Source organism: Pseudorasbora parva, chromosome 13, assembly GCF_024679245.1.
Source record: "Pseudorasbora parva isolate DD20220531a chromosome 13, ASM2467924v1, whole genome shotgun sequence".
Lineage (NCBI taxonomy): Eukaryota > Metazoa > Chordata > Actinopteri > Cypriniformes > Gobionidae > Pseudorasbora > Pseudorasbora parva.
In genome coordinates, this window is record NC_090184.1 from 5400290 (window position 1) to 5472378 (window position 72089).

Genomic DNA, 72089 nt, shown 5'->3' on the forward strand with positions numbered 1-72089 from the left:
CACTGCTCCAACATTGCTTGTCATCCAGGGGTAAACCGCACTTGCAGTTTAATAAAGCAACGATTTTGGTGGCCACTTATGGCTCGCGACATTCGCAGTTTTGTTTTGGCTTGCTCGGTCTGTGCGGTTGGTAAGACATCTAACCAACCTCCCCATGGGTTACTTCAGCCGTTGTCTGTTCCTTCGAGACCCTGGTCCCACATCGCTCTAGATTTTGTTACCGCCCTCCCCCCCTCCCAGGGCAAGACGGTCGTTTTGACCGTCGTGGACCGATTCTCGAAGGCAGCACATTTCATTCCCTTGCCCAAATTACCCTCAGCCAAGGAGACAGCGGTATCTGTAGTAGACCACGTCTTTCGGTTACATGGCCTCCCGATGGACGTGGTCTCCGACAGAGGTTCCCAATTTGTGTCCAAATTTTGGCAGGAGTTTTGTAAATTACTAGGAGCCACGGTTAGTCTGTCTTCGGGTTATCACCCCCAAAGCAACGGTCAGACCGAGAGAGCCAATCAGGATCTGGAAAGAGTGTTGCGATGTTTGGTATCCAAGAATCCTTCATCCTGGAGCCAGCAACTCTCTATGGTTGAGTACGCTCATAACTCGTTACCAGTGTCATCTACGGGCCTTTCGCCATTTGAGTGTAGTGTAGGTTACCAGCCACCTATTTTTCCTAGTCTGGATTCCGAGGTCGCGGTCCCCTCTGTTCACGCCTTTATCCAGAGGTGTCATCGCACATGGACCAGAGCCCGTGAGACTCTGCTCCAGGTGGGAGCGCGCACCAAGGCTAAAGCCGATCGCCACCGGTCTAAGCCTCCCGTTTACGTCGTCGGTCAAAAAGTGTGGCTTTCTACCAAGAACATTCCTCTCCGCTCCGTATCTAATAAACTTGCTCCCAAATTTATCGGCCCGTTCACTGTCACCAAGATCATTAGTCCGGTGACAGTCCGCCTCAAACTCCCTCCGGCGTACAGGAGGATTCATCCCGCCTTCCATGTATCCAAAATCAAACCTGTTTTTCACTCCCACCTTAATCCGCCAGTCCCGGTTCCCCCACCGCCGCGACTCGTAGATGGGGAACCAACTTATTCGGTTAATCGCATTCTGGATTCTAGACGGAGGGGACGCGGTTTCCAGTACTTGGTGGACTGGGAAGGTTACGGTCCGGAGGAGAGAAGTTGGGTTCCTGCTAGGGACATTCTGGATCACTCCCTTATTGATGATTACAATCAACAGGTAAGGTCGGCTGGGAGCGTCAGGGGACGCTCCTAGGGGGAGGGGTACTGTCACGGTTCATGGATTCCCTGTCTCACTCTTGGGTGCGTGTTGAATGTAGGTGAGGGCGGAGCCTGGGATTGGCTCATCACGCACCTGTGGCTGGTCACCTTCACCCTATTTAGTCTCTCTGTTTCTCTCTTGTCTTTGTCAGAGCGTTGTTGGATGTTTCCCCTTGTGTCTCTGTGTTGGTTGTCGTTTCCCCCTTCCGTGAAACGCTGGATCCCTTCCCGGATTACCTCTACCGATCTCCCGAGTCACAGCTGCTCACAGCCTGCCCGTGTCGCCAACAGAGCCTCTCTCACTGCTCCGTCTTACCCGGACTTCTTCAGTGTTCTGAGTTTTGACTTCTGTGACACTATCTGTCAAATTAAACTGAGTTACTTGCAATTGAATCCTGCCTCTGTGAATCCGTTACAGACTTTGACAAAGCCAGACCCCATACTGAATCAATCACAGCATCATGGCTGCATAAAAGAAGGATTCGGGTACTGAAGTGGCCAGCCAGCAGTCCAGATCTTTCACCCATAGAAAACATTTGGCGCATCATAAAGAGAAAGATGTGACAAAGAAGACCTAAGAAGACCCTTCTAAGCAACTAGAAGCCTGTATTAGACAACAATGGGTCAAAAATCCTATTCCTAAACTTGGGCAATTTGTCTCCTCAGTCCCCAGACGTTTTAAAAAAATAGAGGGGATGCCACACAGGGGTAAACATGGCCTTGTGTCAACTTTTTTGAGATGTGTTGATGTCATGAAATTTAAAATCAACTTATTTTTCCCTTAAAATGATACATTTTCTCAGTTTACACATTTGATGTGTCATCTTTATTGTATTCGGAATAAAATATTGAAAATTGAAACTCCCACATAATTGCACTCTATTTTATTCACGATTTGTACAGTCCCAATTTTTTTGGAATCGGGTTTGTAAATATGTAATACATCTTATATTACATACAATATGTTTTTTCATTTTCAGAGACATTAGTGCTTTCCAAAGCTGACGTTACTATAAGATCTGCCATTTTGCCCGAGATTTTTATCTTTGTCTCTAATTGTATTGCAAACAGACATTACTCAGAGCTTGAACCCGCAGATGTTACGGATGTGAGTAACGGAAACAACAACAAGTCTTAATCCCCACTCAGAGCAGGCCACACTCCCTTCAGAAAGCACTGTCACTCTCCTGATAATGGCTGGGTATGGACCTGTGCTAGACAGAGAGGGAGGTGAACCTTCTTTATCAGGGTTTCCAACACTTTTAATCCTTTAATGATGGAGCCAAAGTGGCTGAGACACTGGATCGGTTGGAGCTAAATGTTATAATCCTGTTTACCCCTAAACGGAGACTACAGCATCTTCCTCCCAAAGGCCGTTGCTTAGAGAACCGCCACACTGAGGAAAGAGATCAGGGGAAATGATCTAAAATGTTGTTGAGTGGGGAATGGTCGTGAAAGGTGAGCCATTGGAAGTCATGAATTGGTTGCGAGAGCTTAATTAATCTAACTGCTAATGTGTGTTGAAAGATATTTTAGCGTGATACCATGTAATTCTGGTGGATAGAGCATCTACACCCAAAGGGAAATAACTAAAATGTTTCTCTTTCACAGCTCAAGAGACGTGGACCTAGGAGAATTTAGTTAGTTATGCTTCTTTTACGTAACAGAAATACTTTGTCTCAGATGTTTTTCATAAAATGAAATCATACAGTAAAGGTATAAAGCTTTAAAATGAATGTGGATATAGGTAAGCTCAGATTTTTTGGGAAAATTTGATAAAAAAAAGAACCTAATTAATATTATACCCCGATCAGGCATAACATTATGAGCACCTCCTAATATTGTGTTGGTCCCCCATCTGCTGCCAGAACAGCCCTGACCCGTCGAGGCATGGACTCCACTTGACCCCTGAAGGTGTGCTGTGGTATCTGGCACCAATATGTTAGCAGCAGATTCTTTAAGTCCTGTAAGTTGCAAAGTGGGGCCTCCATGGATTGGACTTGTGTGTTCAGCACATAGGCCAGCCTTGGCTCCTCACGTGCATCAATGAGCCTTGGCAGTCCATGACCCTGTGGCCGGTTCTCCAGCGTTCCTTCTTTGGAGCACTTCTGATAGATACTGACCACTGCAGACAATTTTTCCTGCTTCTATCACATCAACTTTTATGACAAAATGTTCACTTGCTGCCTAATATATCCCACCCACTACACTGTAAAAAGTAATTGTTGAATCTACTAAAGAAAAACTTAACACACAAATGTACTACCAATTAATGATCTTTTAACATTTTATTGCTAACACTTCTGACAAATTTTTTATTGTGTTGATATAATGCCTCTATATTTGTGACAATATCAAACAATTGACCATGCTTGAGTCACACACAGACTTCAACATTAGCATGCAAAACACAACAATGGTAAAAAAAAATTTTTTAAAGACCATTACAAGTTCATTTGCTGTCATTATTGGGGTTATACTGATAAAATGGTAAAATAAAGCCAAAAATAATAAAACAGAGTTACGATTGCCCTGTGATTCATTTATTCATGCTGCAATGCATTCTGGGAGTACACTTCCTCAGCTCACAGATAGAATTATGTCGACTTGAATGGTTTAAGTAAGATCAACTTGATGCAGTTAAGCTTACTTAACTGAGTGTTAAGTTCAGCTTACTTGAGATTTTTAAGGCAATCAGTTTCCACACATTCTTCTAGTAAAATGAATAAGTAGACATTAAAAGAACTAGTTAAAATAACTATTTTGTTTGAGTTCTGCTTACAAACCCCAACTTATATATGTAAGTTGGCTGAACTTTTGAAATTGAGTTACTTGTACTAAGTTTTATGGTAACCTCTACAAGTACACAAGTTATCTCTACAAAGTAGAAGTAAGTAGTATCAAGTCAAAAATGATATGTTTACTAATTTGCTTGAACATTTTGAGGCAATCAGTAAGTAAAGTCAACTTATTACTTTTTACAGTGTAACAGGTGTCGTGATGAAGAGATAATCAGTGTTATTCACTTTATAATATTATGCCTGTTTGGTGTATATAAACGGAGAACTTTTATATTGTTACAAATAAATTCAGTTTCACATAAATGCGGTTCTTTTGAAATTTCTATTCACCAAATATCCTTAAAAATGTATTACAATCCCTATCATTTATTCTGATGATGACAAAGCTGAAAATGCAGTATATCAGAATTATTAACTAAAAATTCGATACTATAAATCAGATAAGTCAGATATATATTAGAATGATTTCTGAAGGATCATTTGACACTAAGACTGGAGTAATGATGCTTAAAATTCAGCTTTGATCACAGGAATAAATTATACTGTAATAGAAAACATTTATTCTAAACTCTAATAATATTTCATTATATTTTTTTTTAATCAAAAGAATCAGCCTAGGTGAGCATGAAAGACTTTCAATTGAAAATGCTATCATGCAGATATTGTGATGAATATGTCATAGTCTTTATTTTAAATCTATTTTTAATTGTATGTTGAATGCTGTGTATTCTGTAATACGTTTCAACAGATAGATAGCTCCACCCGTACTTGCGTGAGAGAGCAGTCTAGTTTGATTGGCAGGTGTTGGATGAGGTGGCTGACTCATTATCAAGTGGGTCACATGCTCCACCCACTCTGACCTCCACCTGTCGAGATTTCATTCAGATCAACTCGCTAGGCTCCTCTACACCCCAGTCCAGCAGCATGAGCATTACCAGGAGATAGTTCCAGAATAAACACTTCAAATAAACATTTTCATTTTCAATGTTCATGTTTTTTTTTTTTTACTCGATTACAATGCTATTCTTTTGGAGTCTCTAATAATCTTGTAGTGCAGGTAAGCATGAAGAGGTTGAAAGCTAATAAATTATGTACTGTACAGAAGTGCCTTGGTAATTACTGGGTAAGAACATTTTACATAATGCATTTTGACAAGTAGACAAAAAGAATAATTAAGGTGTGGCTTGACAGCCGGTTCATCAGAGAGAAAAAACTTCTTTGACATGAGCGACACAGGCCTGTACAAGTACTGTGGCCCTGACTATTGTCCAATTAAAGAAAGGTTCATCCAAAAATAAAAACTCTGCCATTATTTACTCACGGTCAGTCAAACCCTCTATGCTTTTTTCTTTAACAAAAAATACAATTTCTACATTTTTATTTTATTTTATATATAGGCTATTGCATTTTCTATCTCTATAAAGTACATGACGGTCTTTAATAATGCTTAGTACTTATCTGAGTATGTCACTACGTCACATTTTTAAAAATGTTTCTTATTGTCAATATGTGGCATTTTTGTGAAAAATTATGTTTTATTAATATATTATGCTATGTCCTCGTAAGTTGTGACTCAATTGTGTAAAATAAAAATAAAAAATGTCCATGAAATTACATGTATAGGCATTTTTTTAGGTTTCAGGATTTAGGATTTAACCTAACTTTGTTTAAAAATTATGTTATGAAAGATGTAACAGTACTACTTGATATACCATTTCACTTTATGCAAGTGAAGTTAATAAACGGGAGGAGTACGCCCATCTAATCTTTCAATTAATACCAAGGTATAAAACCAGCAGCTTACCTCTTCCCCTTTTTAGTTCCTGAAGCATCCCTCTTCCTCCCCTGCTCCTCCTTTTGTACAATTGTGCACACCACATTGGTGGTGGTTGAGGAGAGATCCCTGACATGAGTGCAAAGCGCTGGGTGTACAGTAGTACATATGAAAGCGCTCTATAAATGACTCATTCATTCATTATTTTATTCATTCAATTTGCCTGTTATAGGGGGGCAATCGGAGCACGGGTAGAATATACTCTCCGAGCCCCTCTATACCCGACAGCAAGCCAAATCTGTTTACCACTTTCACTAAGATTATATGGGCACACAAACTCGTGAATATGTGGGTAAATTGGCCATCCATGGGTTTTCCCATGCAATGCAATTTATACACGTTATCTAATCATATTAACGCGTTCTTGGAGCAACATGTAATGAAAGAAAGTGTAATAGTGGGCAACATTTTCATTTTTTTTTTTTTTTTTACGATATTTCAATTTAATATCTAACATTTTACAGGAACATTGATATGTAATTTCTTTCCCTATTCACTTGTTGCCTGATAAACTTAAGTCCTAGTCTCTTTATTAAGGACATTTATGAAATCAATGCCCTGTTTTGAAAGTCATATTTTGATTAGAAACCCCATAACATTTTCTTGTGATGTTGATTTATGACAAACAATAAGAAAATTAGTCAGATTTAAATGGTAATTACATTTGAGTGTTAAATTTGATCATTCAGTCATTTTTAAAGATCAGGAAGTTGTTGACAATGATAGTTTTGTGTGAGTTTGTGTGATTTTATTATGCACTTAAAATCTTTCCCCCTGGATTTCAGAAACTCAATATAGTTCAAAAACTATAATTATGCTAATTAAAATGATTACTAATGAAAATATATGAACTTAACTTAAAACATCTGCAACCAGTGGCTTTGCCTTTGGCATTGTCCTTTCAAAATGACAATTTGGGAGCGAATTTAAACAAATCAAGGCGGGAAGCACGTGAAATAACCAAGCGCTGGGTAGAATCAACCAAGCATTGTGACCCAGCAGGTTTAAACCGACGACTGGAAATTTGAAACTACCCAATGGTGTTTAAAATGTGATCAAATAAACCAACAAAAATTACCCAACAGTCTTAACCCAGCATTTTGTAAACGTGAGCATTGCGATCATTTGGCGTTTAAAAAAAAAATACAACCCATGAAATTATATTCATATGACATGCTGAAACATATGCCACTGTATCTGCACTCTAAAAAATGCTGGGTTAAAAACAACCCAAGTTGGGTTGAAAATGGACAAACCCAGAAATTGGTTTGTTTGAACGGGTCCATTTACTAGGGTTCAAACAACCCAATTTCTGGGTTTGTCCATTTCCAACCTAACTTGGGTTGTTTTTAACCCAGCATTTTTTAGAGTGTGGGATGAAGACATTTCACACGCGACGCAAGCAGAACACCCGCATGTGAACTCCTCCGTCAATGCTCAGGGCTATCATGGTTGTCATGTCAACAAATGCGCGCGATACATCCCCTGATGTAGGATGACGACAGTAGAGGACAATACTGTCTCCCAACTGTAGGGGGACCCCAAGAGCAAAAGTTACCTAGTGGTGCCTTAACATTCAACAAACAATACCCCATAATGACAAAGTGAAAGAAGTTTGTTTGAAATCTTTACAAATGTATTAAAAATAAAAAACAAACAAACAAACAAAAAATCACATGTACATAAGAATTCACAGCCTTTGTTCAATACTTTGTTGAAGCACCTTTGGCACCAATTACAGCCTCAAGTCTTTTTGAGTTTGATGCTCTAAGCTTGGCACACCTATTTTTGGGCAGGTTCTCCTGTTCTTCTTTGCAGGACTTCTCAAGCTCCATCAGGTTGGATGGGGAGCGCCGGTCCACAGCCATTTTCAGATCTCTCCATAGATGTTCAGTTGGGTTCAAGTCTGGGCTCTGGCTGGGCCACTCAAGGACATTCACGGAGTCGTCCCGTAGCCACTCCTTTGTTATCTTGGCTGAGTGCTTTGGGTCGTTGTCCTGTTATAGGATGAACCTTCGTCCCAGTCTGAGGTCCAGAGCGCTCTGGAGCAGGTTTTCATCAAGGATGTCTCTGTACATTACTGCATTCATCTTTTCCTCGATCCTGACTAGTCTCCCACTTCCAGCCGCTGAAAAACATCCCCACAGCATGATGCTGCCACCACCATGCTTCACTGTAAACTTCCCCAGATCTGTGCCTCGAGACAATCCTGTCTCTGAGGTCTACAGACAGTTGTATAATAGCAAAGATGCACCCCCTTTAGTTACTATTGCTTTGTCCAACAAGCTCTCTCCCACATGACAAGACTCTCTTACAACACTCACGTTTTCACACAGACAGGACAGAGCAAGTCTCAACTCTAAAATTTGTCTTTAAAAAAAAAGAAATGTAAACAATAAATGCTGTTTTGTAGCTCTTCAATGCATGATGACAGGTCGCTGTAACGCCTCAGTTAAAGCTGCTTGTGAACCGATCATCTCTTCCTTCTAGTTAATTTATATCAATTAAACATGAATGAACTTGAACGAACAAACTAACGAACAAACTAACGAACAAACTAACGAACTAACTAACCAACCAACTAACCAACTAACCAACCAACCAACCAACCAACCAACCAACCAACCAACCAACCAACCAACCAACCATTTATTTATTGGATATTGTCAGAAGTCAGCAGTGGAATGTCCTTGTATGGGAAACAGCTGCAATGAAACACTTCAGAAATTCTCCTTTTGTCTTCCAGAACAAAAGGAAGAAAGTAATTTAGGTTTAGATCTACGCATGGGTCAGAAATGGTATTTTTGAGTGAACTATCCCTTTATCTGTCCGTCAAAATTGTTATAAGAACTAAGGTTTGCCTGGTTTTCTGTAGACAATAACGAAAGCGCACATTTCATTCTCTCTGCCAATTGAAAAACATGTTTAACATATTTAAGAGAATGGCACTGAAGCCAATCCCAGACTTGTTTTCATATGACATATCACAATGAATTCCCATGTGTTTACGTGTACAATATGAGAACACTTTGATTTTAGGTGTAACAGCACAGTTTCACAAAGTGAGGATTTTGATACGAACAGACAGAAATAGATTGACACACAAAATTCCAGAGTTTCTCTGGAGCCAAGCCAAGTGGGTGGCATTAGGTGAACCCATGCTCTGTTCGCAGAACCCCTGTATCACGGCCCGCTCTTATCTCACAAACCAAAACAATGTCTCCACACAGATTACCATTATTAAGTGGCATGACATTGTTGTATAGATAGAAATATGCGGGTGGATATGTCCTGGTTGGGTGGATCCGCAAGCTTCAACGGAAAGAAAGGGGCTAAATCCAGAACAAGTTTGATGTCAGACTGCACCTGACAGGTTTGAGTTTTAGATAATAGCTGAAACCTGTTTCAATCAGTTGTAATGGGAAGTGGAGAATTTCTGCCATATCACTGATGTTTGAAATACTAAATTCATTTCCATCAATCACAGAACGAAACTGTTGCTCAATAGAAACATTCCTGCAGTAACATTAGTATGAAGTTATGCAGTAAGGCATGCAGATATCATAAGGACATTATTATATGATAGAATTGATTAAATGCTCATAAAATGGAGGTTGAATACACTATAAAAAATTTTTTAAAAAAAGTTGAAAAACCTTAAAAGTATATAAGGCAACCAGCTGCAGAACATGTTTGTGTTTTCTCAATGTAGGGTCAATAGTTATACAAATTTTGTTTGAGTTATCTCAACTTTTTTCATGTTAAATAGTAAATAGTTAGTAAATAAACTTTTATAGCTGAATTTGTCATACAAAACATAAGTTGTATTTTTACAGTGTAACTATATATACAGTTTATGTATATATAGTTATTAAACTTTCAATCTGAGTATATAATAGATTCTCTCTAGAGTACATAATAGACACTCTCCAGGCACTTAATAGGTACACCTGTTCAAATGTCTGTTAATGCAAATATCTAATCAGCCAATCACATGGCAGCAACTCAATTTAGTCATCAGTATAGTCAACTCATTTAGTCATGTAGACATGGATTTTGTCTTGGCACACTTTGAGCCTTTTAGTACCAAATGAACATTGTTTAAATATCTCTTTGTTAATTCTAAGCCATTCTTCTGATGGCTACTTCCAGCATGATAACACTCCATGTCACAAAGCTAAAATAATCCAGACTGATCTCATGAAATGGCGTATGTATGACAAGCCAATTCGTATGCCATTTTGGCGTGCTATAAAGACGCATAATCGCTTTTTAGCGTGTTTATCAACGCCGTTTCATTCTATCCCCCTACACTGCCCCTGCCCCTAAAACTACCCATCACAAGAAACATTCTGCATTTTCAAAAAAACATAATTTAGTATGTTTATAAATACATTTACCTTGTGGACACACACACACGCACAAATTCAGACACATTTTGAACGCGTGACTCAAACTCTTACCTAAACATACCCATTTGTGCATGGTAAAAAACAGGATATAACAGGCACATACGACTGCAGGCACAATTTATTCAGAAAGTACTAATACTCCAAGTGTTCCGAGGCCAAACGATTGATTTGTGGGAAGAAAATCCCCAAAAGCGATCAGAACGTTGAGTCCATCCACCAAAGATTAATAATACATTTCAAATATTGCCGCCGGAAGAAACGTCATGTCAGCTTTGACAGCATTGGCTTTCGTGTGTCTCGTGACCGATCACGTCATTCTAAACTTGTCGTCTCGTGTGTATCATTTGAATCAGAAATATGAACGAGTGCGTGTGTGTTCTGTTCACAAAGGGGCGCGATCATCATTTCAACAATTAAAACATTAAGATCAACTCTGTTCTTCACATGAAGATATCGTATGACTTCAGAAGCCTTGGAATGCAACATGAGTTAATACTTCTATACTGTTTTTTGATTCGTTTTTGCAATAAATACATGTGACTGTACATTTATATGCCTGTTTCGTGTTTTATATTGTTGAGTGGGTAGGTTTAGGGTTAGTTGCTCCAAAATATAAAATTAGGCTATAAATATTAATGCTGTGAGATCAGGTTGGCGGAATTACACGGAGTAGACATACACGCGGAGATGATGGTTTGTTTAGGCGTAGACCAAGCCTGCAGTCTCCCTCTCATTTACTGAAGCTTTCGCGCCTCGATCGCCCCCGGTGACCGGTCCCAGTATAGCCGCCCCTCTGTGATTTCTAATGGACGCGAGGCAAACTAAATAATAAAATTACACTTCAAAAATTTTCCCCCAAAGTTAGTTTATGTCACTGAAGGCAGTTATCATCACGATGATTTCAGGTGTTCGTTTTAAAAATAAGTTTAGTTTGAGTTAGTTATTTGATGCTATAAAAACGGGGGGTGTGACGTCATGATTGACAGCTAAGACTGACGGCTTCTCTGAGTGAAGTTGTCACTGAGGCACTAACGGACTTTTTTCGAAATTTTTGGGAGCAGATTAGAGCTTTAGCTTTAATTTCTACATTTCCATAACTGTTTATTTCACACCAACATAATTAATTGTTCTGCATCTGCGAGAGTGTGGGCGGGCTTTTGATATCGCGACTGCACTTCCTGCTCTACTTCCTGCGCTCTACTGCGCAACTCCGGTCCCGAAATCGCTACTGCGCAGACTCGGTCCCAAGATGTCCGCGCCGTGCAAGGCTGCCTGAAAGCTTCAAATATGGCAAGCGGAAACGGATGATGTCGAGTCGTCCATATTTTTTTAGGGTCTATGGCGTAGACATACACGTGGAATCACACGGCGTAAACATACATGCGGATAGCTCAAAATGCGTAGAGATAACACGCCACTTGCCTTTAGAAAGTGGCATGTATGTTTACGCAAAGTCATGAGGTCATGTTGCAATAATCTCAGACTGGTTTCTTGAACATGCCAATGAGTTCACTAAACTCAAATCACCAGGTCTCCACAGTCACCAGATCTCAATCCAATAGAGCAGGTTTGGGATGTGGTGGAACGAGAGATCATGGATGTGCAGCCGACAAATCTACAGCAACTGTGTGATGCTATCATGACAATATGGACCCAAATATATGTTTCCAGCACCTTGCTGAATATATGCAATAAAGAATTAAGACAGTTCTGAAGGCAACAGGGGGTCCAATGAGTGTACATCTAGTTGGCCAAGCCAAAAATGGCAAAATATTTAGGAGTCCTTTATGGTCTTAAACATTTAATTCTCAAAACAGAGGTCAAGAAATCTGCAATAATTGGACAAATACTGTATATAAAGTAACTTAGCCAGAATAGCCTTCCGAACTTGTAGACAGCTTTTTACAGGCAGAAGTCATTGTTGTTCTATACAATGCTGATGGCTTCAATCAGTTGAAAAATATCTTACAGTTTGCTTGTTTAATGTGAGACCAAATATCCACTATAGGGTCCAAATCTGGATTCTGTCAGGCCAAAACATGAGCCTCATAGACTTTCTCTCAAGCCACTTCTTGGTTTCTTTTAAAATTTCGGTAGGAGCATCATCTTGTTGGATAATAACATCTGATCATTCCTCTTTAGATAACAACTTTTCAGAAGCTAGCCATTCAGCAAAAATGTCCTTAAATGACTTTTCACAGTAAAGTAGCTTCCTCCATGCTTCATTTCTATTTCTTAGCCTGTTTTCGAAGACATCGCTTTGGAGCATCACCATATGTAACGGAAGCCAGCGAGTAGTCGCTGTGCGAGTAAACCTCACTCCTCTGATCTCAAGAGATGCTCTAGCAACTGACACTAGAGGTTGCAGCCTTTAGCATCCTTGTTAGAGCGTCCAACGCTCATGCGGACCCGGGTTCGAGTCCCGCTTGGAACGGGCAGTTCGAACAGGAGCGGTTACATATACTACTAACATTTCATTGTGATTCATCGCTCTACACACAACTTCCCATATTCAACCAAAAACCCCATTCTGTCTTTGATGGTTTTCATGCTATATTCGGCTAAATTGAGCTTATTTGGGGTTAAGACAATTAAGTATTTGTATGTTTTGCCCATCAACGTTCTTCAAAAATTCCTCCAGGTCTTGCAAACTCCTCAGTTTTCCAGCATCTTTTGCACATTTGAACCCTTTCCCGCAGTGACTATATGATTTTGAGATCCATCTTTTCACACTGAGGAAACTTGAGAGACTCAAACACAACTAAAAGGTTCAAACATTCACTGATGCTGTGATGAAGGAAACACGATGCATTTGGAGCCAGGGGGTGAAAACTTTTGAACAGGAATACATTTGCATGTTTCCCAGGAAGAAAAACATCTACAATTTACCTTGATCTTCAAATTTAACGCATAGTCTTTCCTTGTACACTATATGTAAACATCTTTTATGTAAAATATCTTATTCAAGACAGTACACATAAAAACATTACATGCATTTTTTTATGATCCTTCCTATTTTGGTAAAATTATTCACATTTCTGGCAAAGGGTGTGTACATTTTTGAGCAAGACTGTATAACCGGTGAGTGTAGTTTTACATTTAATGTATATAAGATACATAGTTTAAGTTTACATTCAAATGAACTCACAGTCAAAACTATTAAGTTTTTGATGTTCTGGAGCCCAAACATACCTAATGTTAACAGCCCTGTAAAAACACTTCCTATTGCTATTCATGTAAACCATACACTTACTGAGACATGCCTTTGTAGAATAGCTAAAGAGCTCTGGTTATGCCTGAGAGCTCTTTAAAGACAGATGATTGATGACCTATGGCAGCTACTTCCTGAAGAAAAACTATTGCAGACATATTGACAGAATGTAGGGATTTTTGTGTGTACACCAAAAAGAGCTTACATGTATCAGTTTAACATTCAGTTTAGGAGATCCTCTCAGACTCAGAGCCCTTTTCAAAACTGTTCTCATGACTCACTGATTAGGCCATCACTTAATCATGTCATCTTTCCTGGAGAAGCCTACCTGTATCCCTCAGACAACAGACCACCTTCGGTTCAGGCGGTTAAAGCCATTGCTCTGGTGAAGTCAACTTAAGTTGAATTGGAAAAGGATAGGGGCTTGAGATGCCTATCTCTTGTAGCAATGTTAAACTTCTATGTTGAGCAGGCCCGCATGCTTTACAAAAGATTCCTTCTCTTGATTTATCAGCTGGTATGGCTTGTGAACGGCAAGCGTTCAGGCTGAGGAATAATTGCAGTCCTTGGTAAACAATGGACAGCATTTAGGAATTAGTTCTTATATTAAGTGTTATGATTTCGAGATTTGGATGAATAAGAAAACTTTCACTGTCCAAGAAGTTCAAAGAAAGAAACACTTAAGAGCTACAGTGGGCTATAATACACTGAAAAATGGACATTAATGTAATTACGGCCATGTGTATGACCTTGCAACACATCGTCAAGCAAATTTACAACTATTTTACACTTTGGCAAATCAGTGGACGATAAAAGAGTTTTCTTGAATATAATTCTTTACTATTAGATCCATATTCTCGTAATTCCTCAGTCTTTTGAAAGAAATAAAAAAGTCAGTTCGTTATAAAAGTATGCTATCCGTTTAGCCAGATAAGAGAAATATGCATTTCAACATGTTACATAATAGGCTATTTACTCGAGATAAATCAAATGCCAGATAAAGGTAGTTTAATATTTGGCTTTATGTCCATGATGGAAGCTGGACTTCTTAAATTAATTTTACAAATGGAAATAAGTGGTCTAGATGGAGTGGGGATGAATGGAGATTTACCACTGGAGTTTGAAAAAAATATTTTTTATTACACAGAATACAAAGCTGTACACAATAAAAAAAACACCATAATAAAGAATACTATTATTATTATTATTCACAATAATCTGAGAACATTCCCAAAGTCCAGGTTAACATCCCTGTTATCACAGTGCTGGTCTCCATGCTCTCAGTCCGTGAAAGTCATACACGTAAGGCCGATACTGACAGGATTTGTAGACTGTCGCTAAAAGTGACGCTCTGAAAAAGTCCTCCTCTGTAGCAGCCATGGCGGTCGCGTCGGATTTCTGAAAGTATTCCTTGCTGTGCTCTGTGGTTAACTGCCTCCGTTTGGTTTTATATCTCCTGTTCTGGAACCAGATTTTCACCTGAGTCTCCGTCAGGTGTAGTGCGCTCGCGAGGTGCGCGCGCTCGGGCGCGCTCAGGTATCGCTGATGGCTGAACTTCTTCTCGAGCTCCAACACCTGCAGGTGCGTGAAGGCGGCGCGCGAGCGCTTCTTTTTCACGCCACCGCCCGTCATCTCTGTCGACGACGTTGTTTTATCCTCAGAGTTCAAACAAACCGAGATATCCGCCGAATCTGCCAAAGAAAGTACAAGATAGGACGTTAAACTTACTTTCTCACTGGAAAACTGGTCTTCAGTAGGCTACGCTACATACAATTCACATGTTTAGTTTACCTAAACGTTACATAAATACCAATAGCTGCATAATAATTTAGATGTAATAGGCTAATATATATATCATTTGTAGCCTCACTCTAAACAAATGTTGTGTTGTTTCAACGGTCAAATAGCCTATGGACAGACCCAACCGTTGTGTTTAAATTGGGATTCAAAAATGTAAACCAACATGTAGCCTAATTTAAAAAATGCTACCAACGGTTTAATATTTGACCGATGAAACAACTTTTTTTAGAGTGAGGACATGCAAACTGCCTGATCTCAACTAACTATTAAAGTAACTAATAATCAAACATATAGAAATGGATACAGAAACGGTAAACTCCTGCAACTAAAGTGCAATACCTGTTCGTTTATCTGCGCTGTCGGGTCTGTCGCTCTCAGCAAAGCAGAAGTCATCTTTTTTATCCTCTTTTAAGGATAAAATGTCTTCTATGAAAAACGATGTCAACTGCTTGCTTGAATCCGCCATCTATAGCCTATGTCGCCAAATTCCTGATAAAGGTCAAGGATAACGCGTCTTCCTCCTGGTTAGTAATTTGCACTTTCACTCTCCAGCTCGACTGCTTGACTCTGAATAGCGCGTGAGTGCTGTTGTCTTTTCTACTATTGGAGGAGCGCCCCGTGCTGACGTCATCGCCTCAAGCTCCTTGATGGCTAAAACAGACGCGTCTGCGTGGACCATCGCTCTGTCAAACACCACCAGACACAAGTCTCAGTCCATTCTTTACACGGTGGCATAGATATCTTATTTATAATGCTCTTTTTTCAGCAGTCCTCCTCAACTACAATTTAATATATTAAAGTAAATTACAATAGAAAAAAAAACATTAGGCTATACAAAACAAAACATTCTGTTACAAAATATTTATATTTTAAATAAATGCTTAATACTTTAACAATAAAATAAATACTTTTTATTTATTTTTTTATTAATCAATGAGTCCTGAAAAAAGTATTACAGTATCACACCTGTTTCCACCACTGATAATAACAGCTCAATCAGCATATTAGAAAAAATTAGAATAATTTCTGAAGGATCATTTGACACCTGAAAATTCAGCTTTAGTCACAGAAATAAAATATATTTTAAAATATATTAAAATAAAAAAATATTATATTACATTGTAATAATATTTTACAATAGTACTGTTTTTTTTGTTCCTACTCATTTCATAGTTTCATTGTATTGCATTTTGTAATTCGTTTTTTTTATTTATTAAAATGTTTATGTCTTAAGTCAGTAACACTATTTTAAGGAGATATAGTTACATTAAACCAATTAGTAATATTTATTAACTACATGTAGCCTACTGGTTATGGGTTAGTAAGCTATATGCAATTATGAATATTTTACATATGTTAAGTACATTAATGTGTAACTATGTCACCTTAAAATAAAGTGTTACTGATATTCTATGTTTATTTAAAATTCCCCTTTAAACATATAAGAAAAAAAATATCCCTGTTTAATAAACGCCACAGAGAGACCTTATTTATTACTGTTACACTGAGCCGCTCTGCTCCTCACTCTCAGTCAGTTGAGAATTTAGTGAGATTTATTGTGTAACAAGATATCAGTATTAGTCTCCTATCATCCCTGAATGTCAGGCTGGGGTAAGCCCTAAGGTCCAGGGCACCGGGGAATGTGTTCATAAGCAAGAGGAGGATCCACGGACAGGCAGGGTCAGAGTGGGTGGCCCTCCCCATGGAGCTAATGACTTCAACATATTTGGTCTCGGCTCCTTCTCCTGACCCACACGTTGCTGTAAGGCTGTTTGTTTGTTGTGCCCCCGTGCTTCTGTGTGACCCCATAGTCTTGGGCAGAGGGGAGAGAAGAAGAAACACGGACAGAGAAAGAGATGGAGTAAAGGGGGAGAGAGCAGGACGGGGAAAGAGGACGCACTGGCCCCAGGAGAGCGGGGAGTCTGCTTGGAATAACACAAAAGCTGAGCCTGACAAACGGTACTATTGTCCACCGGCATGACCTCCCACGATAATACTCCTGTCCATAGTTAACACACTTAACTAGCAAGTCTATGCCTATAGTGAGTGGCAATAGCATCCACTGCCATTGATATATGGATATATTAAATATAAATGTGCTCTATAACAAATATAATTATATTGTTTAAGATAATTAAAGGATAATGTGCATATATTACACCCTAATCTATCTATCTATCTATCTATCTATCTATCTATCTATCTATCTATCTATCTATCTATCTATCTATCTATCTATCTATCTATCTATCTATCTATCTATCTATACTGTACATACATACATATATACATTTTGAATATATGTATGTATACACAGACACAGACACAGACACACACACACACACACACACACACACACACACACACACACACACACACACACACACACACACACACACACACACACACACACACACATTTCTGTGTATAATAGGATATTAGGATATTTATAGAATGTATAATATATTTTTTATAGAAAGGGTGCTTTAAACCAATAAACACATATATTAATAATAAAGTAATTAAAATAATAATAATAAATATAAGTGTATTTTAATTACTTTATATATATATATATATATATAAATAATACGTATATATAAATAATAATAATAATAAATATAATAAAGTAATTAAAATACACTTATATTTATTATTCTTATTTATTTTTTAAAATACTTTATTACTAATATACGTATATATATCATTACATTTTTTATTTTAGCGATCTTAAAATGTTTTTAGTGATCATTAAAGGTGCTCTTGTGGGGGATTATATTTCTGAAAAGGAGAAAAGCTTAAGGATTTTTGAAGGTTTACCTCATTTTAGCTGTTGTCATGTAAACTTTGTATTTTAGATGTTTTTCATGATAGTGCTCACCTTGAATAATCTTGCTGTCTGTTACACACACACACAATCTTGCTGTCTGTTACACACACACACACACACACACACACACACACACACACACACACACACACACACACACACACACACACACACACACACACACACACACACACACACACACACTAGACTACCTGCATTGCTCATCTTTATTCTCTACTTCTTTGATCAAGTTTTCCTGTTTTGTTTATCTTTTGATGCCTATCTTAATTGCACAAACACATATTCATTTCCTTATTTACACTGCGAGATTCAGAGACTATGTCATGCTTTGGCCATACAAAACAAGCAGTAGTAATTGGATGAGCATTTCTTGCGGCTTGTGTAATGCAACTCCTGGTTTCTCTCCTGACCTCTTGTCCTTACGCTAACACAATGTGGAAGAGATGAGTTGCACCGTTTGCTTGTTTTGGGCCAGATGTGGGCTTGTTAGAATCTGACCCTGTCGACAGGAAGACATATGTCATACTTGCTATGTGAACTCTTACTGTCATCCGTTGTTGGGTGGCATCAAAGTTTTTTTTAGCACATAACGTACATATAAGTACACTAACATTAAAACGTTTGGGGTCAATATTTGAATGTAGTCCTCACCAAAGAAGGATTTATTTGATAAAAAATTAAAAAATACAATAAAGCATTAATATTGTAAAATATTATTTCAATGTTAAATAACTATTGTGATCAAAGCTGAATGTTCAGCATCATTACTCCAGTCTTCAGTGTCACATGATCCTTCAGAAATCATTCTAATAGGATGAATTTGCTCAAAAAACATTTGATTTCATCAATGTTAAAAACTGCTCAATATATATCTTTTCAACCATAATACACTGTTCCCTAGGATTCATTGATTAATAAAAAGTTCAAAATAATTTAAATGGTCTTTACTGTCACTTTTGACTCATTTGGACACTTTAGTTGTTGTCAAATAGAGATGTAAATAAGTTTGTAAAATGGTGCCCTCTTGTGGCCTCAAATTCTCTTTTCATTCTAAATCCCAAATGTCACTATTCCATACAAATATACTTTTAGTTAAAATTTAGGATGCCTTTTTTGGAGTACTATTTAGTGTAAGAAAACTATAGTGGTTTGCGTTTGATGATACTAATAATACACTTCCTGTGTTTTGGAAGTGTATCATGGTAACTGTATTAGACAAACTTAAAAATAAAAAAATGACCCCAGCTGCCGATGATACTATTTTAGAAAGGACATGTCTTCACTAATACCTGCCTTCAGGTTAGATTTCAGTTTTGACTAGGGTCTAGTTTGTGTTGGCTCACACTCACATATGAAGTAATGAAGTCTTAGAAACTTGTCAGCGACAGGGAAAAAGCTTGCACGTGCAGGTCTGTAGTTCTTTGTGTAGATCAGTGATCAAAGTCTTAAAATAATGTAAATGTAAATCGTGATTTTTATTTTTATATATATATATATTTTCCATCAGGTCTTCCATCAATGTAGCGACAACTATAACTGTAAGAGAAAAATGGAAAAGGTACTAGCTAACCCATTTGGCTTTAGTTAGGCAATTTGTGATTCAAATTAGGGGTTAAACACATATGAAAAATCAATATGGAAAATGTCTTTATATTCTCACAGTACATTTCCAAATAGGAGGGGATGTTCTTGTTACCTTGTTCTATAAAAGTTCTCGAAAGGTGCAGAAAATCCTGAACCAATACAGAACATTAGGGATGTTCCTAAAATGTCCCCTTTTGGTTATGAAACTGCTGCAGTTCAAGGTTCCTTGAATGACTTTAGGGGGACGTTCCACATAATGTCGTGACTCTGGACCGACTCGATCACATGATCCGCTCTGTGCTGTCGAGACTCTGGACCGGCTTGATCTCATGATCCGCTCTGTGCTGTCGTGACTCTGGACCGTCTCGATCACATGATCCGCTCTGTGCTGTCGTGTCTCTGGACCGACTCGATCACATGATCCGCTCTGTGCTCTCGTGACTCTGGACCGACTCGATCACATGATCCGCTCTGTGCTGTCGTGACTCTGGACCTGCTCGATCACATGATCCGCTCTGTGCTGTCGAGACTCTGGACCGACTCGATCACATGATCCGCTCTGTGCTGTCGAGACTCTGGACCGACTCGATCACATGATCCGCTCTGTGCTGTCGTGTCTCTGGACCGACTCGATCACATGATCCGCTCTGTGCTGTCGAGACTCTGGACCGACTTGATCACATGATCCGCTCTGTGCTGTCGTGTCTCTGGACCGACTCGATCACATGATCCGCACTGTGCTGTCGTGTCTCTGGACCGACTCGATCACATGATCCGCTCTGTGCTCTCGTGACTCTGGACCGACTCGATCACATGATCCGCTCTGTGCTGTCGTGACTCTGGACCTGCTCGATCACATGATCCGCTCTGTGCTGTCGAGACTCTGGACCGACTCGATCACATGATCCGCTCTGTGCCGTCGTGACTCTGGACCGACTCGATCACATGATCCGCTCTGTGCTGTCGAGACTCTGGACCGGCTCGATCTCATGATCCGCTCTGTGCTATCGTGACTCTGGACCGGCTCGATCACATGATCCACTCTGTGCTGTCGTGACTCTGGACCGACTCGATCACATGATCCGCTCTGTGCTGTCGAGACTCTGGACCGACTCGATCTCATGATCCGCTCTGTGCTGTCGTGACTCTGGACCGGCTCGATCACATGATCCGCTCTGTGCTGTCGTGACTCTGGAGCGACTCGATCCCATGATCCGCTCTGTGCTCTCGTGACTCTGGACCGGCTCGATCACATGATCCGCTCTGTGCTGTCGAGACTCTGGACCGGCTCGATCTCATGATCCGCTCTGTGCTGTCGTGACTCTGGACCGGCTCGATCACATGATCCGCTCTGTGCTGTCGAGACTCTGGACCGGCTCGATCTCATGATCCGCTCTGTGCTGTCGTGACTCTGGACCGGCTCGATCTCATGATCCGCTCTGTGCTGTCGTGACTCTGGACCGGCTCGATCACATGATCCGCTCTGTGCTGTCGAGACTCTGGACCGGCTCGATCACATGATCCGCTCTGTGCTGTCGAGACTCTGGACCGGCTCGATCTCATGATCCGCTCTGTGACTCTGGACCGGCTCGATCACATGATCCGCTTTGTGCTGTCGTGTCTCTGGACCGACTCGATCCCATGATCCGCTCTGTGCTGTCGTGTCTCTGGGCCGACTCGATCACATGATCCGCATTGTGCTGTCGTGTCTCTGGACCGACTCGATCAAATGATCCGCTCTGTGCTGTCGTGTCTCTGGACCGGCTTGATCACATGATCCGCTCTGTGCTGTCGTGACTCTGTACCGACTCGATCACATGATCCGCTCTTTGCTGTCGAGACTCTGGACCGACTCGATCACATGATCCGCTCTGTTCTGTCGTGACTCTAGACCGACTCAATCTCATGATCCGCTCTGTGCTGTCGTGACTCTGGACGGACTCGATCACATGATCTGCTCTGTGCTGTCGTGACCCTGGACCGACTCGATCACATGATCCTCTCTGTGCTGTCGTGACTCTGGACCGTCTCGATCACATGATCTGCTCTGTGCTGTCGTGACCCTGGACCGACTCGATCACATGATCCTCTCTGTGCTGTCGTGACTCTGGACCGTCTCGATCACATGATCCGCTCTGTGCTGTCGTGACTCTGGACCGACTCGATCACATGATCCGCTCTGTGCTGTCGTGTCTCTGGACCGTCTCGATCACATGATCCGCTCTGTGCTGTCATGACTCTGGACCGTCTCGATCACATGATCCGCTCTGTGCTGTCGTGTCTCTGGACCGTCTCGATCACATGATCCGCTCTGTGCTGTCGTGTCTCTGGACCGTCTCGATCTCATGATCCTCTCTGTGCTATCGTGACTCTGGACAGACTCGATCACATGATCCGCTCTGTGCTGTCGTGTCTCTGGACCGGCTCGATCACATGATCCACTCTGTGCTGTCGTGACTCTGGACAGACTCGATCACATGATCCGCTCTGTGCTGTCGAGACTCTGGACCGACTCGATCACATGATCCGCTCTGTGCTGTCGAGACTCTGGACCGGCTCGATCTCATGATCCGCTCTGTGCTGTCGTGACTCTGGACCGGCTCGATCACATGATCCGCTCTGTGCTGTCGTGACTCTGGAGCGACTCGATCCCATGATCCGCTCTGTGCTCTCGTGACTCTGGACCGGCTCGATCACATGATCCGCTCTGTGCTGTCGAGACTCTGGACCGACTCGATCACATGATCCGCTCTGTGCTGTCGAGACTCTGGACCGGCTCGATCTCATGATCCGCTCTGTGACTCTGGACCGGCTCGATCACATGATCCGCTTTGTGCTGTCGTGTCTCTGGACCGACTCGATCCCATGATCCGCTCTGTGCTGTCGAGACTCTGGACCGGCTCGATCTCATGATCCGCTCTGTGACTCTGGACCGGCTCGATCACATGATCCGCTTTGTGCTGTCGTGTCTCTGGACCGACTCGATCCCATGATCCGCTCTTTGCTGTCGTGTCTCTGGGCCGACTCGATCACATGATCCGCATTGTGCTGTCGTGTCTCTGGACCGACTCGATCAAATGATCCGCTCTGTGCTGTCGAGACTCTGGACCGACTCGATCACATGATCCGCTCTTTGCTGTCGTGACTCTAGACCGACTCGATCTCATGATCCGCTCTGTGCTGTCGTGACCCTGGACCGACTCGATCACATGATCCTCTCTGTGCTGTCGTGACTCTGGACCGACTCGATCACATGATCCACTCTGTGCTGTCAAGACTCTGGACCGACACGATCACATGATCTGCTCTGTGCTGTCGAGACTCTGGACCGACTCGATCACATGATCCGCTCTGTGCTGTCGAGACTCTGGACCGACTCGATCACATGATCCGCTCTGTGCTGTCGTGACCCTGGACCGACTCGATCACATGATCCGCTCTGTGCTGTCGTGACCCTGGACCGACTCGATCACATGATCCGCTCTGTGCTGTCGTGACTCTGGACCGACTCGATCACATGATCCGCTCTGTGCTGTCGTGTCTCTGGCCCGACTCGATCACATGATCCGCTGTATGCTGTCGTGACTCTGGACCGACTCGATCACATGATCCGCTCTGTGCTGTCATGACTCTGGACCGACTCGATCACATGATCCGCTCTGTACTGTCGTGACTCTGGACCGTCTCGATCACATGATCCGCTGTGTGCTGTCGTGAGTCTGGACCGTCTCGATCACATGATCCGCTCTGTGCTGTCGTGAGTCTGGACCGTCTCGATCACATGATCCGCTCTGTGCTGTCGTGACTCTGGGCCGACTCGATCACATGATCCGCTCTGTGCTGTCGTGTCTCTGGACCGTCTCGATCACATGATCCGCTCTGTGCTGTCATGACTCTGGACCGTCTCGATCACATGATCCGCTCTGTGTTGTCGTGTCTCTGGACCGTCTCGATCACATGATCCGCTCTGTGCTGTCGTGTCTCTGGACCGTCTCGATCACATGATCCGCTCTGTGCTGTCATGACTCTGGACCGTCTCGATCACATGATCCGCTCTGTGCTGTCGTGACTCTGGACCGTCTCGATCACATGATCCGCTCTGTGCTGTCGTGTCTCTGGACCGACTCGATCACATGATCCGCTCTGTTCTGTCGAGACTCTGGACCGACTCGATCACATGATCCGCTCTGTTCTGTCGAGACTCTGGACCGACTCGATCACATGATCTGCTCTGTGCTGTCGTGACTCTGGACCGACTCGATCACATGATCCGCTCTGTGCTGTTGTGTCTCTGGACCGACTCGATCACATGATCCGCTCTGAGCTGTCGTGACTCTGGAGGAACTCGATCGCATGATCCGCTCTGTGCTGTCATGACTCTGGACCGACTCGATCACATGATCCGCTCTGTGCTGTCGTGTCTCTGGACCGACTCGATCACATGAGCCGCTCTGTGTCGTCGAGACTCTGGACCGACTCGATCACATGATCCGCTCTGTGCCGTCGAGACTCTGGACCGACTCGATCACATGATCCGCTCTGTTCTATCGAGACTCTGGACCGACTCGATCACATGAGCCGCTCTGTGCTGTCGAGACTCTGGACCGATTCGATCACATGATCCGCTCTGTGCTGTCATGACTCTGGGCCGACTCGATCACATGATCCGCTCTGTGCTGTCGAGACTCTGGACCGGCTTGATCACATGATCCGCTCTGTGCTGTCGTGACTCTGGGCCGACTCGATCACATGATCCGCTTTGTGCTGTCGAGACTCTGGACCGGCTCGATCACATGATCCACTCTTTGCTGTCGAGACTCTGGACCGACGCGATCTCATGATCCGCCGTGGACCGACTCGATCACATGATCCACTCTTTGCTGTTGAGACTCTGGACCGACGCGATCACATGATCCACTCTGTACTGTCGAGACTCTGGACCGACTCGATCACATGATCCACTCTGTGCTGTCGAGACTCTGGACCGACTCGATCACATGATCCACTCTTTGCTGTCGAGACTCTGGACCGACTCGATCACATGATCCACTCTGTGCTGTCGAGACTCTGGACCGACTCGATCACATGATCCACTCTGTGCTGTCGAGACTCTGGACCGACTCGATCACATGATCCACTCTGTGCTGTCGAGACTCTGGACCGACTCGATCACATGATCCACTCTGTGCTGTCGAGACTCTGGACCGACTCGATCACATGATCCACTCTTTGCTGTCGAGACTCTGGACCGACGCGATCTCATGATCCGCCGTGGACCGACTCGATCACATGATCCGCTCTGTGCTGTCGTGTCTCTGGACCGGAGCTGCGGCGATTTGTGTGACTAACATGAAACCAGTCTCCCCCCCCCCAATGGAAAGCATATTCCCACTGTCTGAATTGTTCAGTATCCCCTATATATTGCACTATGTGCAATTCACCTTGTAGAAAATAGTAAATGTGTTAACAAATTACCATTTATAATATAGGGGACAGGGCTTCAGATTCTAGAGAGGATTTGATTGGACAGAAAATCTGATGAGAAATTGAAGTGAGTGATGAGTGATGTCATCAAAATCACTGATCCATATTGGCAGAAGTGAGAGACTTGAAGTTTTAAATGCTTATATCTTGGAGCGCACTAGCTTATAGATAACAGTAAGGCTAACATATTCATACCGAAAGTTAATTAAGTGCACTATCCAGATAACCATTTAAAAAGCACTTTTTCTTTTAGACATTTTCAGTGTGAAGACACAAAACATAATAGTGCATAAATACTCAAATTAAGATGTTCTTGTTGACTTTTTTGACAATGGCACAGGAAGTGCAAAAATGCTAATAGTGTAACTGGATCGTTCAAACAGCAGGGGGGGCCATATGACAGCATTTCATAAAGCTTAAAGGAGCACATTTCCCTGAGGGGGCAGAAGACTGCTCTGTAAGTAGGTTTTCACACAGTACTTTCATTTATATTATTTAAACAGAGTGATTACATCATGGATTTTCAGGACCAATTGTTTTAAACACCCTTGCCTTGCAGTTTTCTTGTTTTGTTTTTATTAATATGGGTCACACAGCTCATCTTTTCAGTGATAATCAAACCTTCTCTGTTGAGTGTATCAACACCCGTGTCATAGCAACATGAGATAATACTTGGCTTTGATGAGGTTCAGTCTCTAGACTTATGTTTTTGCATGCGACACGACTGGTTGGGGCAGAAAAGCTGGCAGTTGAGACGCAGATAAACCACAGAGACAGACAGCAGGGTGAAAGCTTGAGTGACAGAACCTCCTCATTCCTGCTGGGGTGATCCCTGAACAAACATCCAGCGCTTAGCTTCAGGCAAGAGCCTGCTCTACAGTCGTGTTTGGCACATATAAACCACTGTAGCTGGGATTTTAAACAAACATGATGTGATAATATTATGACGAGTGTAGGGATTTCTTTAACCTGACTAATGGATGGAAGAATTTAAGCTATATTTTACTCCTTCTTCACAAATCCTTATACCAAGATGTTCTAACAAGAACTTAGCTATGCTGTCTATAATAGAAAAGGGAAGTGTTTAGCCATTTCAGACAGGTTTGCTCTAACTATTTTTGGTAGCATTGTGCTATGTATAACGGTATTAGGTTCTATTTTTAAAACTGAAATTCTGGTATCTACTGGAAACAAAAAGACCAACACAATTCTATTGGAATATGTAAATATTTTACATTTTAGTGAGTTGGTGGCTAATCGAATCTCATGGCAGAGTAACAGTTTCATGATCTACAGCTAAATAGAGAGATCTTTGGTGAGAACTAAACACATATTCAATTACTACAGTAGTAATTTCTCACTAGAAATGATATCAGAAATGTAATATGTTGGTAAAAAAACGTACATTTACACACTAACTGACCCGCAAACGAAACTTCTGGACGCCATCTTTTTTCCCCAGATCAACTGTCACTGAATGGAAAGCACAGGATTGTGGGATATCAAAGGCAGCGAAGGACACATGAATGATGCCTTCAAAAATCGATCAGATGAAGGTATCTCAGGAGAAAGGAAGTAGAGCAAACATTAGATTCGGACATGGCTCGATGCCTTCCTGCCTTGAAATGTGTCCTCTGAAGGCAGCATTTTCCAGGTTTCGGACGCAGCCTTAATCTTGAGCTAAATGTCCTTGTTAGTTTTAGTCATATTTAGTCATTCACATGTCTTTTTTATTTAGTCACGTTTTAGTCGACTAAAAGTCTTGTCATTTTAGTCTAGTTTTAGTCAAAAGAAAACTCAATATTTCTTAGTCAAGTTTTAGTTAAAACATTTTAGTTATTTTTTACATAAATTATTTCTGAGATTATTTCTAATACCATTTCAGTCACATAATGTTTCACACTTCTCAAATATTGGTTAAATGTTATAATTACCAGACAAAACACACTTGATGAATGATTTTTGTTGAATGAAACACTTGACACACACACACACACACACACACACACACACACACACACACATATATATATATATATATATATATATATATATATATATATATATATATATATATATATATATATATATATATATATATATATATATATATATATATATATAAAAGAGCCATAGGAACCAAGTGGGTAAACCATGGTATTACAAATGAAAGTTATTACATTTCAAGCCACAAAATGACTCTAAATTTGCCTCTTTGCATTGGAATTCTCTATTTTAACCTTAATCAGTACGCCTACACTATAATATAAATATTTTAGAAAAGAAAATTATTTTAAGTGCTCATTAATAGACCATATTATTGCACAAATAGTTTTTACTACCGAAATATCTCCTCAAAATGTTCATTGCTGTACTGTTTACCTGTATAGTGAAGCTGTTGTCTCTTGGTTTGTGAGTTTGTGAGTTGTCTCTGATGGTTTGTGTGTGGAAAGGTCCGTGACCGCGTGCGCTGCAGAAAGATGAACGCAACTCTGTTATTCAAAGACTCTGGCTTTAACTGTTATGCCACATTAAGTGCGCCAGAACACTATTGTTTGAAGTTCGTATTAAACCTTTACAAATTTGGCGTGAGATTACTTGGTCAGAGTGAGAGCGTGAGCCAGTGCCTGAAAGCGTGTGCCTCACGCAAAATGCGCGACAGTTGCCAACTGTTGCTTCATGTAGTTTCGTGTTGCAGCCACAGGATGGCAGCGACAGAAGTCTGAGATGAAAAAGTAGAGAGGATTGTTGACGAAAATGAAGAGAGATTTTTTCGTAGTTTTTATTTTATGCTAAACATTTTAGTCTCGTCCTTTTTCGTCAACAATAATGCTATGTTAATTTAGTCTTAGTCAGTGTTTTTGGACATTGGTGCAGTCTCGTCATCATCTTCGTCTTAGTTATGGAAAAAAAGGTCGTTGACGAACATATTTCATCTCTTGTCTGACGAAATTAACAATATGATTGGCTCACTCTCTCATTCCCCATCATGAGTGGACACGCCCCCTACTGCTGATTGGCTCACTCTCTCCCCTCCCCATTATGAATGGACATGCCCCCTACTGCTGATTGGCTTACTATCTCATTCCCCATCATGAGTGGAAACGCCCCCTACTGCTGATTGGCTCACTCTCTCCTCCCTCATCATGAGTGGACACGCCCCCTACTGCTGATCAGCTCAATCTCTCTCCTCCCCCATCATGAGTGGACACGCCCCCTACTGCTGATTGGCTCACTCTCTCCCCTCCCCATTATGAGTGGACACGCCCCCTACTGCTGATCGGCTCAATCTCTCTCCTCCCCCATCATGAGTGGACACGCCCCCTACTGCTGATTGGCTCACTCTCTCCCCTCCCCATTATGAGTGGACACGCCCCCTACTGCTGATCGGCTCAATCTCTCTCCTCCCCCATCATGGGTGGACACGCCCCCTACTGCTGATTGGCTCACTCTCTCCTCCCCCATCATGAGTGGACATGCCCCCTACTGCTGATCGGCTCAATCTCTCTCCTCCCCCATCATGAGTGGACACGCCCCCTACTGCTGATTGGCTCACTCTCTCTCCTCTCCATTATGAGTGGACACGCCCCCTACTGCTGATTGGCTCACTCTCTCCTCCCCCATCATGAGTGGACATGCCCCCTACTGCTGATTGGCTCACTCTCTCCCCTCCCCATTATGAGTGGACACGCCCCCTACTGCTGATTGGCTCACTATCTCATTCCCCATCATGAGTGGACATGCCCCCTACTGCTGATTGGCTGCAAGTGTGTTCTGCATCTCAGTCCCATCCACTTTCAACAGTGTTTTAAGAAATCGCTTACTGCACCTTAAGATATTTTCTTTAAAAAGTATTATTTTCTGTAATAAGTACATTTCTTTATCACCTGGGAAGACAGAACTCTTACGTGAGCCCTGACGTGGAGCAATGATAGTTTTTGTGGCTTGAGTTAGTGTTGGACGTAATATTGATGTAAAAAGGTGTGACAGTGACCCATCTGTGTGGCTTTCGTTGTGACCCAGAGAAATAGTAATCACTCGATCACACAGACAAGCAGAGTGGATTAGCTTGAGACACTTGTTCACAATTAGATGGACTTAAGGGAGATAACAAAAGGAGGTATGGTGTGCCAGAAAGGTGAGGACATCTCTTCTACTCCAAATTAATTACTCTTTCCCTTTAAGAAGCAGTCAAGGTGATATAATGTCTACACAGTTTGCTCTGGACTGAGGCATCAAAGAACCCTCACTCAGCAGCCAATGATCCACTGGATCAAACCCTTCTCCACAAACACCAGACTCATTCAGTACACTTCACCTTCTGCACAATAAAAGCCCCACTGGGGTCATTTTTACAGGATGTGGGTGTACTCTGTATAGGCGACTGCAAATAGCAAGTAATTCAGAGAGATCTTTTCAAATTCAAATTCTGTCGGGCCAATTTTTTGTACCTTTGATGGCGGGATGATGGCATTGACGCTGAAGGTAGTCATGGCTTGTGGCTTAAATATGAAAAGCAAAGAAGAGGGAATGCATTTTTTGACATTGAGATTGTTAAAAATGCAGTTTTGCCGGTATTCCATTCAGTTTGAGTGCGTCTTGCCAGGGGACATGAGTGTGTTTATGTATGGAGACAGTTGAGTGATGTCTCTTAAGTGTGGACAGATGTGTGGCGTAAGCATTGTTAGGGAGCTTGCGAGTCTTTTTCTCTCTCTGTCTAGTCTTTATACTGACAAAATGTCCAAAACATCTCTTCCGATGCAATAAAAGCCCAGTCAGTGTCTGCCTCAGATGATGTTCTGTAGAGCTCTGGTTAATCTCGCATTTTGAGTCTGTCTCTGTTTAAACGCTGCCACTCTCCCGGTCCTGTCTGAAACTTTCTGTGTGCTCCAACAAGTTCCAGCAGCAGATTCAGAGGCCTTGGTGTTTTTCACATTCCTATTGTTAGTGATTTAACATTCAGATGCAGTTCCACTTTAGTTTATTCATGTCATCTTTTCAAGCTTATAACAAAAGATCTTAAAAATAAAAGGTTAATCTAATCTATTGAACCTTTTCCATCGTACAAAAGGTTCTTATTGCAAGAAAAGGTCAAATGTTCTTCACGCTAAGACAAAAATATGTTTAAGCACCCCCTGTGGTGAAATCAAGTTTTCAGTGTTGTTTATACGTCTGTGTGGTGTTTTTAATATGCTTTGAAGGTGCTGTATGTAAGTTTGTGACTCTACTAAAACATAACATCCAATGTTTGCAGATATTCAGGATACATGAGTTCACAAACTCATTTCTCTCTTCCCAGTTTGTTTGCATGGCAGCAATACGCTGTAATTCTCACATGCAAACAAACTGGATCAGAGATCACAGAGACCGACCTAAAAAGCCTCAGCATCCATTTACAAATCTCTATGAACGGAAGCATGTTAAAACGCGGATAAATCCACTAATCAACTTACGTAAGTCTCTTCGCATTCCATTGTCAATTGCGCTCGTTCCTGTTGTGTGTCCTCAAACGGGCAACCTGAGAGTCGAGTCTGAGGAGGGGACGGGGACGGGGACGGGGACGGGGACGGGGACGGGGACGGGGACGGGGACGGGGACGGGGACGGGGACGGGGACGGGGACGGGGACGGGGCAAATTATATTTTGAATTTGGGACTGCCCGTTTCAACTGTACCCATTTCAAATACACACTGTCATTCTTACATAGCACCTTTAATACAAACCATGTGCAAATTCATCAGTCAACGCCATTGCGGAGTATTTTCTCCTTAAAGCTGCAGTCTGTAACTTTTTTTGGTTAAAAATGAGCCAGAATCAATTTTTGAGCAAATACACAAGAAGCCAGTGTTCCAAACGATCTCCTTACCTTAGCCCGAATCACAACGGTAAGCTTGTAATAATGTGTTATCATTTGAGTGGTACTGGTTGATTTCCACGTGAAATTCAAACATTTCTTTGCTGTATTACATCATGTCAGCATAAAGTGTCCGGCTAGTAGTAGTAACGCACGTGAAGAGCATGTTCTTCACAGGATCATTTATATCCATTTCTCACAGCAGCTGGAATAATAAACATATCATTTTGAGGGTGGATTGTAATCCAGAAAGGTTCAAACGACAATCATCAGTGACAACTGGAGATTCACCTGTATTCAAAAGCAAAAGATTAGATTTGAGAGAAATTGAAATCTAGAAGTAATGCTAATACACACTAAATACACACAGTCATGCAATGCTAATGCTGTCAACATTAGCAATTTGAGAACAAAGTATAACAATACAAATAATTTGCCCGGTTTGATGTTATATGAGAGATCTTCCGTTGGAAGTGTGATTTATTGTAATGTTTTGTTCCCAAAAATGAACATGTAACTTACTTGATCAGATGACATTTTCCTGTAAAAATTCTTATTTAAGGCTATACTCCAAGACATAGAATCTGTGATTCTGAAGTAGAGTACACTGGTGACTGACAGCCATTCTGATACATGGACTTGTAGTGGAGCCTGTGTGAGTGTGTTGAGGCGGGGTTAATTCGCATATTCTTTGATCCATGTTTACTAAATGAGGCAAGGGTGTAGAGTTATATTCAACAGGAATATATATATATATATATATATACACCTAAAAGATTATTAGGAACAACTGTTAAATTTCTCATTAATGCAATTATTTAATCAACCAATCACATGGCAGTTGCTTCAATGCATTTAGGGGTGTGGTCCTGGTCAAGACAATCTCCTGAACTCCAAACTGAATGTCAGAATGGGAAAGAAAGGTGATTTAAGCAATTTTGAGCGAGGCATGGTTGTTGGTGCCAGAAGGGCCGGTCTGAGTATTTCACAATCTGCTCAGTTACTGGGATTTTCACACACAACCATTTCTAGTGTTTCCAAAGAATGGTGTGAAAAGGGAAAAACATCCAGTATGTGGCAGTCCTGTGGGCTAAAATGCCTTGTTGATGCTCGAGGTCAGAGGAGAATGGGCCGACTGATTCAAGCTGATAGAAGAGCAACTTTGACTGAAATAACCACTCGTTACAACCGAGGTATGCAGAAAAACATTCATGAAGCCACAACACGCACAACCTTGAGTCGGATGGGCTACAACAGCAGAAGACCCCACCGGGTACCACTCATCTCCACTACAAATAGGAAAAAGAGGCTACAATTTATACAAGCTCACCAAAACTGGACAGATGTTGCCGGGTCTGATGAGTCTCGATTTCTGTTGAGACATTCAGATGGTAGAGTCAGAATTTGGTGTAAACAGAATGAGAACATGGCTCCATCATGCCTTGTTACCACTGTGCAGGCTGGTGGTGGTGGTGTAATGGTGTGGGGGATGTTTTCTTGGCACACTTTAGGCCCCTTAGTGCCAATTGGGCATTGTTTAAATGCCACGGCCTACCTGAGCATTGTTTCTGACCATGTCCATCCCTTTATGATCACCATGTACCCATCCTCTGATGGCTACTTCCAGCAGGATAATGCACCATGTCACAAAGCTTGAATCATTTCAAACTGGTTTCTTGAACATGACAAAGAGTTCACTGTACTAAAATGCCCCCCACAGTCACCAGATCTCAACCCAATAGATCTTTGGGATGTGGAGGACCGGGAGCTTCGTGCCCTGGAAGTGCATCCCACAAATCTCCATCAACTGCAAGATGCTTTCCTATCAATATGGGCCAACATTTCTAAAGAATGCTTTCTTGTTGAAGCACCTTGTTGAATCAATGCCACGTAGAATTAAGGCAGTTCTGAAGGCGAAAGGGGGTCAAACACAGTATTAGTATGGTGTTCCTAATAATCCAATAATCAAAGTGAGTGTAGTTCTGGAAAAAATGAAGAGACTTTCTCAATGTAAAGTGGTCTCTTATTTTTTTTCCAGAGCTGTATATATATATATATATATATTTTAACAACAGGAAAACTGTTTAGATATGTCATTTTGGTGATCGAAGATGAGTTTTAGAGGATACAATATTGACTACAGCATGCAGGAGGACTTCAAGAGCTGTTAAATAATAAATACAAATAGTTCTTCCATGGCATCACTGCAAAAACATATTTTTGGAACTTTAAGTCTATCCTAAAATATTATTGAAAGTAATGAGACTTAGTGCAAAGTTATTGAATATCTTCCAATCAATTCATAATTTGGTTTTGTGACCTTGTTTTGTATTTTGATCCTGCAGGATTAGTGTAGGTTACAGTACTAGAAAGATGCATTACATTTTGTGGAACTTAAACATTTCCATACAATAGGGTTTCACCATTTCATAAATAATTAGATGGAATGAAGCCAGCTTAACCTTTAGCCCTTCGGCCAGTTCCCACTTCCTTTAGAACGGTGGAACACGTTTTTTTGTGTGTGTCTTTCAGAGTGACAAGACAGAAGTGAAGATCCAGGCCTCCTGTGTCTTAACCTTGTCTGTCAATGACTCACTGAGTAAGTCTCTGACCAGAACTCTTCCTGTAGAGCTGTGTTGTGCCACGCAATGGACAATGTCCCGCCACACACACACACACACACACACACACACACACACACACACACACACACACACACACACACACACACACACACACACACACACACACACACACACACACACCTTTATCTGATCTCTTGAAGTGGCCACAGTCTCCACTCTGTCTGCCTGCTGCTAAATACTGCTCTGGGCCACATACTCTTCCCTTATCTGAACTCAGTGCTGACGAGACTCTTGAGAGTGTTTTCTATCTCTGCCTCGGACCTATCCACCACAGTCTTAAACAGGAAATAAATTGCCCATTAAGATAGGACTGAAGTTACTCTCCCCCACCGCTGTCAGTGAAATGTTTCGGATTGCTCATATTCTTTTCATTAGGGAGCTACGTGTCTCACAAGCCATTTTAAAACTGAAGGTTAATGCACCATTGTAATTATTATATTTTATTCTCAGTTAAAGGGATAGTTCACACAAAAATGAAAACTCTTAATATTTACCCCCCCCTTAATGTTGTTCCAAACCTGTTTGAATTTCTTTCTTCTGTTGAACACAAAAGATGGAAGAATGTTGTTAGCCAGACAGTTGATGGGCCACATTGACTTCCATAGTATTTTTCGGCTACCATCAACTGTCACCAACTTTCTTTAAAATATCATATTATTATAAATATCTTCTTTTGTGTTCAACAGAAGAAAGAAATACATACAGGTTTGGAACAACATAGGCATGTAAATTATGACAACTATCCATTTAAGTGGAGTTATGGCTTAAGAGTAACATTTATATAGCTGAGGTTGTTCAGACTGCCAGCAAAAATAAAATTTTGGCATTTCCTGATTTTATCCAGATGGATTTCTGAAAGTCTGAACAGCCAAAAACAAACAAACAAACAAACAAACAAACAAACAAACAAACAAACAACAACAACTGAACTGAAATGTTGTTTTGTTTTTAACACAATTTAAACGACAACAATCAAAACGTGATTTTGTAAGAATTTTAATAAGGCTCTAAAAAGAAAAGACTAAAAAAAAAACCCCACAAACAAGTGTTATTTGATCACTTATTAACAGTGCAGACAGTCTGCCTGAAAAGATCTTATTTTAGTAGAAAATCCGATTTGCCTGCAGTCTGGTCATAGCGGCCGTTCACACCCAGTACGATATCAATAACTATAAATACAACCAGCTATATTAGCGTCCACACCCGCGGATATTGTTCTGTTTATTCTAAGCGCGTGCTTGTCTGCAGCTTTAAATGAGCTCGTTACAGCAGGATTGATTCTGATTGGATGACAATCAGCTGGATAAAGTCGTTCTGAAAGTAATTACAACGGTATAGTTCTCTATATTATTAAGAACGATATTTTAGAACGTAGAACTATCTTCGTTGTCTGTATAGTTCGTCATTGTGTGAACGGAGCTTTAGAAGAATTAGGCCTATAAATGATCTGAAATTAATTTTGTAGGCTACACATCAAGGGTGTAGGTTTGGTCTCAGCTTTGGTGGGGACATCCCACCAGGTTTGCCCAGATTATATGGTCTATTATTTATGTTACTGAGTATGGAAATGCATTAATAAGTCTATTAATTTATGAGGCTCTTCAGTTCAAATTATCCAGTACCAAAATAATAATACTCTTTATTTTCCAAGTTCATAATGATTTTCAAAACTGATTTGGAAAAAAAAAAAAACATACACACAAAATGACTTATTTGAAATATAAAAAGTGATTGTGGACTGGATATTTGTTTTTACCTCTAATCACAGTCTTGGGCATGGCAAAGATTAGTAACAACTTTAGCTTTGATGCATTGTTAGTTTTTGTGCAGCATCAGATTTTTCTCCCTCATTTACTGTTCGTGGCTGTTCGTGCCCCATTGACTTCCATTATAGCCACATGTTTTGATTGGAAAGCCATGACACCATATAATCAGGCATTCTTGATTGTTTGTGGTTTTCCCTGTTGGGAAGAGGTAAAATGTGTAATTTTTACAGTATATAACCAGGTGGCACCATTAACCCTTTAGATAGGCCTGTGCTGAAAAGCTTAGTTTCTAGCATTTGTATAGAGTTTAATAACTGCATATAAATGAGGGATTAAAAAAATGTAAATCTGATGCTGCACACAAACTAACAATGCTATTACTAATCTTTGACATGCCCAAGATTGTGATAAAAGGTCAAAAAATATCCAGTCCACAATCACTTTTTATATTGAAAATAAGTTGTTTTGTGTGTATTTTTATTTCCAAATCAGTTTTGAATCCGTTTTTGAAAATAATTTATGAACTTGGCAATTAAAGAGTGATAAGAGTGACAATTAAACAATGACAACAGCTCAACAATAAACATGGAATCAAGTATGTAAACTTGCAACAGAACACTTGCTTGTAAACGCGGAACAATTCCGTGTTTCAAGGGACGGGTGGCAGTTTCATTTGTTTCGTCCTGCATGTCCGTCGGAATCGATCCATATAGCAGCATGAAGGAGTTCGCTAAAATATTGGTGGGGACAATTTTGCCACTTTAAAATATTGATTGGGACTAGTACCTAGCGTCCAGCTGTTTTAATTATCCTTGTATTAATTATTAATTCTTACACATGGTAGTCTTATTTCTTATATGTTAGGCATCACTATTTTAATTCATTTCAATGTAAATCAAAGGGGGAAAAAACACTTAAGTTCTAATGGTTTCCTTTAAAAATACCATAAGAAACATTACAAACCATCAAGCGTTAACCTTTAAAACCATGCACCAGCAGCAAGTCCGCGGATTTCCTGCAGAGTTTCTCCTTGTAAACTGCTGCGTGTTGATTTTTCTTCGCGGTTAAATGTTTGACATATGAAATGCATGTATTGAAATATTAGCAGCTTTAGGCTAAAGAAAATGCATGTGTCTAATTTAAAGTGATCTGTTATCCGAGGTGAAGCTGGTGTCCGTCCATATCAGATAAAAATCCGATCGGTTGGCTGACAATGTATCGATTTAAACAATATGTGTTATTTTAAGGCAGACACAATGAGCTAATTGAAGTAATGATAGCCTAGAAAAACAATAGCATTAGAGTGTTGTAGCCTATATAACGCATACCAGGGACTGTAAAATGTGTATTCTGGGTGTGGGAGTGGCATGTCTTGAGTTTTGACATTTGTATGGTCACTGGGCTATTTTTGATTGGCCTTTGGCTGGCACTCTTCCTCCTGAAGGGTGTTTTGGGCAATATACCATTAGGATTTAATGTTTTTAACATGCCACCAATAAATGCACCAATCCACACCATTAGTTTCCATTTAAACCAATACAATTCCCATTATAACCATTAAACATTCTAAGAGTTTCTAGTGTGTGTTGTTTTACCTGTTGGGCCCTAAATGGGCAACATTTTCCTATAGGGTTGCTTTATCAGATGCTATCACAGGTTGCTCGCAGTCAGATTTGTCAGATTTGTTCGTGTCCCTGACAGATCTGGAGACAGGGCTGAAAGAGTGCCGGCGTGTCTGCGGCTCTGTTTACTCTCAGCGCAGCATCCTGAGCACTCGGACTTATCGCGACGCTTCAATTGTTGTATCTGTTTGGCTAATGCGAGTGTAATGACAAGCTCATTGGAAAGCGTTAAGATTGGGAGATAGTTTTATTTGGTTAGTTTATGATGTTACAGAGAACTGCAGTGTCTTGTCTTGCTTAACTTTTATCACTTTGTTTAATCGATTTGACTAACATTAGTCCTAATCTTCTAATATATTCGTGTAAAATATATATTTTAAAGATGTTAATTAGAATAGAATCATCAGAACAATAGTTTTTTTTATTAGGTTTTTTTTTAAAATACAAAATAAAATATTTTGCTCCAACTTTATATTAGGTGGCCTTAACTACTATGTACTTACATCAAACAAATAAGAAATGTGTTCTCATTGTGTTCATATTGTATTGCAAAACACTTATACATATTGAGGTGGGATATATGGGTAAAGTTAGGGACAGGTGTGGTGGTGTGGGTAAGATTAAGGGTAAAGTTAGGGACAGGTGTGGTGGTGTGGGTCAGTTTAAGGGTAAAGTTAGGGACAGGTGTGGGTCAGTTTAAGGGTAAAGTTAGGGACAGGTGTGGGAGTGTGGGTCAGTTTAAGGGTAAAGTTAGGGACAGGTGTGGTGGTGTGGGTCAGTTTAAGGGTAAAGTTAGGGACAGGTGTGGTGGTGTGGGTAAGTTTAAGGGTAAAGTTAGGGACAGGTGTGGTGGTGTGGGTCAGTTTAAGGGTAAAGTTAGGGACAGGTGTGGTGGTGTGGGTAAGTTTAAGGGTAAAGTTAGGGACAGGTGTGGTGGTGTGGGTCAGTTTAAGGGTAAAGTCAGGGACAGGTGTGGTGGTGTGGGTCAGTTTAAGGGTAAAGTTAGGGACAGGTGTGGTGGTGTGGGTAAGTTTAAGGGTAAAGTTAGGGACAGGTGTGGTGGTGTGGTGGTGTGGGTAAGTTTAAGGGTAAAGTTAGGGACAGGTGTGGTGGTATGGGTCAGTTTAAGGGTAAAGTTAGGGACAGGTGTGGTGGTGTGGGTCAGTTTAAGGGTAAAGTTAGGGACAGGTGTGGTGGTGTGGGTCAGTTTAAGGGTAAAGTTAGGGACAGGTGTGGTGGTGTGGGTCAGTTTAAGGGTAAAGTTAGGGACAGGTGTGGTGGTGTGGGTCAGTTTAAGGGTAAAGTTAGGGACAGGTGTGGTGGTGTGGGTCAGTTTAAGAGTAAAGTTAGGGACAGGTGTGGGGGTGTGGGTCAGTTTAAGAGTAAAGTTAGGGACAGGTGTGGGGGTGTGGGTAAGTTTAAGAGTAAAGTTAGGGACAGGTGTGGGGGTGTGGGTCAGTTTAAGAGTAAAGTTAGGGACAGGTGTGGGTCAGTTTAAGGGTAAAGTTAGGGACAGGTGTGGGGGTGTGGGTCAGTTTAAGGGTAAAGTTAGGGACAGGTGTGGGGGTGTGGGTCAGTTTAAGGGTAAAGTTAGGGACAGGTGTGGTGGTGTGGGTCAGTTTAAGGGTAAAGTTAGGGACAGGTGTGGTGGTGTGGGTCAGTTTAAGAGTAAAGTTAGGGACAGGTGTGGTGGTGTGGGTCAGTTTAAGGGTAAATTTAGGGACAGGTGTGGTGGTGTGGGTCAGTTTAAGAGTAAAGTTAGGGACAGGTGTGGTGGTGTGGGTCAGTTTAAGAGTAAAGTTAGGGACAGGTGTGGTGGTGTGGGTCAGTTTAAGAGTAAAGTTAGGGACAGGTGTGGTGGTGTGGGTCAGTTTAAGAGTAAAGTTAGGGACAGGTGTGGTGGTGTGGGTAAGTTTAAGGGACGTGTCAATTGTAATTACAAATTTAACTAGAAATTATTTTCAGATGTAATTACATGCAGATTTTTTTTTAAAATGTAAGTACAATGTAAATATACACAATAAGTGCATTGTATCAGATGATTTATTAAATGTTAGTACGTTAACGCCACCTTATATAAAGCGGGTCCAATCTTTCTTTCTTGCGTGTTTTCTTTGTTGCTTTTGTTTCTTTCTCATTACTCTAAAATTTTAAACACAACTGAATAAACCTGACTTTATATGGTTACCCATACCAACGAAAAAATAATATATATTATGCAAATTCGTATTAGAATAACTCTGAAACTGAACATCGTCATATAGTGAACCCTGCGATTGCTACAGTTATATAACTGCAATGACTGCATGTCTGCTGCAACACGAACGAGCTCGCATTTTTTAATGTTTCTTGTGAGAATAAAAACAAAATCCAAATAATTTAACATTCGTTGCATTAACACTTTAATCTATCAAGCCTTAGGCCTATGTTTCAGAAACTCGCCGATTATTACTTTCGGTGTAAAATAAATTAACTTGAAATATATCTGCTTCCTATTATTTGAACAGCAGTATTTAATTGTCCTATGCTAGAGCGTTATTTCACGTCAATAACAACCGACACCTCCTATCTATCTCACGATAAAGGCCGTAGTCCTAATTTAGCGTTCTTGAAATATCTCAGAATGACTGAAGCATGACAACATCTCACTGAAGCTTAATGCTATTAAATATTTAGTTTTTATTTGGTGATGTTTGTTTTGTAAACCACTGATATAAAAAACAATACTATATATATAAAAGCAGACAACATTCTGTTAAAGTGTTTTCCCCTCCAGCAGTGCCGTTGGGTTAAATAGTCTTAATCCAGATCCTCTCTCGTGTCGGATTGATGCCAGGCGCGTCTCACCAAGTTCTGATCCCATCCACACTTCCCGTCGTCAAATTCACATCCACAAAGTGGTTCGGTATTTGACTTGTGTTGGCAAACGAGGGCACAGAGGTGAAGTTACAGTGGTACGGGTTATTTCCATAGCTGTTGTAATAGTTATTGTAGGGATATGATACAGTGACATTGTAAGGAGCTCCATGGCAGGGTTTTCCATCTCGCACCAGCACGGGCACCGCGACCCTCCGCGGGCCGGCCAGCTCCAGACTTTTGTCCTGCCGCTGTCTCTTGCACTTGTACCTCCGGTTCTGAAACCATATTTTGACCTGTGTGGAGGTGAGCTTCAGCACATGGGCCAGGTGGTCTCGCTCGGGTGCGGACAGGTATCTCTGCTGCTTGAAGCGTCTTTCCAGCTCAAACACCTGAGTCTGAGAGAAGAGCACTCGGGGTTTCCTGCGCAGCCTCTGCTTCGGCTTCTCCCGGGCCGTCTCGTCCTGTCTACCATTATAACTGGAGTCGTCAAATGGACACATGCCTAAAAATAATAGTCAAATATTTAGTTTCTAAATGCATTATGAAGTGAAATGCACTGAATGAAGGGGATCGTTATACAAAACAACAATAATTAATAGTACAATTAATATCTATTTTTTCTAAATCCTCCCCAGTCATTTCAATGATAAGTGTCATATTGTACCAGAATTTTGATCAGTCAGTATGTGCATTCATACATACAATCCTAGTTTGGTTTTAGAGACAATAACATTGTAATTATTATAATACAAAGGTTCTTGAGTGGTTCTTGACAGATGTTCAGTGAAGAACCACTGCTGGCTTATATAGTTGGATCTATTCTTTAGAGGTTAAAGAAGACTTCGCCCTCAGATCAGTGAATTCGTTTCGGGGTTCTTGAAGTTATACACATGACGTACTTTTTTTAAATTTAAATTTTATTTGTATTATAATTTATTTATTTATTTTTTATTTTTTATTTTTTTGGCGGTGTAAAAAATAACTAAAGAAACCGTTAGTTTCCTAAATCCTTAAATTTGCAGTATTTGACAGTATATTTTTAGTTAACTCCTTGAATTGCACCCCTAGTAGTACAAATTCCATCAAATTGAATTAAATAATCCTTACATTGAATAATCCCCCTTATTATTTTTTTCCAATTAAGAATTTTAAAGGAGTAAACAAAATAGAGCTTAAATATTTATTTTATAGTACTACATCTTAAACATATATTATTTTAATATATGAACGAATCGCAAAACTAAATGGTTCAATACCTTTCTCCATAACAACATTACAACAATGTGTATAAATCATAATGGAGAAAGGGAATGAACAATTTAGTTTATGTGATTTTTATAATATGTTTCAATTTAAGTTTAAGATGTATTCAAATTGTTTTATTTAGCTCTAGTTTATTTTACTCATTTCAAATTCTTAATTCATAATGTGAATAATATATATGGGTTATTCAAATCAATTTGATGGAATTTTACTATCAAACTCTTAAAAATAACCTTTATGGCCATTGATGGTGCCATGAAGAACCTTTCCATTCCACAAAAGGTTCTTTATAGTGCCAAAGGTTCTTTAGGTTATTAAAATGTTCGTCACAATAAAAAGACACAAACCGATACTTTAAGAGCTGTTGACTAAAAGGTCGGAAACAAAAAATGATTCTTCTATGAAATCGCTGAATCCCTTCGCTGAGTGTAATTGAAATGCGTAAATCTTAAAAAAGAGGCTTTTTTGAGTTTATGAAAGAAGACAATTGGAGATATAAATAATAACTACAGAGATCCTAATTGTTAGATCCTACTTGTTATAAATATCCTACTTGTGTCGTCGTTGGGATCCATCTCCTCCTCCGTTGGAGATCCGCAGGAGCTTCTGACTATGTCAAAGTCATGTGAATCGAGCGCGCACTTGAGCGGTTCCCCCGCGCCCGAGCCCGCGCCCGCGCCGTGCTTCTCGGGGCTGTAGAGCAGATCCAGACTGCGGCTCAGGGTGCTCTGCATGCACTGGAGCTGAAGCGACTGCAGCGGCACGCCGTCCTGCTCCACACCCATCAACCCGTGCGGATTCAGAGCGTGCTGCTGTTCCAGTTTCAGGATGTCCTTTACCGAAAACGGAGTCGAGGTTACGGGACTCGGAAGCATCGCTCGAGAGATTTGTGTGGGTGCTTGAAGAAAGGTGGAAGAAAGGTTCACCTTTTCAAACGCAAAGCAACATCAGTCGACTCTGTAAAGTTCCAGATGTCCCCAGGTAAGCAGAAGAACACGGTCTGCTTCTCCTCGCAGAAGCAGCACTAGATGAAGAATAGCTTCTCTCTTCCTCTTTCCGCTGTTGAAGGTGCGGAGAGAAGCGCTCTTATCTAATAGAGAGCGTCCTTATCTCCGACTGACCCCTCCCATCCTGTGCGTCCCATCATCACCTGTACGAACTCACAACAGCTTTGGGTTGTTTTAAAAAAAGTCTCCGATAGAGGATCGTTGTGATTGAAATGCCCTTTAATGTTGAATTAAACACGCTTACAAATAAAGGTTCTTTGCTTTCACGAAAAGCCGTTGACATCCCCCGAAATCTTGACGTTCCTCAAACGATTCTTTAGTTTAATCAAATGTTCTTCACGACTTAATCGTAGTTCTTTTAAGAACTGTTCACTTAAAGATTCTTTGTGGAACCTAAAACGATTCCTCTATGACATCACCGTGAAGAAGAGAGAGAGAGAGAGAGAAAAAAAGAAACCTTTTGGAATCTTTATTTTTAAGCGTGATTAGTAAGTGCACACTAGGCAAGGCAAGTTTATTTGTATAGCACATTTTATAATTATTTAAAATAGTGATGACATATGCATGAGAATAAAGAATACCATGTGTACGAATTCAAAATTAAAAACAAGGATAATTAAAAAAGTTGTAAAGATAATAAAAAATAAAATACAATAATAAAATAAAATGGTCAGATCCACAATAGTGGTCTTAAATAAAGATAAAACATCCTTCAGTTTACAGTCTACTGTACATACATGCATCATCTTAATCAGATCACCTCTCCTTCATTTTTTCCCCAAACCATAACATCCATTTCAATCACTCTTCCCTGATTTTTACTCAGGAACCTTCTTATTAAACCCATTTTCACTCATCTTTCGACAGATTTCCACATACTCACTATTGTAAAAAACAAACAAAACAATGTAAGCTCACACTGTAAAAAAAATCCCCGTTAATTTACAGTAGATTGCAGGCAGCTACTTGACCTGTAGAATGCTGTAATTTTACAGTGGACCTACTGTAATCTGAAACAACAGTTAAATACTGTAAAAAATATTACAGTACTGTGCTGTAGAAAATATAGTCTGTACAGTATAATACTGTCAGGTGTTTCCCTCCCGTTATAATGTTATTTTAGTGTTCCTGCTGTAATTTTCATAAATGGTTTAATACTATAACATTTATTAAAGTACTATCAAATGTGATATTTATATTGCAACACTACTGAGAAACTGACTAAGAAACTGATGATGTATAATTTACATTTTAAAACAAAAAACACTGAAAATTGCTGGCAAACAAATGGCTCAGACAAAAGATAACTTTAAAAGATGCTTTTATTAAAGCTAATAACATAAAATCCATTCATAGAATGACAATATTTCAGCTTCACCAGTGAGGCTAGGCTGAACAGAACATAATGCTGTGACTTTGCCCCACTCCATGAGTTTTTTAAGACGGTGACTAAAGATTCACAGTTGTTGCCTTTTTCTGCACATGCGTCCCTGTCTGCTTGGACACCACCTTTGCCTGGCTGGCTTTTGTTCCGCTCTTGGGGTTCACACAAATAGAGCATCTACAATATAATTACACAGAAATATAACATATTAGTTAGGTAAGTAAATATTAATTTTACTTTAGACATAAACACACTGCATTCAAATATAGGCCTAAATATTCTAGGTTGTTGACATTATGACAGTATTTGCATCAAATTTAGTTTACGTTTGATCTGAGGCATTAAGAGACCTGAGTATCTTAGAGTAATGTAGACAGCACTTTATAACTTTGTCAGCAGTATTAAAGGGATAGTTCACCCCAAAATTAAAATGTTGTCATGATTTACTCATCCTCATGTTGTTCCAAACCTGTTTGAGTTATTTTCTTCTGTTCAACAGAAAAGAAGATTTTTTAAAGAATGATGGTAACCAGACAGTTGACAGACCCAAATGACTATCATAGTAGAAACAAAAAATACAATAGAAGTCAATAGCTACTCTCAACTGTCTGGTTACCAACATTCTTTAAAATATTCTTTGAATACAGAAAAAGAACAACTAGAGAGTATGTTTTATTCTGTTTTATTGTTTTATACTCCATGCTTGCTTGTGACACTTACCTAGCAGTATCAGTGGACGCAGGGAGGGTCAGGGTGTGCTCAGCATCTGCTGCAGTGGCAGATATCTGTAGAACAGAAAAATGGTGGCCTATGTAGTGAAATGAAAATGTGTATACAGTCACAATAGGCATGAATACTAAACAAGTGGAATACTAAGCAAAACTCACATCAGCACGGAGTATCATTGCCTCTATGTGTGACACTTGATGGCTGAAAACATAGAAAAATGTATTATGCACTCGGGGATACCACACTTTGCATTCAGCAAAAAACTATGAGCATTACTGGGGGTCTTACCACATATGTTGCACATTAGCATTTTTATACTACAATCCACAGACCTACACAACAAAATAATCTTACCATTTTAACACAGACAATCTTTAATCTCTCAACGAATGGTAGGACTATGTAAAACAGAGGCAGCCAGCAGTGACTGCTAGTCTCATTGCTTTAGTGCACATTTAAAACAAAAAAACAATACCTGATGTAGATTCGATAATAAATCAAGTCAGTTACAAAAGAACACTTTTTTTCAGTTTGCATTTACCTTGATAAATTGGTGAAGTGAAAAGCCACATGCTGGTGATGCACCGTCGTCTGATGTGTGCTGGCAGGGTCACAATCGGAGCAAAAATTCTTCCTTAATTTAATCCTCTTCTCATTCTTCTTTTCTCACAATAAAATATTAAAGTAATGTAATGTTAAACCTTAAATGTTATGGTAATCCTTTTTGGTTGCACGCCTGTTGATGAGATGTGATGCTTCCTGATTTTCCTATGAGTTGTGAGCAGACTCAAGCATGTGACTATAATATAAAAAATACTGTAGTATCCCGTAAAACTGAACAGTAGCTTGCCGTTATTCATTTGCTCGTCAAATTCTGCCCCATTTACAGTATTCAGCTGTATTAATGAAGAACGGTAAATTACTGTACAAAATGTCCCGTATTTTTACAGTAATTTTTTACAGTGCAGGTAATAACATTTAAATGAACAGATTTTAATTAATTTATTAAAAACATGATTCAATAGGATTATGCCTGACTATTATAGGTTACAAAAACTTTAAGGCTATAAAGTAAATGCAGGTGAACGAGTGTTAGTTCATATGAATGTTAAAGTATGAAGGTGTTCTGGCTTAAAGTCATTATTCATAATTATGCATAATTTTAGTTATTAGGCTACTAGTTACCACATGTAATGTAACGTGTAAATACATTAAAATAAAGTGTTACCAAAGGTTGTAATGCTTTTCGATGGCCTTCTCTTTTAAGAAATTCATAAGACTGTTATGGAAGAATTTAAGATTTATTCATAACTTTTGTTTCAATCACTTTAAAGAAACCGGGGAAGAAAATAAAAATAACTATTATTTAGATTCTAGGCTATATTGCATTTATGCTATACAGGGAGCGCAATTTTATTAACTTTCATAAATACTTTTCACAATACATACCCCCCACCCCATGTGTATTATGTCATTTGATCAGTGTAATGTGTATGAGCACCAGAGTCCAAGACACATTTCCCCATTGGGGACAAAAAGGTGCATTGCATTGAATTCAACCGCATACATTTTAATAACGTATTATTGAATAGCCTATATGTATTAACAGCGTATTCATATACAAAGCGGTTGCATTTAAGATATTTGGTTAAATAACTTAATATTATGCCAACATGTTCCTAATTACAGCAGTCTGCGGGCCAGCACTTCCTCCACTCGTCCTCCTGAAAGCATGGGGTAAATTGGTTTGTGCTTCGGCGAAGCAAAGTGGATGTCCGAAAAGGTGACGCCGACACTGACATCCAACAGGCCTATTAGTGTACACAGGCCACAACAAACAGAAACCCTACACCTGATGTAGTCTCTGGCGCCAGCCTGCGATGCTTGACTGAGGTTCAGACGCCCACCGGATCACACACACTTCAGCTGTCCGTCCATCACGGCGCAAACCACAGCGATCGTCCTCTGTGAGCTGCGTGCATACAAACGCCATTTATTTCCAGCTAAGCATTTTATTTTTCATTTTAATAATGTAGGATATGTACTTCGTTTTTAAAGTCCGCGTTAGGTTAAAAAATAGATTTTGACCAAATCAATACAGAACATGTTTTTTCAAATGAGAAAGTCAGAAGATCACAATTAATATTTTTGTGGCTGGTTATATTTTTCATATGCATGCGAAAAACAATTACATTTTAACGTAGCCTATTGCAATTACATGACAACGTAACTTTAAATCTATATGTTAATCTATATTTAATTTAATTTTCTAAACGTAAGAGTGCTATTTTTACATGTTAAGTACATCTTTATATATGTAATTTAATAATTTTATTGTCTTTAAAAAGTTAAACTGTCAAAATGGTTAAAGCATTTATAATAAACTAAAATATAGTCCAGTTATTTCTATTGAAATGTGGGTTACACTTTATTTTAAGGTGTCGGTGTTATAGTGTAATTAAGCATTGTAAGAACTGAGTGATATTAATTAATACATGTACTTATATAGGGTTAGGATTAGGGGTTGGTTAGTTGCATGTAAGTATGCATAATTTATAGTTATTATATAGTTACATGTAGCCTAACACGTATGACTGTAAAATAAAGTGTTATAACGTTACATATATTTGTAATTACACATTCGTAATGAAGTTGCATTTCACATTTAAAATATATTAACTTTAAATATGAACTTTAAACACATTGCAGATAAAAATTATACTTGATATACTATAAATGCAATAATAAGTCAACACAAAAGATAATTCAAATCTAATTATTTAAAATATACTTTGAAAGTAAAAGTTTTAGTTTGACCTTTAAGTGCAGTTTTTTAAAGAGACAGTCATGAAAATACACGTACGCAGACCTTTATTTCATTAATATTCTTTTTAATAATAACATTAATAAAAAATACAATAAAAGAGGGGTCTGAACTAGATTATTTGTCGTTTGTGAATTCTTTACAACAAAATAAAACCACAATATATATTTTTGTTCAAATAATTTTCTAACAGGCCTTGAGTTGTAAACAAGATAACATCAGTAAACTAAAAAAGACTTTAACAAATTAATCGCAATCGAATATTTTTCATAAATGGCAGGTCGCAAAGTTGGAGTGTTTTTTACTTTTGTGTTTTTTTAATGTTATTTTACATTTACAGAATTTGTTGAACGAAAACAATGGTTTGTTATTTTCATATTTTTAAATGTTTTACTGTTTCGTTAACTGTTGATTTATGTATATTCACGGAAAGTCATTCTATAATACACAACATGACAAGGCAACTTACAGTGTGGCAACTTCTACCACTCAAAGAAACTGATCGAAACATTTTTTTTTCGGGAAATTATTAGTATATTTTTAATATATTATAATATATTTTTATAAATATATTCTATATAAATATTTGTGTTGCCCATTATTTTTGTAATGTATTTTGTTAAGTAGCCTACTAATATTTCTTAATTCATAGTTTTCTTGAGTCATCATTTTCTCACCTTTTGTCACCTTGGCGCTACTATTGAAAAATACAAATATATGTGTGTGTGTGTGTGATGTGTGCTTGTTTTAATTCCAGAGAAGGTATACTTACCTAAAGTTTAAACACATTTACCATGGCTATTTCCACATGTTAGCATTAACAGAATGAAATAAATATAGGCTATGTGTCAGTGACTACACAAGTCTAACACAAACTGTCGTCCCCGAGCGCGCGCACTTTATTCTCTCAGCGTCATGACGTGCGTCATGTGACGTTAGACAGTCGTTGGCTGAACCAGCGATATGTCACTATCTCTAATAAATAGTTTAGAATGCATTTTTCTTCTTCTACAGATTCTCGGTAGTATGTTGTAAAATAACACTGACCCATTTTAATACACCTTACCTCTTTATTAATTTAAATGGGCCTTTGTTTTTCTTTTTCTTATTTATAAATTATGTCCAGTAAGCATATAAAAATGGACAAACCCAACTTAGCTTGTTTATAACTTAGCATTTTTTAGAGTGTAATCATTCAGTAATATAGCCTAGGCTATAATAAAATAAAGGTGAGAAACAAATTCAGTGTTTAAAATGTGCCCGGGCTTTTAACTAGGCTAGTAGAGCCTGCATGTATCTCCATTGAGCGGTGTTACAGAACAGCTTTGATCCTGTCACTCATTGCTGAGGTAATGACCATAATTGCGCATCTCTGTCCCGGAAAGGCAGGGTGTTCATGAGTTCTGCAAATTTGGGGCCCCATGCAGCATTCATAAAACTCAACGAATCCTTTGGCCTCTGAGCGAGGCTGATGGGCTCCATCTCGCTACGAATGACGGCAATGTAACGTAAGACGGGAGTGAAGTAATAACCGTAATTAATCATACTGTAAAAAAGAGCGCTGATGGCAACTGAAAGGAGACACTCGCCTCCGAGCCCTGTCTTTAAACAGTTAGTCACCGGAGAACTCCATCAAAACGTTACTCGAGATTCAGTTGCTGTGCAATTCTGAGACCTGTAACCTCATACAGCGGCGGACTCCTGGAGGAGTGTGTTTTGATTGACAGCTCACACGATGAGAGGCCTGAATGAAGAGGGAAGAGCTGTGTAAGTGTTTGTTTCCTGTTTCTAATGAATGCATGATTTCGCGGGTTATTTCATGTGAAACATTACATACATGTATCCAAATGTGTCAGATGTTGCTGAACTAGGCCGACAGTATATTCTTCACACTTAACTAAATGGTTGTGAATTCTGTTAAGTCACTGCAGTCACACTTCATATGGTGATAGGTGCATATTGTGTAAAATAAAGCAATACAGGCTAGGCTAATCCCCGCGAATCCCTGGTTTACAGTTAGGCTAATTTACAGTGAAAACCCCCCTTAGCATAAAATTCACTGTAAACGGCTTATTGCTTTATAACACGGTTACCACAGATTGCAAATATTAAAGCCAAATTAAAGCTGCAAGCAGCGATGAAACTGCCCTCACACTCCACCGCCGCCTGGTGGTCTCAGAAAAACAGTGAATAGTCGGCGACATGCATTTAAAGGGGCGATGAATGGAGAAATCAACTTTCCCTTTCCCTTTTGATATATATAAAAGGTAATGGTAATATATCCTGTATGTTTCAGAGCTGAAAACTTCCTTGTTAGTCAAAGAAAAGCTTTAATAGACACCAGGCCCAGAAAACTATCGTGAGCTTCATCCTTACGTCATTGCGCTAAGAAACGCCTCCTCTACAGCAAGTCTAATCCAGTCAGTCGCACCGCCCACCGACTCATGGAGCTGGTCGGATCACTATCCAGCAGCAATAAACATGCCGAAGAAAATAGCTAGATATTGTGGAAGAACACAGTCGCTGCATAAGCTTCCTTCGGATCATAAAATTAGGAATGTGTGATTCTTCATTTATTTTTAATGAAGTTCCAGCTCACTTCGCTTCATTTCACTGCAGAAACATTTGTAATCAAGTCTCAGGTGCTGGATTTGCAGACATATTGAGATTAGAACATAATGTTGTGCTTTCTATATTAGATCCGACAGGAATGGTGCAACACACTTATGTGAGTAAAACATCTTATTTATATGTAGGCCTAATAGTAGTCCCGGGGCTGTGTGTTTTCCAGACAGGCTACTAAAATGTACGCCCGTCGGCAGAAATTGTTTCTTGATCTGGGCCCGCACGTGTACATGTGTGTGTGTGTGTGTGTGTGTGTGTTCGAGCTTATATCAACCTACGTCCGGGCCATGTAATACAGAAATAACATTCCAATCACTCGAGGGTGGGTGAGAAATAAATCATTGTGCTTGTTTGATGAAGACGTTTACGATCCCTGTGGTCGAGAGAATCATTGCAGTTGCCGCTTTAATAATCTCTCCCTCATGTGAACTGAAGGGGCATAGATATGACAGCGGAGCTGAAGCTCATTAAATATGCAAATCTTCTCCAATCCTAGCCGTGGGCGTTTACTTCAGAGTCTCCAGTGCGTCACGCCCAACAAAACCCACCGTTCAGGAGACAGCCTCAAAACCAGTGTAGACAATAGCCTATTACTTATTAGTTATGATGTTTTTAAATGTAAAAACCACACAAATGTCATTAGTTGACTTCAGACAACAGTATAAAAAAGAAAAAAAAGCCAGTTCATGACACCTTTAAGCGGGAAAATATAGGAGAAAAATGGCAGTCATTTCGATGTGCCACACTTCCTTATGCCAGCTTTGACTATTTCTGAATATTGCCATAGTTGTCTATTATCAAACATGTGAAGTTTAGGGAAGATCAGACATTGAATCAAACTTCCTGTTTCATGGCATCAATCGCACACACTTAGCCATGTGTTGCATGATTTAACATGCTTCTAGCATGTTTGGGACTTGATCGAATATTTTAAGGTGTTTCTGGGAGTGAGTTACAGTGTGAAGCATGCCATTTCCTGTTGCCAACAGGTGGCGCTATGACTAATAGAATATTGGCATGTGTCCAGGCCAGGACTCTTATCAAATGTGAAGTTTGGGGCAGATCGGACATTGCAAATGTAAATGCTCATTAATCTCATTAACGCCGTTCAGTGAAAATGATCTTCACAACTTAATGTCGCAAAGTCCTTTAGATTAGACTGACCAAATATGATGTTAATCTAAATAAATCTCTAGAAGGCTTTGTTAAAGTACAATGTCTAGAAATGGCAAACAATGTTTATATATCTCAAACTATAAAAATATCTCACTTCCTGTTGGAGTTTAATATTTTGTTCTTTACTTTTTTGTAGGTATTGGGTGTTACATGTGTCTACCAAATTTGATACTTGTAATTTAAACGTAGCGTGTATTGCGCTTAATTGAAATTCAGTAGGTGGTGCTATTGAGCCATTTCACCACACCTAATTCTGAAACCCATATTAGACGTACATTTTCATAACTTCTGATGTGTTTGCTAAGTTTCATGAGTTGAATAACATTTATTTTATCGTCATCACAGCACTAGCCTGACGTGGTCATACTAAATTCTAGTCTTAAACTGCTCCATTGGGCTTTGATTATTGGGACTTGTTACAACCGAACCAGGAAAGACCTCAATTGGACAGACCTACAACCAATCAGAGCAACGGAGTAAATGACGTATGCTGAGCAATACATAGTAATGGCAAGTACTTAGAATAGAAAGGTGTCAGAATACACAGTGCATCACAGTTTGTTGTGTTTGGGGCTGCATAGCCACAGACGAGTCAGGGTGCCCATGCTGACCCCTGTCCACCGCCGAAAGCAGCAACTGTAGGCACATTAGCATCAGAACTGGACCACGGAGCAATGGAAGAAGGTGGCCTGTTCTGATGAATCACATTTTCATTAAATATGCAATTCAATAGTGAAGACTTTTATAAGGACTAAAACTTTTTGTGTGAACACAGGAACAAAGACACAACTAACAAATGAGCGCCGTCAGTACAAGGGAAAACCCCTTTCCTGTACTATCCTCTGTCACTCAATCTCTCTCTCACAATAACACAAGCTTCAATGAACAATATCAATGTGAACAACCATATGTTTACGTTACTAAAAGTGGTTGCTAGGGGGCGGTGTGCAGTGATACACAGAACCGTTTTACAAATATTTTACATATTGTATTTCTTTAAGGACTTTACATTTAGCACAAAAACAATTGCCATGTGTGTTTGTGTGTCACTATGTTGCCATTCATCTGTTTAATGTGAATGTTGGGATATCTCATAAAAATGTTTGATGGAAATGCAGCATAAATAAATATATGTGCATAAATACTACATATGTGCTAAAAAACGTTTGTGCATAATTGAGGCGGATAATGTTTTTATTTGATAAGAAGACATGCACATGAACTATATGCTGGAAATATATTTAGCACATAAATTCCTAATAGCGCAAAAAAAAAAAAAAAAAATTGTCCTAACAGGGGATGTGATTGATACAGTTGGGCAAAAGTTCTCCCACTTAAAAAGATAAGAGAGGCCTGTAATTTTCATCAGTTGTCTGATTTTTAAAGAATTTGTTTGCAAATTATGATGGAAAATAAGTATTTGGTCAATAATAAAAGTTAATCTCAACACTTTGTTATATACCCTTTGTTGGCAATGACAGAGGTCAAACATTTTCTGTAAGTCGCCGCAAGGTCTTTACACACTGTTGGTGGTAGTTTGGCCCATTCCTCCATGCAGATCTCCTCTAGAGCAGTGATGATTTAGGGCTGTTGCTGGGCAACACAGATTTTCAACTCCCTCCAAAGATTTTCTATGGGGTTGAGATCTGGAGACTGGCTAGGCCACTCCAGGACCTTGAAATGCTTCTTACGAAGCCACTCCTTCGTTGATCGGGCGGTGTGTTTGGGATCCCAGTCACGTTTCATCTTCAATGCCCTTGCTGGTGGAAGGAGGTTTTTACTCAAAATGCATGGCCCCATTAATTCTTTCCTTTACATGGATCAGTTGTCCTGGTCCTTTTGCAGAAAAACAGCCCCAAAGCATGATGTTTCAACCCCTATTCTTCAGGGTAGGTATGGTGCAACTCAGCATTCTTTCTCCTCCAAACACGACAAGTTAAATTTTTACCAAAAAGTTCTATTTTGGTTTCATCTGACATTCTCCCAATCCTCTTCTGGATCATCCAAATGCTCTCTAGCAAACTTCAGACAGGCCCGGACATGTACTTGTTTAAGCAGGGAGACACGTCTGGCACTGCAGGATTTTAGTCCCTGGCGGCGTAGTGTGTTACTGACGGTAGCCTTTGTTTCTCTGGTCCCAGCTCTAAAGGTCATTCACTAGGCCCCCCAGGTAACAAGTGCAGGACAGAGGAGCCTCTTAAAGAAGAAGTTACAGGTCTGTGAGAGTCAGAAATCTTGCTTTTTTATAGGTGACCAAATACTTTACAAAAATTTTACAGCATAATTTGCAAATAAATTCTTTAAAAACCAGACAATGTGATTTTCTGGATTTTTTTAGTCTTGTAGTCTATAGAATACTAATTTTTAGTCTTCTTTAGTCTTTTAAATCTTATAGTTGAAGTATACCTAGGATGATAACAGGCCTCTCTCATTTTTTTAAAGGTCCCATTCTTCGCGATTCCATCTTTCAAACTTTAGTTAGTGTGTAATGTTGCTGTTAGAGCATAAATAATACCTGTAAAATTATAAAGCTCAAAGTTCAATGCCAAGCGAGATATTTTATTTAACAGAACTTAAATTTAACTAGAAAATTCTTAAAAATTAAGCATCACCATGAGCAGCACAACTGATAATAATCATAAATGTGTGTTGATCATCAAATCGTCATATGAGAATGATTAGTGAAGGATCATGTGACACTGAAGACTGGAGTAATGATGATAAATTCAGCTTTGATCACAGGAATAAATTACACTTTACTATATTCACATAGAGAACAGCTGGTTTACATCAGAATATATATATATATATATATATATATATATATATATATATATATATATATATATATATATATATATATATATATATATATATATATTACTTTGCATAAAATCTATGGAGACTTAATGCACAAGTGTTTGTAGTAAACCAATCATAAAACTGGCATAAAATATAGGAGAAAAATATTATAGATATTAGAGGTTATTGTTCAGCAGTGTATTTGATATCTTACCAAATTAAAAGCAAGAGATGCGATAAATTATATCGGTCCAAAAAATAAATAAATTGGTATTACGACATTTCTGTCCCCCTCACTCCTGAAAAGATGGCTACGCCCCTGGGTACACCTGCACACATTACCAAAGCAACCAGAAGGACCATGATATCCCTGTTCTTAACCAACAAACTCGCCTGACCTTAAGCCCATAGAAAATCGATGGGGTATTGAGAAGAGATGATGCGATATGTCAGACCCAACAATGCAGATGAACTGAAGGCCACTATCAGAGCAACATGGGCTCTCATAACACCTGATCAGTGCCACAGACTGATCGACTCCATGCCACGCCACATTGCTGCAGTAATTCAGGCAAAAGAAGCCCCAACTAAGTATTGAGTGCTGTACATGCTTCATCATGGCACCTGTTAGTGGGTATATAGAGAGGGGTATATTAGACATCAAGTGAACATTTTGTCCCCAAAGTTGATGTGCTAGAAGCAGGAAAAATGGGCAAGCATAAGGATTTGAGTGAATTTGTCAAGAGCCAAATTGTGACAGCAAGACGACTGGGTCAGAGCATCTCCAAAACTGCAGCTCTTGGGGGCTGTTCCCGGTCTGCAGTGGTCAGTCTCTATCAAAAGTTCTCCAAGGAAGGAACAGTGGAGAACCGGCCACAGGGTCATGTGTGGCCAGGGCTCATTGATGCATGTGGTGAGCGAAGGCTGGCCGTGTGGTATAATCTGATAGCTAACCCCGGTTTCTTTTACCTCACCACACAAATTTGTATTTTGTTAGAGTTTTGATGGGCCAGCTTGTATTTTAACAAAATAAACCTTAGCCAGAATTCTTTTTCTGGAGTAAATGTGATGCAAGTTTCCATTGATAAAAGGAAAACTCCATTATAAGTTCATATAGGCCTACACAGGGCCTATGCCAATCCATTTGAAGGAAAATCAGTCTATATTGCTGTTAGTGTATCTGTAGCCACTAGATGTCCCTGTAAGTCTTGTTATTGCAGTTACATCTGAATGACTACAGAACACTGATGCTGGAAAACCTGTTAACTTATCTCTGCATTTAATTCTCTCTGTGTACAAATACATTTAGTCAAGATTAAATCTGATTTATTTTTAAACTAACTTGAAACATTATTTCTCAAGATAAAAATGTAATACATACAAAAAAAAATGTTTCAGCATTTAACATTTGTTAATGCACTATGTATAAAAACAATGAGCAATGTATATATTTTACAGTATTCATTAACCTTTGTTAATGTTAGTCAATCAAAATGTTCATGTTAGTTCACAGTGCATTAATTCATGTTAACAGATACAATTTTAGATCTTAAAATTGTTTTAGTTTATGTTGAAATGATCATTAACTATGATTAATAAATATTGTTTATTGTTAGTTCATGTTTACTAATGTTACGAAATGAAACCTTATTGTAAAGTGTTACTAAATCAAAAACAGAAATATTAAATGGGGTCGCAATTGACAAATTTATAACAATATAAATATATATTGCCTTAGCTGTGAAAAATATAAACACAATTTTAAAATATGTTTTAGGGATAGCCTGCTTATATAAGATTACACACTATGGCTACTTTGTTCATTAAAGAAATCAAAGAAAAATATCAAAGAAAGGCTTTACTATCCTAGAGATGCACCTGGCAATTCTCACACAGTCTATATGAAACCCTTCCACAAAACATAGCGAACACTGAACCCTGCTGGTAAGAATGCACTGAAATTGCTAAAGATAAAGATGTGTGTTTTCTGAGAAGTGATTCATTTGAATGATGGAAGGAATTTCTCAACACAGCCATTATGCTGTCATCCTTTCTTTATAGATTCTCAAACCAGTGCAAAGAGATCAAGGAGCGGCTGCTCTTCTTTCAAACAGGGTTTACAAACACACATCATTAGATGTGTGTACACAAATTTCTATAGGTGAAATGTCTTACATAATTGCATACTACTTTCACATTTAAGGGAATTCTGTTTAATTCATAAAATATATTTAAAATTAAAATTAAAACCAAATTAATTAAAAGGTACTCTATGTAACAAAAAAAAAAAAAAAAAAAAACGAATGCATTTTGCAGAAGAACATTATTTTGTTAGTGCTTTACATAACTATACATATGAATATGAGCATTCACAATAGATAATGCTTTAACCACAAATAACTCTGAGAGTGACGACAATTTATCTGTCCAACTAACTACCTTACAGTGCGTAATAAAAATGCTGCATCATTTCAAATCCCTCAGTTCTCTCCATCTCTGAAAAGCCCATCCAATGTTGATTCTTGTTTTATAACGAGCTCTGTCATGTTCTCTTTTCTCCAGCAGACTCTGCATTGTTCTGCGTTTGTTTAAAACATGATTCCCTGGAGTTTGGAGATTTAGGGTGCGTTCACACTTGTCATGTTTGGTTGGATTAAAACAAACCCTGGTGCGATTGCTCGTTTAGTGCGGTTCATTTGAACATATGTGAACGCTGCCATCCGAATCCCGGTGCGCACCAAACAAGCGGACCGAGACTGCTAAAAAGATGGGTCTCGGTCCGCTTCCAAATGAACTCTGGTGCGGTTTGATTGATATATGAACGCAACACGGACCAAAGACATGTACACGAACTAAAAACCGGACGTAATGTCACAAGATGCGACGCATAAGTCGCATAAGTTGCTGATTTAACGATGCGGAAAGATCAGTGTATCCAAAATGAATAATGTACATTAGAGGGCAAACGTAGAACAACGAGGAAGTGCCTCATCAATATTTGGTCCGACGAGCATGTTTCGAAAATGCTAGAACAAACGCACAAAAAGCAAACCTGGTTCTTCTCATGAAAGGACCCATGTTGCCCATTAGTCGGTACTGGCGACAGAACTGCGCCGTCACTTTTGCATAAGAGACGCCTGTCTCTTTTCATCTTACAACGGAGGAAATCCTGCTGCTGTTTTGAATGTTTTGAACATTTTATGAGCTCTTCATGAGTTCTCAGCGGGTAAAAATAATGCCATATGTACACGCATAAAATGATGGCGTTTAATCCGCCACACAGCGTTGTTTTGAATGTTCGGTAAGCGAGCTCCTACATCATATAAGCCGACTAATCAGGTTGTGACCGTCTCCCTATGCCTTTGGTTCGGTAGGTTCGCTGTTAAAAATGCCAGTGTGAACGCTAAGCGGACCAGGACTATACGTTTTGTTTTTGTTTTTTGGTCCGGACCAAACGAACCAAACTAACCGAACTACAAGTGTGAACACACCCTTAGTGGCTACATGTACATGTCTGTTTGGTTGTTGTTTCAGTTGTGTTTTCATCACTGTCACATGTTCTTTTATCTTAGTTTCCCACCACTTGTCAGTTTCCTAGGTTACCCTCGTTAGTTAAGTTTATCCCTGTTCCTCATCCTTTGTCCGGAAACCTTTCCATTATGTTATAGTGTGATGTTATCTGTCTGCCTACCTTCCTTAAGTTGATTCACAATTAAAATGGACAATGGAAATTGATTATTTGGTATTCGTCTTCCTGCCTGCGCTCGGCGTGACAACTAACCTATATGAACATCAAATTTTCATTTTTGGGTGAACTATTCCTTTAAAGGGTTAGTTCACCAAAAAATGTAAATTTGATGTGTATCTGCGTACCCCCAGTGCATCCAACATGTAGGTGTGTTTGTTTCTTGTGAATGGTGTGAATGGGTAACAACACTATAAGAGTAAAAAAAAAAACATGCTTAGACAACATGCACAAAAACCCTGCTGCTCGTGACGACACATTGATGTCTTAAGAAACGAAACTCATCGGTTTCTGTGAGAAAGCGAACAGTATTTATGTTATTTTTTTACCTCATATCCCGACGAATCTCATCTGGTGTTCTCATTCGCTATTACTTCTGTCTGATAAGGTCAAACTGGTGCAATCATATATATATATATATATATATATATATATATATATATATATGTATATTAATATTAATATTATTATTAATATTTTTGTATTATTATTCTTGTGGAAATCAGCATTATGTCACACATTTGGACAAAAGTGTTTTAGATCATTCCTACCTACCCTACCTTTAACCCTTGTGTGGTGTTCATATTTTTGTTACTCAGCCAGTGTTCGTGGGTCTGGTGGACCCGCTGCATTGTTGGGATTTTAATTCAACTCAATCTAAAATTTTATGTTAAAATACTCAACAGATGTTTACTTCATCCCAATTACAAGCAATATAAACAGCATATATGGTTAATATTTTCTCTTAACCTTTGTTAGATCACATATAAGAATTGCAACCTTGTGTGGGAACGGCAGGTGTAGAAACAAAACTCACTATTGTAGCTACTCTCTCACACTTCCACACAATCTCTCTCTCACACACACGCACACACACACTCATGCGCACACATACACACACACACACACACGCACACACAACCATAACACACACATGCATGCAACCCCCCCCCCCCCCACACACACACACACTATGTGGTGTATGGTTCCTCTCCATAGGCATACTGGTTTTTCTAATGTACAGACTGTATAATCTATCCCCCTACACTAACCCTACCCCTAAACCTGCCCATCACAGAAAACTTATGGCATTTTTTGAATTTCAAAAAACACCATTTAGTATTTTTTAGTATGAGGACACAGATATCCTCATAAACCATGTTTACGTTGTAATACCCATGTCATTATACACATTTGTGTCCTCATAAACCATATACATGAACACACATAGACTAACAGCAGGCCCTGACAGGAGGAGGACAAAGTAAAGGGACACAGGACCTACAATTCCCACACTTTTATTAGCCCCGGGTCCAGTGGACCCGAACATCTTGTGTGTAATATAAATGTGTAGGGGGGGTGTACAGTGTGTGGTCATTGAAAATGTGTTCTGATATATATTCCTCACAGAAAATGAGCCAAGGCCAATGAGTCTCAGTTTAAAAAAATAATTAATCGTATCATTTTTCTTTCGATAAAAAATGAAAACGGGTCCAACAGACCCGAACACCATACCAGGGTTAACATGGATTGAATATTGCTAAAAAGATATTTCGAGGGATTCAATTACAGAGCTTTGTAATGTTTTATATTTTTGAAGATTTTCAATAAATACAACCCCAAAGCATCTTCACTTAAGAACTTAACACATTTCCATTGTTTATGCACCCTGCAGTGTGTACTCAGCACTCAATGCCATTTAACTTACTGGTGTTAGTGCTCTAATTTAGTGCTGTAAGTGCCACAAGCATAGATTAAGTGTGGCATTGTCATAAATTTAAGCCAAGCCGAGATGCTTGCCAGTGTTACAGAAAGTATAACGTGTCAAAAAAAAAGCAATTGAGAAGATAAAGGGGAACACTTGAGAAATCCTCTCTCCAGTTTCAGGCAGATGCCGGTGATTTAACAGATAACAAAACATTATCTCTCATTACGGTTCTTGTCTGTCTCCCCTGCGGCTGACTCCTCGTTGCTGCTGAGCTGGCTTCATTTCCATTACAATATATCTGTGTTAGTCATGTTGTTGCAACCATAGACATCACACTCCGAATTTAACTATTTTTTATTTTTATTTTTTTTTGCCGTCAATCACAGTTCATACCCATTCATTCTGAAAAGGCAAGTCACTTCTGGTTGCAGTTGTGTGAATTGTGGAGGTCACTTCGATATCTCCATTGGGTAACACTCTATAGGGTCCAATTCTCACTAGTTGCTTACTAGCATGCATATTAGTAGGATATTGTCAGTCTATTAGTACTTATAAAGCACACATTAATGCCTTATTCTGCATGACTATATTTTACATCCTCCCCAATACCTAAACTTAACAACTATTAATAATAAGCAGTAATTAGGAGTTTATTGAGGCAAATGTCATAGTTAATAGTGCGAATTGGACCCTAAACTAAAGTGTGACCCTCAATTGTTTTTCCTAGACAGCAATTGGATTAAAATGGGGTGAGTTTTGCTTACGTCTCCCGGTTCTCAGATTTTTCTGATAAGAGATTGAGATCTCAACAGGGTCTCAGACTGTGGTCAGATTTGCTAAGACCAAGCTAACAAAATATATTCTAAGAATGTTTATCTAACTTTCTATCTAAGTTATAAAAAATTAAATAAAAACATTATTTCTGAATGTTCCTTGGACGTTTAAAATGTCAAAAGTTTTTTTTTAAATTTAAGTTACACTATGGGAGCAATGCTTTTGAATGTTCTCTAAATGTTCTGAAACAAACGTTTCCACAAACCTTTAATAATCAACTTTGAGAGAACCTTGCCAGAAAGTTAAACAAATGCTTTTTAGACAAAATGTTTAGAAAAAAACTTTCCATTAGTGATTTTTCGTGATAACATTTTGAGAGATACCGTTGAATGAACGTTCCATTTGTTACCGGAGGAACAGTTCAGAGAATGTTCCCTTTTAGAAGTCTGCAATTTAAAGTGATTTCATTTCTAAATGAATTGACCTTTGCCATCCACATTAATTTTATGCATTTATATTTAACCCTTTAAGACCTGAAGGCATTTTTAGAGTTGTTTTTCTTTTCTGAGTGACGCACACAAAAGTAAAGACTCCTAACTCCCAATCCATAGCAATGAGAGTCAAAAGGTAGGTATTGCTTGATAGAACACTTTTTTTTTATTTTAAATTTTAGATAATGAGAAACTGACAAAAAAGAAATAATTTTTGTCATGATTTTACGTATCTTTCTTATTTGACATGCAATAACTCAGGAAGGAAATAAGGTTCTTTTTTTGGTGGATCTTCCCTTCATGTGAGCTGCATCTGGATCAAATGTGGTGTTTGTGGGTTTGTGGTGATAGCATTAAGTAATCAAAAGTTACAGCATTTGTAACCAAGGAAGCCTTCTTGATTATCCCTTGACACCCCCTAATGGGTATTTTTTTTAATTGTTCCTCCATGAGGAATATCTTTTGATCGATGCAATGCATTATGTTGAGCTCATTTTAATCATGAGAATCTTAATATGTCTGTATCTGTAAATAATGCTGTGCCATTTATTACAATTCATAGTTTTCATGTGACGTCACAGCCTGAAACTCCACATGGGGGGCAAAACAAGGCATTCCTCCAATGCCCGCAATTTATGTTTCCAAGCTTGTACTGAGTACTGATGTTGTAATAAAGAGATTTTAAAAGACACCTTATTTCCAATGCATGTACAGGCGAGCAGATGATCCTAGAATATAAATGCAACACACAGTTTCTCATTAAAAGACAACGTGATCTCATAAAAATACCTGAGTATTTTTACGTAAAGTGTGATTCTACTACACGTACATTTACTAACGTTTTCACACACAATAAAACGTACAATACTGACTTATTAACAGCACTAAAATGTACAATATTGACGTATTGACAGCACTAAAATGTACAATATTGACGTATTGACAGCACTAAAATGTACAATATTGACGTATTGACAGCACTAAAATGTACAATATTGACGTATTGACAGCACTAAAATGTACAATATTCACGTATTGACAGCACTAAAATGTACAATATTCACGTATTGACAGCACTAAAATGTAAATTATCTACGTATCCAAGTGTGTACGTGTAAGTTACCAGGCTCCCATAAATCGTGGCATTAATATTGTTTATTTTATATCCAATAGTCACATCAATACATGTTTTCAGTCACATTTATTAAATGCATTTTACTAAGTTAATCAACCTAATATAAAATAACAGAAATATAAAATAACATTTTGCTCTCGTGACTTCTGCTACAAACTCATTTCGGATGACTAGATAATGTTAAAAGAAGACCGTCAGATCAATAACATTCTTGCCAACCATTTTGTAGTATTTAGCTTGTTGTTTGCTGTGAGACATAAAAAGGCATTTTCTCCTATTCAGCAACTGGCGATCACAACACCAAAACACAACATCAATTCACAAAACACAACACTTTATTCGTTCGCTGTAATCTAAATCGTTAGAATCCATATGTTTGCGAGAAACAAATCCAAATTGAGCCCGGTGATCTTCATCTCCATTAGCCTTCCATTAGTCTTCATCTCCTCTCAGTAGCGCGACGGTAAACATCAAATCTCGCGCTCATTGTGAATTCAAATTTAAAAAACGCGCCCTCATGAAGCGTTACGACATGATTTACGGCAGTGGCATCGAACGCTCATTGGCTTTCGCCTGCTTCGTCACAGATTTTGACATGCCGTGTTTCAGTCGATTTGTATTTGAAATGGGAAACGCGCAACTTCACGGAGAGAAGCCGGATTAATATTTTCATTGATTAATAGCTAACATTCTGCTCTGTACCTCATACAAAACTATTAACGTTATATACCACCAGAGAGGACTGCGACTGCAACACATCTTCATTTGAACTACTTTTGGTACCACTTTTGACATTTTTGCAATAAATAAATTATTGTGATTACACTGGTCTGTCTGTTATGCTTTGATTTATAACAGTACGTTGTTTTAATAAATGCTAATGGGTAGGTTTTAATGCTATATTGTTATCAAAATCGTAATTTTCCAACGTTTTACCTTTTATTTTCTTTATATTCTGTATTAAATTGGTAGGTTTAGGTTTGGGGTAGTGTTAAGGGATTGTACATTAATCAATAAAATGGTCAAAGGGAAATTATATAGATATCTTTATGATATATTAAAAAAAAAATGTTTTTACCAGTATAAAGTTTTGTATTCTTAACAAAAAAGATTTCATGATGGATTCGTAAATATTTTACGTTTTCTGGCTGTAAAAATGTAATAATGCTACGTTTAAATGTTGCAAATACGTCTATATTTTACATTTTAGTCGATCTCCGGCTCTGGCGGTAGCACTTTTAGCATAGCTTAGCATAGATCATTGAATCTGATTAGACCGTTAGCATCTCACCAAAAAAATGGCCAAAGAGTTTTAATATTTTTGTTATTTAAAACTCGACTCTTCTGTAGTTACATCGTGCACTAAGACCGATGAAAAAGAAAAGTTGTGATTTTCTAGACCGATATGGCTAGGAACTATACTCCCATTCCTGCGTAATAATCTTTTTTGATGTTTGATCTTTTCATCGGTTTGATTGATGTTTTCATCGGTCTTAGTGCACGATGTAACTACAGAAGAGTCAAGTTTTAAATAAGAAAATTATTAAAACTCTTTGGTAATTTTTTGGAGTGAGATGCTAACAGTCTAATCAGATTCAATGATCTATGCTAAGCTATGCTAAAAGTGCTACCGCCAGAGCCGGAGATCGGCTGAATGGATTGGAAAACGGTAAAATTCAACTGTTTAACTCTAGGGGAGTTGGAAAATTAGACTTTTTTCAAAAATAGTGGGGTGTTCCTTTAAGTGCTTTGCCATAGAAAACCATTATCAAGAATTAGTTGACCATTTAGCTGGTTGCATTAATATTCTGGGCTCATCTGCTCGCCTGCATATAGTGTGCATCGTCAATAAGTTGTATACTGAATTTGATCTTTTAAAATTGGTTTAGAACATTACAGTGTTTGGTAAGCTGCAGCAGGTGCTGGATATGGATCACAAGAGCCCAAAATTTGCATTTTGCGCATATATTTTTGTTTTTCCTCTTTTGTTGATGGAAAATTGACAGGCCTGACCTGCAGCTCTATGGATGTTTTACCCTCTCATGCCAATCACGTGACTGAAAACTGTGAATAGACCTAATAAAGATACAGCCTAGTAAAAATAAGCCAACATGAGATTGTTCTGTTCTGCAGGAGGAATCGGCATGTCTTGACTGTGGTTAGTAAGTGGGGTGCAAATGACAGCTTGTTGTCCAGTGTGACACCAAGGTTTTTGGCTTTGTGTGTGGGTGAGATGGTTGAGTTGTCTATTGAAATGACAAGGTCTTGGCAAGGCTCATTCTTGGCTGGAATGAACAGTTTTTGATAAATTCCGCTTCAGATGATGCCTGTTCATCCAGAGATGTTTGCCATGTATACAGGGATTTGTGATTATGCCTAGTTGTTTGAAGTTGGAAAATAGAGTATTGAGTATAACTGAGAACATCCATAATATTCGATAACGTTGCTTAAATTTTTACTGTCAACAATTATCTAATTTCTGACTATTTTTATGTTAAATTTTAGGATAAATACATAAAAGAATCTAGCCAATCCTCGGGAACTACAAAAAACGGTCATAATTGAACTCATGTTGTTCCAAACCGCATTTTCTCTTTGCAACAGTTTGAAGAATTTTTCTGTGCCACAATCAAAGTCAGCACATCCAAAATAACAGGGGCTGGATCATTGGGCAATAAAAAACATTTTGATATTTGCATTTCTTGAGGACGTTTCTTTAATAACAAACAAAATATATTTTTACATTCATGCATTTGGCAGACGCTTTTATCCAAAGTGACTTACATTGCATTCAAGGTACACATTTTTACATTATTGTCAGTTCGTGCTTTCCCTGGAAATCGAACCGATGACATTGGCGTTGCTAGCGCCACGCTCTACTGGTTGAGCTACAGGAAAGCGTATAGCAAATGATACACTTTAAAAAAAATATTTAAAAAATAAGTTACCAGGTTGCCTTAAAATTTTTAATTCATTGAAATAAATTTTTTTTGAGTTAATTTTAACAAGGTTTGCAATGGATTACGAGAAGAAGTCTCTGATGAATGATTTAATGATACTTCCCAAGCCTGAGGCAATATGCTTATTATGACTGCTTTTATTAAATGGGTCATACACTGCATTGTTTTATTGTTTTATAATGTTTCCTGGATGCACTTATAATGTTAGCATGACTTTCACATCAAAAAATGTCATAATTTAGAAATAAAAGGCATTTTCCTACTCTGATATGAGCGCTCTGTTTGAAGGGGCGTGTCTGCTGTGAGACTTCAGTGTAAACGCTCACTGCTGTGATTGGCTGCTGTGAGACTTCAGTGTAAACGCCCACTGCTGTGATTGGCTGCTGTGAGACTTCAGTGTAAACGCCCACTGCTGTGATTGGCTGCTGTGAGACTTCAGTGTAAACGCCCACTGCTGTGATTGGCTGCTGTGAGACTTCAGTGTAAACGCCCACTGCTGTGATTGGCTGCTGTGAGACTTCAGTGTAAACGCCCACTGCTGTGATTGGCTGCTGTGAGACTTCAGTGTAAACGCCCACTGCTGTGATTGGCTGCTGTGAGACTTCAGTGTAAACGCCCACTGCTGTGATTGGCTGCTGTGAGACTTCAGTGTTAACGCCCACTGCTGTGATCCTGTGTCGTTCTTCTCTCCTCATCATCTCACTAACACGCCAGTGGGCGGGGCCAAATATGCAATGATGAAGTAGGCGTTGCTCTTCTTCTGCATAAGCGGACTTTCACCAATCTAGGATGTTACACATTCCACAATGAGTCGTTCTCTGGGCTTGGTTTCAATAAAAGCTGTTTTTGGACTAATAAGGAAGTTTTCAGTTCTGAAACTTACAGGATAGTCCTATAGTATGAAGATCTCTTACATGTCTCAGTTCATGACCCCTTTAAATAACATTTGATTAAAAGCAAGAAATGTAATTCAATTGTACTATGTACAAAATAATAAACTTATTGTGCATGCAGATTATATTTTAAGTTTTTAAAGGGTTCACCCAAAAATGAAAATGTGATGTTTATCTGCTTACCCCGAGTGCATCCAACATGTAGGTGTGTTTCTTCAGTAGAACACAAATAAAGATTTTTAACTCCAACCGTTGCTGGGTGCCAGTCATAGACTGACAAGCCGGACCCACATTAAGATGTTTGGTCTGGAAACTCACCATTGACAGCTCAATCCGAGGGGCGGATAAACGGTTGTCTTTCAAACTCCCTCTGCACGCGATAGGATAGCACTACCACCAACCAGAGCAACGAAGGTGAAGCAGAGCTTGTTGACTGATTAAACATTCGCCGTATCCTGTCGGCTAAACTCCGAACACATCTTCCCTTTTTAAGAATGACTTCAGTGCCGTTCTTTGTTCTTTTTTTTAAGAGAAAAGCTTAACTCCAAGTCTTGCAGAATCGCAGTCAAAGCTGATTCGAAAGACCGCCGTTCGCCAGTTTCTGTTTACTAGAAGCACGCAAACGCAACTCGGCTGTCGCATCGTCATTATGGCCCCGCCCGCCGACTCTATACACGATGTGATTGGCCCGTCCAGAGTGAGAGGAACACAGCTCAGAAGGGTATTGAGTTCCTAGACGACACTTGCGGAAAGATTAAATTTGCTGCCGCTAGGGTGCGTCTAGATTTCTAGGCTATGCCAGTCATATACTGCATGTGAATGGGTGACATTAACAGTTCTATCAGAGCAAAAAAAACATGCTTAGACAACATGCACAAATAACCCTGTGGCTCATGACGACACATTGATGTCTTAAGACACAAAACGATCAGTTTGTGTGAGAAATCGAGCTGTATTTTTATATCATTGTTTACCTAAAATACAACAGTCTGAAACGTGCTTCACTTTCGGTAAGGTCATTATCCACGCTCTGGATACGAGCCAGAGCGTGTGTTATTGACCAGGAGGCTGGAGGTTATTACCTGTACATTTTACAGTAAAATACTGGCAGCAGGGTTGCCAGCCAGTTACTGTAATTTTTACAGTAGCGCTTCTGTAATTTAATTTACAGAATTTTACTGTATTCTTTGATTATTGTTGTCTAAGCATGTTTTTTTTTTTTTTGCTCTCATAGAACTGTTAATGTCACCCATTCACCCCATTATATGACTGGCACACAGCAACGGTTTGAGTTAAAAATCTTAATTTGTGCTCTACTGAAGAAACAAACACATCTGCATGTTGGATGCACTGGGGGTAAGCAGATAAACATCACATTTTTATTTTTGGATGAACTAACCCTTTAAGCTAAATCAACGAATTTATGATACTGGTTTATTCTTTCAATACACACGATATGTACAAAATAATAGTGTTTGTGCATCAATGTCTGTAATGTGTGCTATTCAAAATGTAGTCTACTTAATATTGGCTAGTCGCATCCAATAAATGATCAGCGAATGAAACTGATCAAAAACACCATTAACTTAAGTGAACAGCAGGTAATAATCAGCCAAATGCATTTACACAAACGACTTTATTCAAATGATTAATTGATATAACATGACACTGAGTTGTTAGAAAAGAAATACGTAGTGACATCAAAACGTTCAGCTATGTGATGTTCCTTAAATAGGAAGTCTGTCTCTTTACAGGCATTTCTACACCTGTGAATCGCATCAACCTTCTTGGACACCATGCACTTTTCTTAGCATTCTTGGCTTTTGCTCCGTACATCTGGAAAGAGTAGGTTACATCATTTCACAGTCCCACGAACAGAGAAATAATAAAATAATGTACTTGCTGTTTTTCCGGTGTTAAATGGAATCGTTTGTGGAGACATGCCAGTGTGGACACAGATCACAGCGTGTGCATATGTATGTTGCTTTTGGGGTTGTGTTCAGTAACTGGAGAGAGCTTCACATGGCCTTTCCAATATGTAATACTACAGGAGCTGTCACATTAGATTTGGGCAGCTGAAAACCAAGAGCTTTTGTTTGGACAGTTAGCCACAAATAGCAGTGTGGTAATGATGGTCCAATTAGGAACTGTGACTGCACCCTGGATTGAATCCCTATGTCATTTTTTACCACTGCCCTCCATGCACTCCTTTCTCCTCTTTATAAATCCCTGCCTGTGATGTGTCCAGCTTTAGTGTTTTTGTTTTGAACAGAACAATTTAACCCAAGCATTTCCCTTGAAATGGCACATGTGAGACAAAGTAGACGGTGCTAAAATGAAGATTAAACCACTTTTGTGCAGCTTTACATTACATCAATACACTCTAAAAGCTGCTGGGTTAAAAACAACCCAAGTTGGTTTAAAAATGGACAAACCCAGAAATTGGGTTGTTTGAATGGGTCCATTCAATGGGTTCAAACAACCCAATTTCTGGGTGTGTCCATTTTCAACCCAACTTGCATTGTTTTTAACCCTGCATTTTTTTAGAGTGTAAACTGTAAAGCTATAATAATGTGATACATTTATGTTTTACTTTTACAGGGTGTTGGCTGTTATTGCATTATTATATTTATATGCTAAGAAAGTCCACTCTGTTTAAATCCTGGCCTGGCCTCTCTTCCTGTAATTAGGAACATATTTTGTGTTGATTATAAAGAGACTGCTCTTTTATGTGTCTTTGTTAAATGTCTTAAGTTAGCTAGTTTTATTTGTGTGTCATTCTTATCAAGTCACATTTTATTACCAAATCATACAATAATTGTTTTTTTCCTGCAATGCCACCCCTGAATCAGTAGGGGTAGCAGACCCCATTATGAAGACAGCAACAAGCCCCAGACACAAATGATATTTAGTACATGAAAAGCATCTTTGAATTTCAAGTGGTCATTTGTTATCTTTAATATAGTCACCCCCAAAAAATCAAGATGGCGCTGTTGTTTGTGGCTTGCCGTCTGTTTCTCCCAAGGTTTATTTTTCTCCATCATGCCCTGGTGGAGGTTTGGTTTCTTGCCGCTGTCTCCTTTGGCTTGGCTTGCTCAGTTGGGGACACTAAAATTATGATCTAAGTTATTCAACTAAATATACAAATAAAAATAATTAATTAGGTCTTTTTTTAATTTCAAGTAATTTCGCTGCTTGTAGTGTTCCACCGGCAAATTCTTTTAAATCTTCATACTTTAACTGATGCACTCTTTGTACATTGCTCAAAAAATTAAAGGAACACTTTGAAAACACATCAGATCTCAACAAGGAAAAATATTGTGCTGGATATCTATACTAATATGCAATGGGTAATGTGTTATGAATGAAAGGATGCCACATTGTTTGATGGAAATGAAAATAATCAACCTATGAATTTAAAGGCTGAAATCAAACATAAATGAAGTAGGTGTAAAAATTTCATGAAGCAACTCAAAATAGTACTCAGTGGTTTGAATGCCCCCCCAATGTTTGATGGATGGTGTCCTGGGGTATTTCCTCCCAGATCTGGGCCAGCGCATCACTGAGCTCCTGGACAGTCTGAGGTGCAACCTGGTAAAGTCATATGTCCTGAAACAATGTCCCAGAGGTGTTTTGTTGGATTTAAGTCAGGTGAGCGTGGTGGCCCTTCAATGGTATCAATTCCTTCATCCTCCAGAAACTGCTTGCACACTCTCAACACATGAGGCCGGGCATTGACGTGCATCAGGAGGAACCCAGGACCCACTGCACCAGCATAGGGTCTGACAATGGGCCTTGCCTTGCCTTGTCTGTGCATCCATCATCACTGACCCACCACCAAACCGGTCATGCTGAATGATATTAAAGGCAGCATAACGTTCTCCACGGCTTCTCCAGACCCTTTCACTTCCTGCTCTCATCTGTGAAAAGCAGATGGAAAGGCTGCCAGTGGCGGACCTGCCAATTCTGGTGTTCAATGGCAAATTTTAATCAAGCTCCATGGTGCCGGACAGTGAGCACTGGGCCCGCTAGAGGATGTAGGGTCCTCAGGCCACCCTCTCAAAGTCTGTTTCTGATTGTTTGGTCAGAGACATTCACGCCAGTGGCCTGCTGGAGGTCATTTTGTAGGGCTCTGGGAGTGCTCATCCTGTTCCTCTTTGCACAAAGGAGCAGCTACGGTCCTGCTGATGGGCCAAGGACTTTCTACGGCCCTGTCCAGCTCTCCTAGAGTAACTGCATGTCTTTGTATAGAAAGCCTCTATTTTAAGACCTGCTGTACTGCACAGATCTAAATTAATTTCACTCATTATGACATCACATAAGACATAACAGAGGATGTTTGCATGATTCCTCGCAAAGTCAGATATTTTGAAATACTGTAATTATGTGAATGTGAATATTGGGATCATGTACTGTGTGAGGCGTCTTTGTGCACACGCGTCGGGATGAGGATGAAGTTTGAAGTTTGAAAATAACTTTTCATTGGTTGAGACTCATGCCATCAAGAATTCGCTATGAATATTCACAAAGTTGGAATGCAATGCTTTACAAAAATAACAAACTTTTATGGAAACGCCAGTCGCCAAGCAAGCAGATAAAATGCTTCTCTAGTATCCATGCTGCTACACACACAAGCCTGCCAGTCTCGGTGCTCTCTAGTTCCTCGGTTGCAGCACCGTTTGACTCTGAGGTAGACTGTTTGATTATAGGTCTCCCTGTAATGGCTACAACAATTTTGTGTGTTTGGGATGCACAAGTCACCTATTTCCCTCGAGGCAGCGGTGGCAGGTTTCCTGAATTCTCTTTTTTTGCAGATGTTTCTGGAAATTCACATGATCTCTGATGCCTTTGTTATGGCCACGGATGTTGTTGCTGAACTCTCCCTGTTTTCTGATGCCTGAGTTTTTTTTTTTGAGGGTACAGTTTCTGAACTTTTCTTTTCCTGACAGCTCTGTTGAGGCCATGGAGGCCATTTCTGATTTCTGTGTCCCCTGATGGTTCTGTTTTGACTAATGAGGCTGTTTTTGAACTTTCTGTGTCCCCTGATTTTAGTGTATGTCCAGCTGCAACCACAGAGACCGCTTATGAACTCCTTGTCCGTTTAGAAAGGACATCTCTCCTGAACTTTCTGCCAGCCCTGTCATGACTAAGGAGACAGATTTTGAACTCCCAGCCGGTCTCTCTTTGGCTTAGAAGCCAATACTAACCTGACTGTTCCTTCTGTTATTCACTACAAGAAAAAAAGGTACATTGCTGTCACTGGAGCGGTACCCTACGGTATTAAAACGAAAATGTACTACTATATGTACTTTTAAGGTACTCATATGCACTCATAACGTACTGATATGTAATGTTTTGTGGACTTTTACCTTAGTTTCTGTTGTGTGTTTTGCTTTGTAGTTCTTTGTAGTTTTTCATGCTGATTTACTTCTTCAGGTGTATTTTATTTGTTGCGCCCCTTGTTACCTTGTTTAGCTTCTGTATTTATAGTGCTTGTGTTCCACCCGTGGTTTATCAGTCATTGTGCGTATTGATGTGGTTTATGAGTTCTTGTTTCTTTTCTAGTTTTGTCATTAAATGTTCCTGCACTTAGATTCGCTTCCCCGCTCATTCTAAACTCTGTTACACAAACACTATCTTCTGATCTTGCGTCACCTGATCTAAATCCTGAGGAGCTTCTTCATTGTTTTAATACGGTTTGCACCACTATCTTAGACTCTGTGGCCATCACAAACAGACATCACAAATCTACCCCTGAGCCATGGTTCAATAACACCACTCATGCATTGAGATAGGCATGCAGAAGGGCTGGAAGAAAACGGAACAAGGACAAGCTTCAGATATTTATATGGAATTTTAAAAGACTCTTTTATTAAATATCAGAAGGATGTGTGATCAGCCAAGCCGTTGTATTTATTGGCTCTTATAGGCAAAAATCATCACAATCCTACAGCACTTTTTAATACCGTCAATGCTGTGTTCTGTCTGTGTTTTATTAATAAAATAACTGAGATTTGACAGATTTGGCTGTCTGCGATCCTGATGGCTATATAATATACTGGTGTCTTTGGCCAGTTCACACCTATTTCTCTTTCTTTCTTACAAGAAGTTGTAAAAATACGAAAACCTACTGGTTCACCCTTAGATGTGTTTAATGTAGCCGGCTTACATTTTATTAATTTAAGTGCCTCAAATTAGCAACTGCCCCTGACTATTTCAAATATGCATCAATAAAACACAGAATTAAAAGGCTTAATTTAGATTTTTAATTTTATCATTACATTTTTGCTAAAACAGTAGTTCTTTATCAACCCCAGAGTTTTTATATACATTTGAATCAGGTTTTATGAAATCTCTTTCTACTGAGACGGCTGTCTTAAAAGTCACCAACTCTGGGGATGCTGCTGGTTCCTTTAGATCTGAATGCTGCCTTTGATACAGTAGATTACAATTTTCTTTTGTCCCGCCTACCTCAGGTGGTGGGCATAAGTGGTTCTGCCCTAAGCTGGTTTCAATCATACCTTACCAACAGGAGTTTTTCACTCAATATAGGGCAATTTTGCTCTGGTTCTCTTC

General features: G+C 39.3%; 2 protein-coding genes and 1 long non-coding RNA gene across 5 annotated transcripts; all 3 read right to left on the reverse strand.

Annotated features, from left to right (window-relative positions):
- Nucleotides 1-14722: 14722 nt before the first annotated feature.
- nkx3-1 (NK3 homeobox 1) lies at nt 14723-30763 on the reverse strand. 3 transcript variants are annotated; one of them, XM_067412455.1, is made up of 4 exons: nt 27850-27891; nt 27634-27721; nt 15672-16015; nt 14723-15223 (listed from the first exon to the last, which is right to left on the reverse strand). In XM_067412455.1, exons 3-4 carry the CDS (start codon nt 15796-15798, stop codon nt 14790-14792), a joined length of 561 nt encoding a protein of 186 aa, XP_067268556.1. In that variant the 5' UTR covers nt 15799-16015; nt 27634-27721; nt 27850-27891; the 3' UTR covers nt 14723-14789. The 3 variants fall into 3 exon arrangements, with proteins under 3 accessions (XP_067268556.1, XP_067268557.1, XP_067268555.1); XM_067412456.1 differs by lacking the exons at nt 15672-16015; nt 27850-27891 and adding an exon at nt 30705-30763; XM_067412454.1 differs by having other exon boundaries at nt 27634-27883.
- Nucleotides 30764-39842: 9079 nt separating this feature from the next.
- nkx2.7 (NK2 transcription factor related 7) lies at nt 39843-42322 on the reverse strand. The gene is made up of 2 exons (XM_067412457.1): nt 41814-42322; nt 39843-40499 (listed from the first exon to the last, which is right to left on the reverse strand). The coding sequence occupies exons 1-2, from the start codon at nt 42133-42135 to the stop codon at nt 39982-39984; spliced, it is 840 nt and encodes a 279-aa protein (XP_067268558.1). The 5' UTR covers nt 42136-42322; the 3' UTR covers nt 39843-39981.
- A 1383-nt stretch (nt 42323-43705) lies between these two features.
- Nucleotides 43706-44649, reverse strand: LOC137038018 (uncharacterized). The gene is made up of 3 exons (XR_010897346.1): nt 44539-44649; nt 44372-44436; nt 43706-43828 (listed from the first exon to the last, which is right to left on the reverse strand). It is a non-coding gene; the product is annotated as an uncharacterized lncRNA (long non-coding RNA).
- Between the last annotated feature and the right edge of the window lie 27440 nt (nt 44650-72089).

Bases quoted from the DNA above. Each gene is read 5' to 3' on its own strand.
- nkx3-1 (XM_067412455.1), bottom strand. From the start codon at position 15,798: ATGGCGGATTCAAGCAAGCAGTTGACATCGTTTTTCATAGAAGACATT. The intron at 15,224-15,671 runs GTATTGCACTTT...TTTCTTTGGCAG, and splicing joins CAGCGCAGATAAACGAACAG to ATTCGGCGGATATCTCGGTT.
- nkx2.7 (XM_067412457.1), bottom strand. From the start codon at position 42,135: ATGCTTCCGAGTCCCGTAACCTCGACTCCGTTTTCGGTAAAGGACATC. The intron at 40,500-41,813 runs GTAGGATATTTA...TATTATTTTTAG, and splicing joins GGATCCCAACGACGACACAA to GCATGTGTCCATTTGACGAC.